Genomic DNA, 69,562 nt, shown 5'->3' on the forward strand with positions numbered 1-69,562 from the left:
CAATTGCGCCGAACCGGAGACCCAAGATCGCTGTGGACGACGCCATGGAGGCGCGGTTCGTTCTACTGCGGAAGGTTTGCTCCCGCCTTAGCTGCTGTGACTTGGTGGAGGAATTTTGCATGCTTCACATTTTTCCCCTCTCCCAGTCATGGCAAGTCACGGTTGAACAAGGCGAAGAAGTCGACGGTTTGCCGAACCTGATACTCCCTGAGGGGGCGAACAATAAGACTGTTCTTATGTTATATAATGTTGTGCTTTGTTATTTCGCCTTATTTGACTTTTGACGTAGCTTCACGCTCTACTTTTACAGTGTTGACCCTCGACCAGGCCGAAGCCGAAGCCCGCAGGATGATCGGCGATGTTTCGGTCGTCGAGTATAGTCAGCTGTTAACGCGTCAAGCGGCTGGGCGGGCGAACCGGGTTTACAATGGCGAACTGCCTCCCCGGGCGAATCCCCAAAAGGCCGACGACGAGGCAGGGCCTTCGCGAAAGCGGATGTGTGGACAAGTGAAGCTTGCCCCCAAGAAGCGAAGGGTTCCTGCTTCGTCTGACTCTGACGCCGACGACGAGGATGATGCCGAAGAACGTGACGGCGAGGAGGAAGGAGAGGAAGAGGAGGAGGTGGAGGCTGTGGCTGATAAGGCCATGGGTGAGGTGGTCGAAGACCGCGCCGACACCCCTGGGTACACTCCTACCCCAAGTCCTGGTCACAACGAAACCAGGGTGGAGTCGAACAGCTCCCCCCTTCGTCGGAAGGATTTGGAAGGGGCGAAGGCCTTAGTTGCGTTCTCTTCGGGAGTGGCGGCGAAGGGAGGCCCTGTCAAAAAGGTGGCTAAAAAGAAAGGGCTCGTTGATGTCGCTCGCGTTTTTAGCGACGACGAGTCCTCCGACGGGACTCCGACTTCGCCCGCTGGTCGCAGCCAGGATCTTTCGGCCGCCCCCATTCCTCCACTTGGCGCCGCTGGAGTGGACGGTAGTACCGCCGTTGGGGCTTCGGCTTCTGCGGAAAGAATTGCGATGGCCGCGGCGAAAGTATTCGGCAGTCCTCCGCATCAGCCGGTAGCCTCGCCGCTGATGGAGGCGAAGGGAAAGGGAGCGGTCGCTGAAACGTCCGCTTCGGAATATTCGCTCTCGGTACCCCGCTTCGCCCCTGGCGACTTCGCGACGCGAGCGGACCTCCTTCCTTTTGTGGAGGGGGTAAGCAATCTTGTACTGCCCGCCAGCGCCCCGAGCTTGTTCACCGAACTGAATGAGTTCGACGAGGGGTGCTCTGCTATAAAAAGCCTGGCTGTTCGGGTACGTTTTCCCCCTCTTTTTATCTTTACTCTTCCTCGATCTTGTTTCTACAATTGACACTTGTTCTCTTCGCCGCTCGTATTCTGCGCCCAGATCCTCGCGGCTCAGTGCTCAACAGAGCAAACCGTGCGAGCTCGACTTGATGGGTTCAAAAGCCGTCTTCGGGCCAAGGATGACGAACTAGGCCGCAAGAATTTGGAGATGGAGGCCCTTGCCAACACCCTTAAGGAGGCGAAGGCCGAAAACAAGCGGATTCAATCGGAACTAGAGAAAGGAAAGGAAGCTAGGGCCGAAGTCGATTGCTTAAAGGCCGAACTGGAGAAAGAGAAGGCCCACACCGCCGTGCTCATAGATGTGGCGAACCATTGTATATTCGGCAAACTGCCGCTAAACCTTTAAGAAGGCTTTTTTGCATACTTGGACTGTATGATAATTTTAACCACTTTTTAACGATCAAAGTCTTTGGCATATTATTATTTTGCTCATTTTGCATTATGCCATACCTTCCCCTTCTTTCGCCTATTCTTACCATGCAAGATGTGTTTTGCCTTTTCTGCACTGTCTACCAGGGGGTCTGCCGAAAATCATGCATTCGGCCCCCTTCTGGGAGCTGGCGAAGTCAAAACGAGAAATTTGTGGCATTGAAGGATTTGCCGAAGGTACGATGTCCATTTCGGCCTGTTTATCGCGAAATGGAAATAAACGGTCGCAGCTATAAAGTTTTCAAGGTTGCCAACTGGCTGCGGGCGCACCCCGGGCGAACCTTAGAAGATTACGATCTTGTTCATTCAAGACGTTTGGAGGATATGGCTCGCTTTTGGCGAAACCATCAGAAGACTAAACGCCAGGAATCGATCTTTCAGCATTGTTACAGTTTAGTCTGTGTTTCACCCCCTACTCCTCTTAAGGTTGTGTATGATATTAGTAGTGATGACGAACCTAGTTCGTCCGACCATTCCTTAGGGAGGGATAATGATTACTGGAGCGAAAATGTAACTTACTTGTAAAATGAATTGTATCAGGTTGTAAACCTTGTACTCTTCGATTATTTTTTCGAAGCTAATAAAGAACGTGTTTTATTTCCTTTTCGCTATTTTTCACATCATCACACTTTCTGCTTTTGTTAGGTCGGAACATGCCGGCCCCTTTGCATATAGTAGCGAAATAGGTGTAGTGACTTTTCAGCTTTTCGTCGTTCGTTTTCGATCTGTAGCGTTCTGTGTCGAGAGAAACGCTTTTGCGTTTATGCTGATCAGTCGTAACGTCGTTCGGCTATTTATTTTCCGAGACAAGCTGTTATGGTTTCAACGTTCGGCGAGCAATGCTTCGGCCGATTCGTTTCGCCCCCTAGCCTTTTTCGCTGATCAGGCGTTTGCCTTGGGGTTTTTCCACAAATTATCAATCACACGAAAAGAAATAAAAAGAAATAAAAAGAAGGCGGAGGAGACAGAGATTTTTATACTGGTTCGGGCCTCCATGGTGGATAATAGCCCTACATCCAGTTTTTTTTTCTCTTCTCTTTTTTCCTTTTTTTTTCTTGCCGAAAGGCTTACATAGTGCCGAAAGGCTTACATGACAATATGTACATTTTTACAAGTTGGCGATTTGGGTGCCACCCATTCTAGACATAGAAGCGCTTGAGGGAGGCGGCGTTCCAGGAATGGTCGAACTCCACGCCTTCGAGTGTCGCTAGGCGAAAAGATCCTGTCCTGGACTTGTGTTTGATGATGTATGGTCCTTCCCACTTTGATTCAAGCTTGCCAACCGCTACTAGGTTCGCCTTTTTCCTTAGGACGAGATGACCAGGCATCAACTCCGTGGGTCGGACTTTTTGTTGTAAGTTGCCGAAGTGCTTGTGGCGTACTTGTGCATGTGCTCGAGCGCTTCGACCCTTACACCTTCCAAGAGTTCGAGTGATACCTCGCGCCCCTCTTCGCCCCCGGAGAACATAACCCTTGGTGAGTTAGCCCCTAGCTCCGCTGGGGTCATTGCCTCTTCGCCATAAAGAAGCATAAATGGGCTAAACTTGGTTGGTCTTGTGGGGGTCGTCCGAAGGGCCCAAAGAACCGATAACAATTCTTCTAGCCATTTGCCTTTCGCCGCCCCCTCAAGTCTTTTCTTTAGTGCTTCTAGGATCTTGCCATTTGTACGTTCGGCCGCCCTATTTGACTGTGGGTGCGCGACCGACGCGAACCTGATTTCTAGGTTAAGCCCTTCGCACATTTCTCTGAACTTATCAGAGTCAAACTGCTTGCCGTTGTCAGTAATGAACTCTTTTGGCACCCCGAAACGACAAACAATGTTTTTCCATGCAAACTTTGGTACTGCTGCCGAAGTGATTGCCCCAAGGGGTTCAGCTTCGATCCATCGAGAGAAATATTCCACAGCTACAATTGCGAATTTATACTCGTTTCGCGCCACCGGGAATGGCCCAATAATGTCCAGTCCCCATCTGGCGAAGGGCCATATTGGTGCAATGGGCTGCAGATCATACTGGGGCGCGGCTTGGCTTCGGCCATGGCGCTGGCAACTTTCGCACTTCTTGATTTGCTCAACACAGACTTTCAACACAGTGGGCCAATAAACTCCTTGTCTAAATACTTTGGAGGCCACTGTTCTTGCAGCCTGGTGCGCGCCACATAGCCCCTGGTGTATTTCCTTTGCCATTTCTTCGCCTTCGGCAAAAGAGATGCAACGAAGTAAGGGTTGAAGTACCCCGGAGCGGTAAAGCTGACCCGAGACCATCTTATACTTCGTGGCTCTGAGTTGCAAACGCTTCGCTTCTGCTTCGTCTACCGGAAGCCAGCCAGTTTCAAGGTGTTTCACAAATGGGGTTCGCCAGTCATATGGGTCTTCACCCAGTTTCTCTTGGTCGATTGTCATGACTTCCGAGCTGTCCATGGGCACACTTGGAGCATGTAGGACTTCGAAAAAGATGCCAGGCGAATGCGGGCCACCACAAGCAGCGGATTTCGCCAAGGCGTCTGCTTCCTCGTTTTGGTCTCTAGGCAAGTGTTCGACCGTTATGCCGGTGAAGCATTTTTCCATGGACCGAACAGCCTCCAGATACCCCTTCATTCCCTCTTCTTTTGCCTCGAAGGATTTGTCAACATGGCCTGCTACCAACTTGGAGTCAGTTCGAATTAGCAGGCGCCGGACTCCCAGTGCTTTCGCCTTTCTTAGGCTCAGGAGAACGGCTTCGTATTCTGCTGCATTGTTGGTTGTGTCGAACTGCAATCTCGCTGCGTACCGAATCGGCACACCATTCGGTGAAAAGAGGACTGTCGCAACGCCTGCCCCATTGTGCGACCACGAACCGTCAGAGCACATCACCCAGAACTGGTCGTCGGGCTCGGGGTCGGGGGCAAGTACCGGTGTCCATTCAGCTACGAAGTCAGCTAGCACTTGAGACTTGATAGCAGAGCGTGCAACAAAATGCAAGTCGAACGGGGATAGCTCTGCCGCCCACTTGCTGAGCCGGCCAGTGACTTCCTTGCCTCAGAGTATTTCGCCCAAGGGGTACTGTGATGGGACTATGACTTTGTGGGCCTGGAAGTAGTGCTTGTGCTTGCGCGAAGCCATTACTAGAGCGTAAGCAAGCTTTTCCATTTCAATGTACCTTGTCTTCACTCCTTGCAGTGTTTCGGAGACGAAGTAGACCGGTTTCTGTCCGGACTCTTTCTTGAACGAGTGCAGCACTGACTGCCACTGGCGAAGCTGCCAAGTATAATAGCAGTTCGCTTCCTGGGGGTGGGCTTATCAGAGCTGGTGGGCTTTGCAAGTATTACTTTAGCTCGTCGAATGCTGCTTGGCACTCTGGTGTCCAATTAAACTTTCCCGCGCCCTAGAGGGTCTTGAAGAAGGGCAAACCTCTTTCGGCCGCCTTTGAGAGGAATCGACTGAGTGCCGCAATTCGGCCTGCAAGCTTTTGTACTTCATGTACGCTTGACGGAGGCTTCATTTGTTGGATGGCATCGATTTTCTCGGGATTCGCCTCGATGCCTCTTTCGGAAACAAGGAATCCCAACAACTTGCCTGCGCGGACGCCGAAAACACACTTCTCCGGATTCAGCTTTATGCCTGCCGCGCGCAAGCTGTCGAACTTCTCCTGCAGGTCGATCGCATGGTCGAAAGCCTTGCGGCTTTTTACGACGATGTCGTCGACGTAAGCTTCCACATTCTGCCCCAACTGCTTGCCAAGGACCTTGTACACCGGCCTGGCGAAAGTTGCTCCTGCATTCCTTAAGCCGAAAGGCATCCTGAGGTGACAAAATGTGCCGAATGGAGTGATGAAGGACGTTTTGGGGATGTCGAGCGGGTTCATGTGGATCTGGTGGTAACCGGAATATGCATCCAGGAAACTCATGAGCTCACATCTAGCTGTTGAATCCACGAGCTGGTCGATTCGCGGCAAGGGGAAATCGTCTTTTGGACACGCCTTGTTCAGATCTGTGAAATCGACACACATGCGCCATTTGCCATTTGACTTCCGCACCAGCACTGGATTCGCCAACCACTCCGGATGGTCGATCTCTTGGATAACCCCCGCCCGGAGTAATTTTTGTACTTCGGCCTTCGCCGCTTCTTGGCGATCGGCAGACATCTTGCTCAACTTTTGTTTTCTTGGCTTAATATTCAGCTTGACTGCTAGGTGATGCATGATAAGATCCGCCGGGACGCCCCCCACTTCATCAGGGCTCCAGGCGAAGATATCGATATTCTTTTTGAGCACCTCTAGTATGCTCTCAACTTCTTCTTCGCCCATGTCGCCCCCAGTGATACGAGCTTTGTGGGGTCGGCATCATCAATCTGCACTTTTGTTACCTTGCCGTGAGGGGTGGGCTTCGGCGTGTGCTTCGGCCGCTCATGCGGTTCGGTCTCAACATTGTGCACTGCTCTGTTGATTATGGCTAGATCGCGTTTTGAAGCGGACGAAGGCTGAAGCCCCTTGACTACTATCACCCCTCTTGGGCCAGGCATCTTGAGCTTGAGATAATTGTGGTAGGAAATGGCTTCGAACTTGTTCAGGGTTGCACGGCCGAAGATGGCGTTGTAGTTGTATGGGATGTTGACGACGTCGAACAGTATTTGCTCTTCGCGCCTGTTTTCTCCCGAGCCGAAAGCTATCAGCAAAAGTGCTTGGCCAAGAACTTGCACTGCCTCTCCGCCGAACCCCCGGAGCGACGTTGGTGCCGGTGTAAGAGCTTGGGTTGGCAAGCCCATCTTAGCATATGCTTCGGCGAAGATCACGTCGGCCGAACTCCCTCCATCGACCAGGATTCGTCGAACTTCAAAACCGGCTATCTCAGCTGAGATCACCAGTGGATCTTGATGCGGGAACAGGACTCCTTCGACGTCTTCTGGCCTGAAAGAGATCAGCTGGTTCATGTACTGTGGAGCCCCCTCACCCGCTGAAGTGATGCTGTGGACCATGCGGATCTGCATCTTTCTCTGCCGTTTCGACAACTGGCTTGGTGGGTCGGCTCTTGTAATCACTTGGATTACCCTTCGTTGTGTATCCTGGCGTTGTTCGGCTGGGGGTGTTTGCTCCTGAACTGCTTCACGGGGTGCTTCGAAAGTTGCCCCCTGCTGCGGCCTTGGGTCTTGCGCGTTGCCACGTTGCCTAATGTTTCGGCATTGCTCCGTGGTGTGCGAAGAGCGTCCGTGAAAGGCGCAGTAGAGGTCTTTTCGGACCTTCTTGCGGGCTGGCTGCTGATAGTTGCTTGCTTGCTGGGCATCGAACTCCTTGCGGAGGGCTTGCACTTCTTCGACAGCCATCACAGCCTTGCCCGCTCGATCTGTTCTGAACTTTCTCCAAGTCATGGGGGCTTGGCCTTGCCTTGGCGGCTATCCCTGGATCGCCGGCTGAGACTGGCGAACAGAGAGGGGAGGTGGTTCGGTAATTTGAGCTTGCACTTGAGCTTGAGCAGTGGCGACGGAGGCTTTATCGTACTCAGCTTGTATAGCTTGTCGTCGCCTAGAATCCTCCTCGCCCCTTGCGAACCCGTCAATAATGCGAAGTAGGTGCTCGAGCGTCTGCGGCTCCTTGTTAGTGATTTTTCTTGTTAGTTCGCCCTCAAGCAGACCAGCCGATGCGGCGTTTATGACCGACGCCTCGGTTATGTCTTGAACTTGGCACCGGGCTTGCGAGAAGCGACGCATGTACTCCCTTATCGACTCCCCCGGCCTTTGGCGAATGCCGAGTAGGTGTTGTTGCGTCTTCGGCTCCTCGTAGGTGCCTCGAAAGTTAAGGACAAAAACATCGCGCAAATGCTCCCATGAGTAAATGCTATTGGCTGGTAAATTGAAATACCAAGAACGGGCGATGCCGTCTAGAGCGAGATGTATTACCTTCGCCTTGGTATTTTCGTCACCATGAGCCGCTTCGATCGCTGACTCGTAGATGGAGAGGAACTCCTTCGGGTCAGTTTCGCCTGACTAGCGCGGGATGGGTGGGAACTTGAACTGGGGTGGAATTGGACGAGTCTTGATTCCCCCACTCAGCGGTAGCCCCTTTTCGCCTCCCGCCCTGTTTACCCACCTTGCTGCGGGTACGGTGTGGCGAAGGGCGAAATCGCAGCTTGTACGTGAGGTTGGGCCATGGCGTTCGGCTGCCCGGCTCCAACTGGAGGCACTTGCTGAGCCGCTATGGATGGGTCAAAAATTGGCTGCGACCACGTCATGGCAGCTTGGATTGGTACTTGGTTTGTTCCGAAGCCTGGGGTCGGAGCTTGCTGCCGAACGGTTGGCGCCTAAGCAACGTTGGCACAGTCGAACTGCGGTCCCTGATTCTACGGCGAAGCTCCCGAGCCTGACTGAATCGGTGGCAACCAAGTAGGCGCACCTTAACTTGTATTCCCCACCGGGTGAGCCGATGGGGTTGTACTTGAAATGTAGTAGGGTTGGTTGAGTTGCTGAAGGAAAGCTTGGTGTTGCGTCTGCAGAGCTGAAGCCCCTTCCGCCACTGTTTGTGGCACTTGGCCAGGTGATTGATGCTGCCCGGTGAAGTACACCGGCACCTGTGCGGCTTGTGGCGGAAAGGGCTGGGTCGTCACTTGCGGATGGACTTGAGGTTGGACATAGCCTGCCGAATACTGAAGGATTGGAGCCGACGTGGCCTTGACCCGCCTTGCCGCCTCGTATGCTTGTTGTTGTTCTTGCATTTGGCGAAGCATGTCTTGGAGCCGTGTCATGTTGTGCCGCATAGCCTCCATGTCGGCTTCGGCTTGTGCTTCGAGGTCAAGGCTGGTTTGGGCCTGTACAACGGCGAGCGCGGTTGTGGTCGCTGCCGGCTGTGATGGAGCAGCTTGGGGCACCACCGGTTGGCTTGTCGAAAGGATCTCCGCCATGGTCTGGAGTGCCCTTGCCGCCGCAGCCGCCTTCGCCACGTCGGCCTCGTTCGGCTCTTGCACCGAAGTTGCAGGGGCCGAAGGCGGTTGTGATGGCGCTTGTGCTCCTCCAGCTTCGGCTACGGGCGCCGAAGGCTCTGCTCCTTCCTCGGCGGCCATGTCTGGTCCGGCATCGCTCTCCGTTCGCCTGGCAACCTTCTCCTTCATGACCCTCTTCGGTGGCATTCGCTCTAAGTGGTTTTGCTCGGAGTCCCCACGGTCGGCTCCAACTGTTGTCGAAACGACAACCGCATATGTCGAAAGACGTGGTTACTCAACAGTGGTTGGAAAAATGAAGTGTATTAAATTTTGAATTTCACTTGGGGATCCCCCGCTTATATGGCCCTAGGGGACTATTTATAGCCCCATTACAGGTTCTTACTACCAGGGTTTAGGTTGTACAGGGGAATTTACATGATTACCCTTATGAAAGGGACATTTACAGGGGTACATAATGTCATAGGGGCTCATGGGCCCCCGATGGGCCGTCTGGCGATCGTCGGCCTGATGGGCCGGAGGGGCTTCCTCAGCCCTCGCGGGAGCGAACTTGTCAAGGCGAAGTCATCCTCCTTCGGCAGACAGTCTTCGCCTTGCACCCTTCGCCTGAGACGCCTCTGGCCTGGCGCTACTCTTCGCCTTACGCCGTTCTTGCTCCATAGCCTACGCCATGGGTTTCGGCAGGTTGGGTCGAAGGGCCTCATGCCATCCGCCAACAGAAATAATTCAACAATACAAGTCACACCATGATCTATTTTGAAACATGTATAGCTAAACTCACACTATATAAGCAAGAATAACTAGCTGAAATATAGATAATCTGAGCCACTGCATAAGCAATTGAGTGCCTTTAACTAAAGAAAATATTATGTTTTTTTCTAAATGTGCTCAAATAATCCAAACAATCTAAATGATCTTCTATAAGTTTTGATTAATATTCTGCCTTTATAAGTTTCTCAAACACAGTCTACGATTCATGCCCACGCGAACGCGTGGGCTACCTTTCTTGTTTAGTATAAATACTGCCTAATTGCAAGCGTTAATCATCACCTCTGCATACAGTCAGATAGCTAGCCAAGCTGAGCAGGACTAAGATCACTCGTGAATTCGGAGATACCATGGGAAGTGTACCGAAGAAAGGAGCTGCCTTTGCTCTGGCGGTGGCCATTGCGACCATCGTGGTGGCGACCACCACGACGATGGCCGCCGACACTACACCAGATCCTCACATTTTTTACGGCATATCTGTGATGGGCTTTAGCATTGGTCAGTGATGAGGGTCACCTTTGACGGGTTCTACGGGACGCCGTCATTGGTGAGGCATCCTTCTACAACCCGTCACAGGTAACTAGTCACCTGTGACGGTCCCATAGTAGAAACCGTCAAAGGTGAGGTAAATCTCACCTCTGACGGCTTCCACATCCGGCCCGTCTTACCTGTGACGGGTTGCATCCTTATAAATCGTCAAAGGTGAGGTTAACTCACCTCAAACGGACCCATCACTGGAGCCCGTCACAGGTGGGGAGGGGGGCTGACTAGACTAGTAGATGGAGATATGTACTCCCTTATCCACTCTCTCTCTTATCCACTGAAACAAAAGGACCTCTCTCTCTCTCCCTTATCCAAACTCACAGAAACAAGAGGGGAGGCTCTTGCGGCGGCGGCGGAGGACCCGACGGCCCCCGGGAGAGGCAGCGGCGTGGCGACGACGGCGGCGCGCGGCGGTGGTTCGGCGGCGTTGGGCGACGGCTCAGCGGCGCGTGGCAGCGGCGGTGGTGCGGAGGCGCAGCGTCGAGGTGGTGCGGCGGCGGCGCTGGGCGGCAGCGGTGGTGCGGAGGCAAAGCGGCGAGGTGGTGCGGCGGCGCTAGGCGGCGAGCGGCGTCGGCGGTACCCACATCCTCCTCCCCCTTCTTTCTCCCCTCCTCCTCCTTCTCTTATTTCCGATCTGGTGCGTGGCTCAGCGGTGCGTGGCGGCGGCGAGGAGGTGAGCGGCGGCGCCGCGGCCTCAATCCCCGACCGCCGACCTCCAGGAGCTCGGGGTCACTGGCGCCAAGCTCGAGCGACGACGACGATGACCACCGACGACAACCGCTGAGTCTGCCTCCAGGACGCGGATCTGGCCTCTAGGACACGGATCTGGCCGCCGACGCCTCCCCCACCTCCCGGCCGCCAGCGCCTCCACCCTTTCTTCCCCGCCGATGTGGTCGATATGGATGCGCACCTCCGGCCGACGAGTACCGCCTCCAACCGTCTGGCCTCGCCTGCCGCGAGCTTTGCTTCCCCTTCGCTCCGGCCGGATGCGCCTCCCACCAAAGGGTGTCGCCGCCTCCACCTCCCGACCGTCGATCGCCATGACTGCCATCCCTCGCTCGCCGATCGCCAGATCTGTCACCGGTGTGCCCCTCTCGCCCCCTATCCTTTTGCATTGATATGATATTGTTGTCTCTGCATTGAGAAATTCTTGCCATCCCCTTTGTGTGAATACTTCTATATGAGATCTATCGGTTTGAATTTTTTTGTGTGATAATGAATGTGAGCAAAGCAGCTGTGAGCCTGTGACAACGAGCACCACCACAGCAGCGTGCACCATTGTTTTTTGTTTGTTTTTCACACCAGTGACGGGTTGCACGCTATTTCTTTTTTTTTTGTTGGGTTAAAGACATCAGTGACGGGTCACAAAATAACAGGTCGTTTGAGATAATAGTACCTGTGACAGGTTTGATATGTGGTTCGTCGCAGGTAGCCTTCACCACTGACGGGCCTTCACCCGTCAAAGGTGATGAGAGTAATCAGTGACCACTAATCTCTGACCAGAGCTATATCCGTCAGAGGTGACAGTTTGGGCCCGTCACTAATAGCCTTACCCAGCGTAGTGCGACCTGTCGGACGCCGAGAAGGCACAGTTCGTCAAGCTCCACAACGACGCCCGGGCCGCGGTCGGCGTCAAGGCGCAGGTGTCGTGGAGCGAGGCGGTGGCGGCGAAGGCCCGGGAGCACGCCAGCACATGCCGCACGGACCACATACAGGGGCCATACGGTGAGAACCTGTGGTGGGGGTGGAGCAGCGCCGCCGGCTGGGTCGGGAAGCCAGCGGACGCGATGGGGAGCTGGGTGGGCGAGAAGCCGTACTACGATCGCAGCAGCAACAGCTGCGTCGGCGGGAAGGTGTGCGGCCACTACACGCAGGTGGTGTGGAGCCGCACCACCCAGATCGGCTGCGCGCGCGTCACCGGCTGCAACATCAACGGTCGCAGCAGCACGCTGATCGCCTGCAACTACAACCCGCGTGGCAACATTAACGGGAAGCGCCCCTACTAGCTACGTTAAGCCGATCGAGTCTCCTCTGATGAACTAGCTGCTCTCTCTAACGTGGGCTACTAATATATGGGTTCGGTATAGTTATGAACCTACATATTATTAGTTAGAGAGCGTAGTATGTTAGAGGATCCGTTTCCATACGTATGAATGCTCGTAAGATACATATATATTACGTACAAATATATATACATGCTGAATAAGAGAGTCCATAGTCATTATTGTATCTATCAATATGGTTTTTACCATAAATAAAAGGAAAAAGTACGAATTACGAGTCTGAACTATCGCGGTCGACCGAATTACCCCCCTAAACCCGAAAACCAGACATTTTACATCCTGAACTTTGAATACTGGACGAATTTCCCCCCTTGACCCAATCCAGAGCGGTTTTGTCCTACGTGGCGTACGCGTGGCAATCCAGTCAGTATTTTCTTTAAAAAAAATTAGTGGGACCCACCTGTCATATCTCCTCCCCACCTCTTCCCAATATCTACCGGGGACATGCACAAGAGCAGCAGCTGGGTCAACGGCTCCGGCACGGCGTCCGCCAGCGGCCGCCCTATCTGCGGTGGCCTCCTGTCGTATCTCTATCGCTAGAGTGTCAACGTCGATGCACTGGCCTGGGAGATCTGCTTAGCTCCAGTGCAGGTCTAAAGATTGATGAGATGCGGACGTGCCAGTTAGTTTAATCTTGCAACTGACAAAATATGTAAACAGTAGATAAAACAACCGATTGGCTGACAAGCCAATGGAGTAATTCTAGCCAATAGCTGATATTAGCCGATGCCGATAACAACCGATGTCGATAGGGTTTTTAGCAATCCGCTATATGTCCAATGTAGATAATAATATAAAGACAATCGGCTGATGATAATAAAATATAACAATAATATAGTCCAATAGAAACCAATCAGCTAAAAATAATATGATAGGATAAGTACTGATCCGATAGTTAAAGCATATATCGGCTAGAGATTCGATGTCATTAAAATCCTCAAGATTAGATAAACAGTAAAACCTTTGTTGCAATCGGCTAAATCCAACTTGTATGTAATGCTTGTAAGCCGATGCAACGTCCAGATAACTTATCGGCTAGCACCTCGATAAAACACTAGCATGAACCTATCGACTTAACAAGATTTATCAATAACAATCTAGTAGGTCGGACCTAACCGATGCAGCACGAGATTATATATGATAATCTAATACTCGATGAGCCGATAGATTTGTCTAATGTGATAGATATAACAAATCTATTTATAACAACATTGTGATTGTAGAGATATATCGGCTAAGACAGAAGATCGGACCTAACCAAGATAGTTCCTACTAAACCGATGTATCTCTAAACATAATGCAATTAGATATAGAATTGAGATATCAGGTAGGCAAATATATCAACCAAACCAGACCGTTCTAAGAGATCGAAAGCAATGCAGTCTTGAATAACACCAATGTAGCCGATAGATTCACCAGGGCCGAAAGAAGGTAGGACTTACCCATTTGCCGGAGATCGAACTGAACCAATGTAGCCCCGCGTCAGGTGCCAAATTCCGGCGGTTGATAAGTAAAAACCTCAGAAAAAAGGGTGGCGATGCGCCGAGAGTAGTTGTATTGATCGAAAGATAGTTTGTAATGACCCCGGGTGTACATATTTATACCCATGGGTAGATGCTTATCCTTGTAGGACAAGAAAGAAACTTTCCAAAAGATAAAACGAAAACATAAAGTCCTTATATGACACTAAACATACTTTTCTAAAGATAAAAGAAAACTAACAAAATATTCCTAATTAATAGATAACTTGCCATGCCGCATCCTCCTTGAACTCATGTACTTCTGGATAAGCTTCCTTTAATATATTGATTTCCTTAACCGATTATAGCAGGAATCCGACTATTGGCGATATGATAATTATGTTAGAGGCTTACCAAATTTCACTATTAACATCTAGCTAGATGACAAAGCCTATAACCTTTAAGGCGTTTAACTTATTTTATTAGTAGGTTAGGCAACTTGACTTGATATTGTTGATATTGTTGCTCAATGCTGGTATATAGGCAACAAATATCGAGCATATAGGCAAGGTTTTTAGAACATATTTGTGCCTTCTTAAATTAATGTTGATGAGTGGGAGGCCAAGGAATACGATGCTTATGTTTTCTTTGTTGGCTATATAGGACACTAATTTTGCCCTTGACGTTGGACCAAGGCTTTTGTTAGGAGTTGATGTTTGGTGATTTAACCCACCAGCAGGAACAGGAAGACGAGTCAACCATTTTTTTAAAACGAAAGGATGACGCTGGTGGATGTGAACGTAGCTAGTTAAGTAATATGTGTTAAAACGAGAGGATGACGCGAGTGAAGAGGAAGATGAACCGTTGTAGTTGAACAGGAAATAGTCGCGAGAAGCACATCCAAAAACCTTATTGCCACCTTCTACCGGTGCAGGATGTTGAAGGTGAAGGTTCTGGAGATCTGCTCTCCCGATCATCGGTGCACGCCAATAAGCGGGATGAAGTAGACCACGAGTGATGACGTAGTACCAAGGAAGAGGCAAACCCTAGATTAATCAGGACGCTTGCACGATCTCCACTCCGTGTAACCGAACTGGATAAGTCACGTGTAACTTATCCGGACTCCACGCCATTTCACGCACCTGATTATTCGGAGTGTTTCCAAAAAATAAATCTAAATTTCCCGCAGTAAAATAAAACTGCAAAAAGAGACTGCATCTGCGCAAGGGTGAGGAACCAATTTTGGCGGACCATTCGACGCGTACATCGTGCACGCGCGCGCCATGCCAGGCGAGGAGAGCATGTCTCAAGTTGCTAGGAGAGCATCCTCCCTTATAAGGAGGTTTCCCTCTGCTAGAATAGGCAAGGTGTACTAAACTCCCCATGCATGCTATCCCATAAGGTGAGCTTTCTTTATTTTTCTAAAGAATTAATCTTTGAATGGGCTAACACCCATCTATTAATTCCAACGTAATGTTGGTATATAGGCTGTGACGGACGCCGTACCCGATTGAGATGGGGTTGCCGCCCGATTGAGATGGTGGTTACCGTTCTAGTGAATGGTTTAAGAATATCTATACATAGATTTGGACATAAGACAGAGAATTATGTGTGAAGTGCTCATGATTATTTTATTGTATTACTGATGTGTTAGTCTCTTTTTATGGTATTAATACAATTCCATTTATGAAAAGGGACCCAACTTTCAAGACAATAATAATCTGTAGTGGTGATAGGTGAGTTTATATCTAAGCATGGACTAAGTGATTTTTTTTTTTGAAATTTGAGATACATTCTTATAATTTAGTATATCAAAGTCTATGATCTATTTCACGGCATAAGTATTTTTCTTCCATTTTAGTTACCATTATAAGATAATTTACCATCTCTTATGGTGAATTTCTAAGATGAATATGGTGAGATAATACTTCTTTTAGTGTTCTCTTTATCATTAAAAATAAAATGCCCGCGTATCAGTGCGGGCTTCCTTGTTACTTAAATTTTTAAATTTTTTGAATAAGACGAACGGTCAAACATATTTAAAAAAAGTCAACGGCGTCAAATATTTAGAAACGGATGGAGTACATAGGCAACAAATATCAAGCGTACGTATATGCAAGGCTTTTAGAACATATATATATATATATATATATATATACATACGTGTATATATATATATACATACGTATATATATATATATATATATATATACATACATACATACATATATATATACATACATATATATATACATACATATATATACATACATATATAGTAAATTTGTTTGGTGCTCCATGGTGCCCGGGCACCATTGTTGAAATTGAGTATATACCCAATTCAAATGAGTATGAAACTTTTTCAATTACTTAGGTATTAATATTAACTACTTTACTAACTAGTTCAAAACAAATTTGAACTGAATTTGAACTTGTTTTTGTTAGATTTTGATTCTTGGTATATAGCATCCATACATATAATTAGTTAGGTATGTAATCATGGATTGTGAAATAAAGTTAAATTTGAGTTGTTTTGTTGATAGGTATAAGTATGAATCAAATTATTATAACTAGGTATATACTCACAATTTGAAAATTTTAAAAATTTTGAGTGATTTTGTGCATTTGATACCATGGTGCCCGGGCCCCATGGTGCCCCATATGATATATATATATATATATATATATATACATATATATATATATATATATATATATATATATATACATATATATACATACATACATATATATATATATACATACATATATATATATATACATACATATATATACATACATACATATATATATACATATATATATATATATATACATACATATATATATATACATATATATACATATATATATATATATATGCGCATTCTGAAATTAATGTTTATGCAAGAAGTAGGATCGATTGGTTATGTTTTCTTTGTTTGCTATATAGGACACTAATTTTGCGCTTGATGGTGGTCTAACGCTTTTTTTAGGAGTTATGTTTGGTAATTAAACCCACCAGCAGGAACAGGAGAAGACGAGTCAACCATTATTTTAAAACGAGAGGATGACGCGGGTGGATGTGAACCTAGCTAGTTAAGTAATACTACCTCTATATTTAAAATATGTATGACGCCGTTGACTTTTGGTCCAACGTTTGACCATTCGTCTTATTAAAAAAAATTATGTAATTATTATTTATTTTATTATGACTTGATTCATCATCAAATGTTCTTTAAGCATGACATAAATTTTTTCATATTTGCACAAAAATTTTGATTAAAATGAATGGTCAAATGCTGGTCGAAAAGTCAACGGTGTCATACATTAAAATACGGAAGGAGTATGTGTTAAGTTAATAAAAAAGATTGTTAAGTTGAATGAACAGATTTGCTAAATCTCAACCATGATCGTACGTCGATCAAGAAAATAATGTATGTTTGATGGTTTCTCGTTGACAACATATAGGCATATAGCGTTGTTCCGAGTTGAACCAATGTGCCCTACATCCATACCGGCACGAGGTACTACTATATCTTTCCGTAAGAACCATAGAGCAAAAATGAATTATTATATTAGAGACATTGCATCCATGCATGCAAAGCAAAGCGTGCCCGGAACTAGAAGCCGGCAACCGACTGATGCATATTTGTCTGATTTTGTTTACGCTTCAGTTCACCTAAAAAAATCTTAACTAGTAAGTAACTAGTTGAATGGAGATTTCTCTCTTCCAATACAGTGTACTTGTTAATGGCAAAATTGCTCCAAGCAATATTGTTTGCCTTCCCATCAATATACAACTAGAAGCATTTTTAGCGATCTATTCCAATTCAAACATTTTGCTGCAAGTATCATATGATTCAGCACATATCCCTCACCTCTGCTACAAACACCCCCAGTAAATGAACAAAAACACACAGAAAAAAGGGAGAGTATTAGCTTACTTTGATTTTAATTTGGATGTGATACGACGAGCCCCATCCACAGGTTGGGGATTCAACGAACCCTAGAAAATACAAAAATGAAGAGATGTTAAAAACGAAATCAGAAAATCGATGAAAAAAGAGGATTGAGAGAAAGGGGTATCGTGCGCACCGACTCCGCCGCAGCAGCCGCCGCCGCAACCGCCACCACCATGCTCACGCCACTCTCCCTCACCGGCACAGCTGACCTCGTGCGCACCGGCGTCGCTAAAGTGGAGTCGTGAGCAGGCTCCACCGCCACCGGCTTCGTCACCGCCGCCGGCCCACCGCCGCAGCCATGACTCAAATGCTTGGGAGTCATTTGAGAGCTGTAGGTGTCTGTTTGGGAGCTGCTCAGATGCTTCTTCAGGGTGTGTATCTGATTCGTGAGGGTCTGTCTGATCCGTGAGAAATTGTCCTGTCCAGGACCGACCCCAAACGGTATACTGGTAAGTAGCATTTATTTATGATGTTTTAGTCATAAATAAGTTAAGTCTTCCTTTTTCATGGGGTTAAAACCTTTTCTCTTTCGTTTCATGTTTTTTTCTGTCCTTTGTACACGATATATGATCGGGAGTTCTCGAAACACCAAGCACAATAATATCCCATTCATGTTTTATTTTTGCATTCCATCAGTGTGGCGAGTTCTCACACCAAGCACATATATGTCCCGTTGATTCTCGATGGATATCAGGCGAGAATTATATTTATATTTTATTAAATTATACCGATGTTAAACAAAACTTGTGATTGTGGGATGGGAAGCAATATAGTACTCCCTCCATCCCAATCCCAATATAATCAGAAAAAAGAACTTCTGGACACAAAAGACCAAGAGAAATTTATCATCCGATATTCCGATCAGTAGCTGGCTCATGCATGAAGTTTAATCCAGCGTGATCCATTTAATCTCCATCTAAGAAAGCTACATCCATTTAATTTAATTTATATATTATTTGTTTTTCATAAAAAGAATTTTTTTAAAAAAAAATGAGCAAACTTTCAACTAAAAATTTGAAACTTTCAATTTAAAATTTTAAAAACTTTTACCACAAAATTTAAAAAATTAATTCAAATTTAATAACTTTTAACTCAAGTTTGAAACTTTCAACCCACATTTTAAAATTTTCAACTCGGATTTGAAATTTTCAAATTAAGTTTCAAAGCTTTTAACTCCAATATCATAACTTTTCAACTCGATTGTTTATATGTTGTTTTATTGTAAAAACACTAAATACGAATTAGAAACGATATTAATGCTAAGCTAGAGTTAGCGGCGGGAGTTAAGGGCGCACTGCGCTCAGAGAACATGGGCCGATTTGCTTTCAGGGATAACTGCGTGCAATAGAAAGGCCCATCCTAAAGTTTCTACTCCCTCCGTTTCACAATGCAATGCAAGTCATTCTAGTATTTCACATATTATATTGATGTTAATATAAATGTGTGAAATGCTAAAATGATTTACGTTGTAAAACGGAGGAAGTAAAATTTTACATAATATATTAAGACTTTCCTCCAATATGTATATATATTTATGAAACGAACAACTTTTCAAAACACGAGGGAGTAGTAATTTCTAATGGGACTATTAAAAAAAGTATTCGACATTGAAATTTCACAAGGCGACAGATGCAAGCTTATTTTGGTCAAACAACTAAATTCGGCTAGTTTTTAAAACCCGACAGATGCAACTTCTATTGCGACATTTGCCATGTGAACGAGGTATATTTTAGAAAAATATGACAACAAATATAATATAATATGGTAGAAGTAGCTATTAGAAAAATGCAAACTGCGACATATGCAAGGATATTTTGGTCAAAAACTAAATGCGGCTAGTTGTTTGAACCCGAAAGTGTCCACGCTGCTGACCCTTGCGCAGCCTTTCAATCTCCGACGTGAACCGCTCCATGGCCGCCGCCGGCAGCACGACCGGCACGGCCACACCATCTTCCCCGGCGCCGTTCTTGACGGCGATCAAGTAGCTCACTCCATACCAAGCGTGCGAGGGCCCGCCGTACACCGGCTCGCCCCACCCGAAGTCCACGCGGTGGAAGCCGGCGAGCCGGACGTCGGAGAGGAGGAGCAGGTTCGCCGTGTCGATGGCCGGCCGCCCACGCATCACCAGCGTGTCGGCCACGGACCGGACGTACTCGGCGTTCACCGTCTTCTTCGCCTCGCGCACCTGCTCGACCACGTCGGCGAGCGAGCCGCGCCGCCGCAGCGCCTCGGCGGGCATCGCCACCGTCACCGGCACGCACACGTTGCCGTAGTAGCCGCGGGGCAGGCGGAGCTCGCCGTTGTTCCTGAAGCTGACGATGATCGCCAGCCGCGCGTCCTCGCCGGCGGGGGTCTCGAGCGCCCTGGCGCGGGCGCGCCAGACGAACGACGCGAGCACGTCGAAGCTCGTCGCGCGGCCGCGGAGGTGCGGCGGGAGAGCACCCTTGAGCGCGGCGACGTCGCCGGGGCTGAAAGAGAAGGTGCGCATGACCATGTCGCCGAGGGCGCCCACGGACGGCGCCGCCGGGGGCGCGGCGGCGAAGTCGTTGTACTCGCGGAGATGGAACGCCAGCTTGGGAGGCTTGCGCGCGTCCAGAAGCTCGCGTGACCACGCCGGCGAGACGGCCGGTTCACGGGCACCGCGGGCGAGATCGGCGACGGCGTCCATGAACTGCACGATACCCGAGGCGTCGCACATGGCGTGGTTGAGGCGTATCCCGAGGACGAATCCTCCGCAGAGGAGACGGGTCACCTGTTCGTCCACGGATCAAGTCAACACGTGGACATGTGCCATGCATGCCACACCATTGCCGATGCGTGAATGAGCAAAGATGAAGCATTGAAGCTTACCTGGATCAGCAGTAATGGCGTGCCGAGCACCGCGGCGGAGCCGTCCACGTCGAAGAGCAGCTGATCCATGCACGGGAACGGCGCCCTGAGCCCGGCGGCCTCGAGCTCGACGACGCGGACGTCGGCGTCCGCCTCGACGAACATCACGCCCTCGCCGGTGCAGTCGACGACGAGCTTCCGGCCTTCAACCTCCCTGAGCCGCCCGGCGAACGGGTAGTACGGCACCAGCGCGGCGGCGAGCGCCCGGCGGATGGTGTCCACGGGATCAGCGGCCGCGGCTGATGGGCGGTAGACGAAGACGACGGGGACCTGCCACCGCAGCGACTCCGGATCGTCTACGTCGGAGAGGCGCTTCGTCTCGCGGGGCGTCGGCGCGGCGGGGGCGACGAGCTCCGTCGCGCGGCGGCGCACGGCGAAGGACAGCGCCATGGCTTTTGGTTGTTTGGCTTTGCACCTAGTTATATCAAAGCTATTGAACGTAAGTTCAAATGTTGGCCTTCAAGCTAGCCTAGACAATTAATGGGCGTTTTATATGATGAAACATGTACATGCTTATATTTTCTAGGCCCTGTTTAGTTCTAAAGTTTTTTTCTAAACTTCCAACTTTTTGTCACATCAAACCTTTCATACACACACAATTTTTCTATCACATCGTACCAATTTCAACCAAATTTCCAAACTAGCGTGAACTAAACACAGCCCTATTCTAATTCCAAATGACTTTTCAAAGTAATTCTCGACAACGCACTGCCGGAGGGGGTAGCTGAGGGGCAAGCACGTGGAAGGAATGGAGGAGCTGGTCTACACCGTGTGGATGGATGGTGGCGGTGCGCGACATGGAGGCCCGACAGTGGTGCAGATGACAGGGTGGTGAGAGAGGTTGTGGACGGCAGTGGCCTGACAGTCGCTTCTCTCTCGCCCCCTCCTCCTTCCCGCATTTGGCGTTGACGGCGACAACGGCGGCAGCGGGCGACGCCCTCCCCTCCACCAGATCCGGTGGGATGAGAGGCGGTGGGCGGCTGCATTATCCTCCCCTCCACCACATCCGGTGGGATGGGAGGCGGCGGCAACATGCAGCCTCCCAAGTGACTTCTTCCTCTCCCTCTCCATCGGCCATCCACTGGTGGCGCGCAGATCCGGTCGGGGTGGGTTGGTGGCGGTGGCCAAGGGAGGCAGCGGTGGGTGGCCAAGGATTTTTGGCGGCGACATCACTGATGAGTTCGTGCATGGATTGTTCTTGCTCGTGCAGTTCTTGCTTGTGTAGTTATTGATGGATTTGTTATTGTTGACATGTGATTGATCTGCGTTGATCTGTGATTGTTATTGACCGGGGAATGGGTTGGCTCGTAAGCATAAGCTCGGCTCGGCTTAGAGCCGGCTTCTCCTTTTTTTTTTTTGAATTTAGGAGAGCACAAAGATGCCGGTTCTACGACCGGCACCAATGACACTAGGTCATTGGTGTTGGCTGGAAAACTGACACCTATGGGCATTTTTGTAGTGGTGCTGTTTTTTCATGGGTATAGGTCTTAGGCAAATGATAAGGGGAAAATTTAATTATTTGCCTCAAAGAATGTGCTATTCTTTAAATGCCACTTCTATCATTGTTCATATTCTTTTACCACAATAGCCCTATGAAATGTCTATTGTGCCCCTCATCTCTCTCGGCCAAGTAAGAGTGAAGGCAATGGCGCAGTAGTGGAACTCTGGCCTAATGACAAACCGACGATATAGCTTGAGCTCCACCCTTGATCACCAAAGTGCCAGACGAGCAGGAGAACTTATGAATCGAGATGGGAGAGCGTGGGCGCATGGGGTGGAGATGGTGGAGGCAGGTACCTTTCGAGCACACAGAGGTTGTCAAAGTGATGCATAGTGGCCTTCTCCTAGGGGACGATGAGAGTGGTCTTTTGACTCTTTTCCATGTGCTGCTAGGCATTTAGTGGTGTTATTCTAGTTGTCGATGAAGAGTGCCTCGAACCGCCGGTGCGCGCGTGAGCCGGATGTTTGGGATGAGCTGGCTAGCCCACCCCAGTCACCCTTTGGTTGTGCTCCTCTTTCTCCTACTCTTCTGTCATTTTATGGGATCGATGGAGGAGTCCGGGAAATGCTTTCGCCTTGTTGTCAAGCTAAAGCTTCAACACTACTCAAGCCTTGTTGCCATGTTACTAGGCTCGAGCTCCATTGCTTGCACCATTGTATGGCTTGGCCAGCGAGAAGCAAGAGGCGAGAGTGGGGGAGATGAGGGGGTACAATGAACATTTTATAGTGCTATAGTGGCACATCTTTAGAATAGCTCCATTCGAAAATATAACAACCTAGTATTGAATTAGATACAATTTAGTACTATGAATCTAGATAGGGTTCCAAATTCATTATACTAGACTATGCTAATCTAATACGATGTTGCTATATTTTGAGCTGAAAGATGTACTCCCTCCATACTTATAAAGGAAGTCGTTTAGAACAATGTTTAAGTCAAACCTTAGGAATATAAATCATTAATAACCCTCAAGTTGTTGAGTTTGAAAATATAAAAATTATATGAATATATTTGTCTTGAAAAATACTTTCATAAAAGTATACATATATCACTTTTTAATAATAATATTTTTATAGAAAAAAGAAGTCAAAGTTGTGTTTTGGAGACTGCGTCTCTGTCCAAAACGACTTCCTTTACGAGTACGGAGGGAGTACTTTCTCTATATCTATAAAAATTCAATCCTAACTATGAATCTGAACACACATGTGTTCAGGTTCATAGCTAGAATTTGATTTTTTTTATAGGATGGAAGGAGTACTTTCTTCATCTCAAAATAAGCTAATTTATGTTATAATGAGACATTATCTAATACAACAAATTTAGAATGTTTTTTCTTATCTAGGTTGGCTAACTTAGTTTATTTTAGGGTGGACAAGTATCTGTTAAAATTATTTTAGGCTGATCTTTAGATGTTACTAAAACTTGTAAGTCTTTATCACATTAGATGTTTGAACACTAATTATAAATATTAAATGTAGACTATTAATAAAACCCATCCATAATCTTGGACTAATTCACGAGACAAATCTATTGAGCCTAATTAATCCATGATTAGTCTATGTGATGCTACAGTAAACATTCTCTAATTATGGATTAATTATGCTTAAAAAATTTGTCTCGCAAATTAGCTTTTATTTATGTAATTAGTTTTATAAGTAGTCTATATTTAATACTCTAAATTAATGTTTAAATATAGAAACTAAAATTAAGTTTCTGGATCCCAACACCACCGACTTGGTTCGATTTTCAGAGAGCTCTGGGCACAGTCAAAACTCAAATCCCCAATCGTACCATTCCACACGCTTCCATTTATTATTCACCCGAAACGACCCTCGCCCCCCACCCCCCCTCCCTACCCGCCGCGGGCCCCACCCCCTGCCATTTCCCAACGGAATCCACCCGGCCGACGCCGCGTCTCCCCCATCCCCCCCCCCCCCCCGCCCCCTCCTCGTCGGCGCCACCGCCGCCGCAGGCTCGCCGCCTAGGGTTCCTTCCACTCTCGGCGCAAGGGGCGTAGGGAGGTTGAGAGGGAGCGAGCGAGCGATGGAGGGGTGGGTGGCGACGGTCGCGTACACGGGCACGGCGCTGGCGTGCGCCGCGGCGGCGACGGTGGTGGCGCTGCGCCTCGTCTACCGCCACCTCCTCCACTACGCCGAGCCCACCCACCAGCGCTTCATCGTCCGCATCATCCTCATGGTCCCGGTAGGCACTCGCCTCCGCCCGATCCCCTCCTCCCCCTCTCGTTCCCCCATGCGTCGGCTACGTCCCCAGCTTCGCGTTCCTAGGCGGGTTTAGTTTGTGGTAGCTCCGATTTGAGAGAGGTGCGCGTGTCGATTCCTTGAGCAATTTTGGTATCGGCGGTGACGTGAGAGGCGCGGATACTGCTGCTGCGTTGTGAGTTGATTTTACTACAAGTCGATAGTTAATCTGGGTCGTTGGATACTGGGATGCGAGGCCCCAAGCCTCTACCTGTTTCTCACTTCTGAACGAACAGGTTTCTATTGGCGAATTGTTCAGGAAGTGATTGTGAATCTATAAGTTGGATGGGAGTGTATTTTTTTTTAGTAATGTTATTGCAGCTAGCTAAGTTATTCCATTTGGCATGCAAGCTGCCTGTATGGATTTCTGGGATTGCGGACTTGCGGTATTGTTTGTTCAGAGTCTATGTGCTGATTCCATAATTCAGTCAAGGCCACATGGTTCCAGCTGCGATTTGAGTGCAAGTGATACATCATATATGTTGGTCTGTTGGTCAATTTGATCTGTGTTGGTGTCTTCTTGATGGTTGTGGATTTGAAAGGAAAATACTATTTTGTGTTTATTGTTCATCTCAAAGTGAATTTAACCAACAATGTGTTGGCTATTCAATGGAATTATAACTTGTTAGGGAATATATTCTGCAGTTATAGGCTTATAGCATTGATTTAATCCTTAGTTCTTTATGAGAAATGCAAGTCTTTCTGTTTCATATATGCATTTTAATACTTGTAGTGAAGCTACAAAAGCTTCTTAGAATGCCCTGTAATATGCATTATTTTTTAATGGTGCTACTATTGTAATTCCAATCCTGAATGATTCTGATATTTGTCCCATAGAATCAAAGATGTATGCTTGTACTATAAACTTTGCTTGCCAATATTCACTTATGAATGTAAAGTTTGCTGGTTCAGTTTAGTTGTCATTTTATTTACTCATGTTCTCAACATTTTATTTCATTAACTATGGATAAATACATTATTGTGCAGGTATATGCTGTGATGTCATTTCTTTCCCTTGTACTACCTGGTAGCGCCATCTACTTCAACTCTATTCGCGAAATGTAAGTTTGACTGCTAACCAACCCTTATTTTATCCTGTACATTGCGCCAGTATACTTGATATAGGTATTGATACTTACTTGTTTATGCCTTGACACTTCATACACTATATTTAGTTTCACGAATCTCAATATCTTGGTATTAAGAAGATGGCAAAAATACCAATAGGTGTCAGCTTTGCTCCCTATTGCAAAAAGATTTCCCTGTTACAAGGTTGTAAAGGCACTATATGCTAGTTAGAGGTTCATTGATCATGACCTCGAAGTTTTTTCTGAAGTTTCAGGGCACATTATCGTTTTTCATACTGCAGTTTCTGCTAAGTAAATAGTTGCTTTTGATTAATGAAGTGCGGCCTGGCATTTTGCACCAACTAATTCTTTTTGTCCGTAATAGAAGTAGTCAGTATGTGATTCCAGTTTGTTGATCGATACTTCTTTGGGTGATTCAAGGTGTAGCATTGATTCGGACATTCAGTAACAACATTTTCTGGATTAGGATGCTTTGTTGCTTCAGATCCTTGATAGCCTCTGTGTTATGCATGAAATGTAATCAGCAACCACTTTTTTCACTATGTATATTGTTTTAGTTAGGGGTGGGCGTTCCGTTTCCTTGGTTTAATCGGATCGGTTTTTTCGGGTTGCCTGGAATTTGGTTTTCGTAAAATGTAAACTGAAGGAAGTTCCAGAAAAATATCAACCGAGCAAAATAAACCGAAGAAGATCGGTTTGGTTGTTTTGGGTTCAGTTTTTACTGAGAAAGATCTATGCCGCACACTGCGGTTGACTTTCCGCAAGTATGCACGGCCTGCCCAGCTCTGCCTGAGGGCCTGTGCTTGATTTGGAGAGAGGGAATAGGATTTGGTGGATCTGTTAGCTGTCATGTATTTTTTGGGCCACAGTGAAAGTTGGGCTTGATGCACACGTTAGTGGGCCTCGAGCATTTTGGATTGGCTGAACACTCATCTGTTTCTTCGGTCTCGTCGGTTCACGTGAGATAGAAACCGAAGCAAAAGCCGAACACCGAACTACAGGAAAATAAAAACAGGACAATCAACCGATGACCCAAAAAACGGCCTCTTCAGTTCGGTTCGGCTTGGTTTGGTGCGGTTTTCAGTCTTCGGGATTTTTTTTGCCCATGCCTAGTTTTAGTCAACTTTGTTCCTATGACTGATCAATCCTAAATACGTTTATCTGGTTATTGGTTTGCTTTGTTTTCATTGATGATTAGAGGACACGTTTTGTGTTTTGTGCATGCATGCGAACAGTATTTAATTTCATCGGTATCAAAATCACTAACCACTTTTTTCACTGTGTATTGTTAGTCAACTTTGTTCCTATGACTGATCAATCCTAAATACGTTTATCTGGTTATTGGTTTGCTTTATTTTCATTGATGATTAGAGGACACGTTTTGCGTTTTGTGCATGCATGCGAACAGTATTTAATTTCATGCGGATCAAAACCACAGATGCATTGTTAAAAAAAATACTAACAGAATGCTGTAACAAAGATTAAAGCACCTCAGCATATTTCACATGTTCTCTATATATCCAGGAGCATATTACGTTTGTCTTTTATGCTACGATTTCATACAGCTTGAACAATTACTTGAAGGTACATTATTTATTTTGTGCAGTACTTTTGCAGAATTCCATTGGTCATAATCCATAAGACCACAAAGGCTTTGCATATTGATTAGATGTGGTTTTTATTGAAAAATCATGGAAAAAAAGGCTGGATAAAGAATTTTTCGTAAGCTTCACTATAATTTCTTGAACTCTCATCAAATGTGTGTTGGTGTACTTACAGGCAAATCTATAAATGACAGAAACACGAATGCACTTACACTGTTTAGTCATGTTTACTTTCATATGAGGTGACTTATCTGGTATTGTGTTTATTGTGACAGTAAAATGGTATTAAAATGTTATTGAGCTTTTCTTCTTTTCTGAATTGTGTTTTAGCTATGACGCATGGGTCATCTACAATTTCTTTTCACTCTGCTTGGCATGGGTAGGAGGTCCTGGTGCCGTGGTAGTAAGTTTGACTGGCCGATCTCTGAAACCGTCATGGTTCATGATGACTTGCTGTTTTTCAGCTGTTCCTCTAGATGGGTGAGTTCTGCACTTCCATGTTTGAAATTGCCTATGGTAACTAGCATTATCTTATGAATTTTGATAGTGCAAGTGCTGATGATTGATTTTTCAATGTTCGCTACAGGCGTTTTATACGGAGATGCAAACAGGGTTGTCTGCAGTTTGTGATCCTCAAGCCAATATTGGTTGTTATAACCTTCATTCTTTATGCCAAAGGAAAATATGAAGATGGAAATTTTAGTGTCAATCAATCCTATCTATACATAACTATCATCTACACAATTTCGTATTCGATGGCACTGTTTGCTCTAGCACTGTTCTACGTAGCATGCAGAGATCTTCTTCAGCCATATAATCCTGTTCCAAAATTTATCATTATCAAATCAGTGGTGTTCCTCACCTACTGGCAGGTAAAGTGAAGTTATTAGGATTAGTTATTTCCTTTCTCTATATCTTATCTCGGAGCCTCTGGTCTGATCAAAGTGCTGTATAGAGTTGCATTTATTGAAACAAAGTGATTTCTATCACAGAAACCCTCTTTTTACTTGATGAGGAGAAGTTTAGTACTCCCTCTGTTTCATATTATAAGTCGTTTTGACTTCTTTTCTAGTCAAAATTCTTTAGCTTTGACCAAGTTTATAAAATAATATAGCAATATTTCAAATATGAAACAAACATATCATTAAAATACATTCAATGAAACTAATTTGGTTTTGTAGATGATGTTAAATTTTTCTATAAACTTAGTCAAAGTGATTAATAATATGAAACGGAGGGAGTAACAAGTTGAAGCTTTTCTCACAGGGCGTCCTGGTTTTCCTTGCTGCGAAATCTAGATTCATAAAAAATGCTGAAGAAGCTGCTTATCTCCAAAATTTTGTGCTTTGTGTTGAGATGCTCATAGCAGCTATTGGGCACCAATTTGCCTTCTCGTACAAGGAGTATGCTGGTTCCAATGCCCGTCCTTTCGGTGGATTCAGGGGAAGCCTTTTTCATGCTCTGAAATTCAATGACTTCTATCATGATACTGTGCACCAGGTAAACAAGATATCGCAATATGACATCCCCCACTCTGCCCTTCATCCTGATGAAGAGTCCTTCATGGCACAATGACTCCATTTGCATTATGGGCTTCATCTCTGTCTTAATCATGATTGTTCATGTTTCTTTGCAGTTTGCACCAACATATCATGAATATGTGCTCTACAGTAACGAGGAAGAGGATGAACCGACAAAATATAGCTCTGCCAGTGTTGTGTCAACAGTACAGGACATACAGCTGGTAGAAGTCTCTGTCGTGGACTCGAAAGCTCCGTTGGCATCAGTCATCCTAACACATGAGGCAGATAAAACAATGCCCTCCCATGGCATGGAAGAAACTGTTGCCCCTTCAGAGCCATACGACCTCTCAAACTTGGTTGATGTAGAACTGTCCAATTACTCTGCTGAGGTCCCTGCAATTCCTGATGTGGGGAAACAATGATATTGTGTGATATATATCCGTCAGATGTAAATGGGTAGCGCTCACGAGTTGTTCATAGATTACACTGTAAAGGTATCCTTGTAATCCTTTGTTTCTGCCAATTTTTCCCCGTTGCTAGGGACGTGCTGATATCTTTGGTTCAAATTGAGCTAAACTGACAGATTAGCTGATGGTGTCAAGTAAATTTGTAATGTAGGGAGAAGAGAATGTAACATGTTTCTCAGTTTTGTTGTTGCTGATAAAGCATGTCTGGTCAAATGCGTTATGTCCTTATGGGTATCGATGCACTCCTGTTACATAATCAGAGTGGGTGGTTTGACCTGGCAAGGAGCAGATCAAATTACATTTCATAATGTATTAATCCCTTTGTCATAAAATATATAGCAACCCAGGACTCAAATATCTCGACAGATGGTATCTAGTAATCCAATCTGGACATGTGGTCTCTTGTTCAGATTTGTAATACTAGGCGGTGTCTAATTAAGTACTAGGTTGGTATATTACTATATTTTACACAGAAATTTCTCGACAGGTGGTATCTAGTACTCCAATCTGGGCAGGAGTCTCTTATCTAGATTTGTAATACTAGGTGTTGTCTACTTGAGTACTAGGTTGGTATATTTAACGACGAAGGGAGTAAGTAGTTTCTTTTTTTTTCAAGTTCATATGCGGATATGCCCCACGGCAGGATTAACACAGTAGAACGCTATGATTAAACAGGCAGCATGCGAGTAAGCAACTCCTGCTTATCTGGAATGCAAATGTTACTGTCGTCTGTCGCAAGGCCAAACGGAGGTCTATATGCACATGCACTCATACAGTGACAATCATGGATTCAGGATCAAAATGGTTACCAAGCGGCACTCAGGGACCTGCGGTTGTGGATTCTTCAGGGGACATGAGGCTGCTTCATGACAGCTTCCAGGTTCATCAGTTCATCACTGCAGAAGAAATTGTCTCAAACAGGCAGATAATTCATTTTTGGAGACGGACCATTTCATCTTTGGAGATGATCCTTACTTTTTCCTAAACAAGTTTGGAAGCGCTATATTGTAGCTATCCAGCACAATCTATAAAAGAGTACATATTTGGAGACATTGTTAGGCGAAAAAGAACACCTCCAGATGCTACATTATATTCTCACACTAACACTCCAAGCTGACTAAGTGAAGTAGAAGGGCACTTCTGGATACCATTACTGGCTGTTAACATCTTCTAAAAAGATCTGGGCACAACTCTAAGTCTCTAAATTACTTCCTTTCTACACAGATCATACAGTACAAAAACAAGGAAATCATTCTTCAGTATCTCATCTGAAGCAGGCCAGCTTAACCTCATTCATCGTCAGTTTCGAAGGATTCATTCCAGCAGCTTTCATCTGATACACCACCCTGGTGGCCTCTCTGTACATTCCACCGCGAGCATATGCCATGGCCATGGCGTTCCAGCACACTGCGTCGGGTTTGCCATCAATAGCCTCAAATGCCCTGGCTGCATCTGCAAGCTGCCCTTCCTTCGCGTACATATGAAGCAACCCTGACCCGACGAACTGGTTCATGTCCAGGCCACGCTTGATGGCATCAGCATGCACCTGCTGGCCATAGCATCCTTTGTTCTTCGCCTCTGCACAGACCGCAAGGATGCTTGACAGAGAGAAGCTGCTCCTGGCAATGCCCGAGGAAGCCATGCCCCTGAAGACATCAATGGCATCGTCAAGAATGCCGTCACGATGGTATGCGGTGATCAAGCTGGTCCAGGCCGCCTCAGGAACTGGTTCTTGGCATGAGAACCTCATCATCTCAAGCACATGCCGTGCGCTGCTGAGCTGCCCACTGTCGCAGTACAGCTGTAATAGCGAGCTACCAACATCGCCACAGACTCCATTTTTCTTGACAACAAAAGCATGTACCTGCTCACCGAACTGAAGCTCGTTCACCCGAGCACACGAACGCAGCACCGCCACAATGGCATGGGTGTAGTGATCACCGGTGATCCCCCGCACTTGGTGACACATCTGCACGAATAGCTGTAACGCGTCATGATGGAAGCAACCATCGGAGTAGGCCGAGACCATGGTCGCCCAGGTGATGCCATTCTTGACTGGCATTTCATCGAACACCTGGCGCGCAGCCCCGATGTCCCCGCACGCCGCGTATGCAAGCACCAGCCGGTTGGCGAGGGGCAAAGGGAGGCCAGAGACGGCGAATTTTCCGGCGATGTGCGCGTGGACGGAGGCGACCTCGGCGGCGTCGGCGCAGTCTCTGAGGAGGGAGACGTAGACGTCCTCGTCGGGCGGGAGGCGGAGCGCGTCCAGCAGGCGGAGCACGTCGCCGGCGCCGGACGAGCACAGAGAAGCCGTCGCGCCCGTCGCCGGCTTCCTCCTTATGTCCCCATCGTCGTCGCTGGAGGTGGTGGGTACGGGGAGACTGGGACGCGGGTGCAGGGGCGGCGGCGGTGGTGGTTTGGTGGGTTTCCGCAGGGCCGGCAGCGGCAGCGCTCCCCTGGCGGTGGTGGCGTTAGCGGCGAGAAGACGGCGGCGGCGGCGGCGGGGAGAGAGGCGCGGAGCAGCCGCGGTGGCGGTGGCGGCGAACGGCTTGGCGACGGAGAAACGCGCCATGGATGGTGTCGCGAACGGGGGCAGGAATGGTGATGGGCGCACGCCCGCTGCAAAACAAACGGGCTGTTTTTCTCACAGCGCCAGTGGCTGTTTTTGCTTATCCCCTGCGCGTGCGCTGCCAGCGCCTGCTGTAGTGCTGTCTGTTGAGCTGTACGAGTGGATGAGATTAAGATTTTCGTGTTAAGCTTTTTAAACTACTGAACGGTATGTTTCGTGCGAAAACTTTCTATACGAAAGTTGTTCTAAAATATCATATTAATTTATTTTTTAAGTTTGTAATAATTAAACTCAATCAATCATATGTTAATATCACCTCGTTTTGCGTAAAAAACTTAATTTTCATCTCCATCTTTATTTTTAGGAGAAAAGAACACCACCTATGATAGAGAGTATATTATTATCTCGGTTCCAGAATGTTCCAGAATGCAAGAATATTTAGGGTTGGACACGGTTATTAAAAATGTTGGTAGAATTAAATGGAAGAATGTTGTGATTGGATAATAAGTGAAAGTAGGTGGGAAAATTGAATGGTGGAGGGTTGTGATTTGTTGGGAAGAGAATGTTGATGAAGAAGTTGATATATTTTGGGACAAATCCCTAGAGGCTAAATATTGTTATATTTTGGGACGGAAAGACTAGATAAGCTATTGATAAACCATGAGGTCCACTTGATACGCTCACAACTTTGGTCGGCACGATCTTTCGGTGAGTTGATCATAGCTACAATTTGGCGACCTCCTCCCCCACCCGCCGGCCGGCTTGTCCAATGAGGAGAAAAGTGAGAGAGAGAGAGAGAGAGAGAGAGGTGGAAGGGAGAGGAGGGGAAAGAGATCAGATGATGACATGGCATCCTGACAGGTGGGGCCCACGTGGGTCCCACGCTGATTCAGCCGTCACGTCGGATAAAACCGAGGTTAAAACCGCCGAAGGACCTAAAGTGAACGGTTTTGTAAGTTGAGGGATGTCATATCTGGTTTTGCGGTTGGGGGACGATTTTATAACTCGATGACAAGTTGACGGACCTTCGATGTACTTTTTCCTATAGGTAACATAACACCTTGTTTCTGTGACTGTGGCCAACATGGATGGAATTTGGGGATGAGGATGGATCCATTGGAAAGAGGATCCCAAGAGTTTCCATCAAATACTTACGAGTCAAAAACGGAGCTCGTATGCTTGGCAGCCGTTTGAAGTCAATGTTGTTGCAGGTGGCCGAATTAGATTCAGAACTTCTACAACTTGATCTTTGATATCTTCTAGTTGCCTATGATGTGAAAAATGGTTGAATCTATCGTAGCCATGATTACATCAGCTATAAGGTTATCTCTGTTTTTCTTCTCATCTCTCTATCTCTTACCTATACATTTAATTTATTCATCTAGGAATATGTAAATAGCTAGCTTTTGTATGAGAGACAATCCTCTTCAATTTTCAAATCCTCTCTCCTCCACATAAGTCAGTTGACTTATAGCCTACTATTAAACTTTCTCTAATAACGGCCTATAAACCAATTACTATAAATTTATGTGCAGGAGAGAAAAAAAATAAAAGGTGTTGGTTCTTATATAAGAGCTAGTTCTACATATGTTTTAAGGTAAATACATTAAATGCATAAGTAAGAGGAAGAGAGGGGAGAAAAAAAAAGTAAAGCTTACCTTATAAGGGCAATCTCAATCCAAACACTGCAAAACAGTTTCCATACTTGCCATGTCATAAATACACTAGGTATAGTTACTGTATGCCGAATGGGTGGTGTCATCAAACTAAATTCTCATCCAATCACCTCTCTTCTCTAATTTAATCCACCTATTCTTTATTTTCGTTCTTGATTCTTGTGTAGAGCTGGATTCTTGTATGAGAAATTGTTTCTTCATCTTTTTCCCTCTTCTCATTAACTCTCTTGCTATTTCAACTTTTTGCTTATGTGATAGTATATTTAATGCTTCGACACCAGCTGAGGTGGAGGGTTGTGACTGCTCTAAGAGCATCACCAACAGTCTACCTATATGATTCCAAAAATTGATTTTGAGGGATTTTAGTAAAAGAACAGCTCCAACAGATGCCCTACTCTCCTACCCGAGTTTTGCAGTTCCCTTCTCCCGATTCCTCGCTGCATTTATATACGGGCGCGAAACTCGCTCCCAATCTTGCACTCCCCGCCTTTCTCCTCCCGTTCCCGCGCGTGGGAGATAGCGATCTTTCTGCGTATGAAAGAAACAAAAACGGAATTTTCTGTTAGTAGTTTAACATAAGGGCACACTTTTAATTTTCGAGGATTGAATTTAGGCTATCTGTTGGAGGGAGGAGTTTTTTCACTTTCTATTTTCAGTTTAGGAAAACCAAAAAAATAATTTTGGGGAAAGATTATAGGTAATTTGTTGGTGATGTTCTAACTAATCTATATATATTGGCTCTAACATAGGTTAATAGTTAGGAGTTAGCTCGATCTGCTATTAAGCTTGCTCTAATACATTTATTCCTCCACTTTATCAAATCTCAATGCTAATTGTTTCCCACTTTATCTACTCCCAATACATTTATTCTCTACTTTTATAAATTGCAATGCAATGATTACGGGATAGAGGGAGTACTCCCTCCGTACTCGTAAAGGAAGTCGTTTTGGACAGCGACACAGTCTTCAAAACACAACTTTGACTTCTTTTTTCTATAAAAATATTTATTGGAAAGTGATATATGTATACCTTTATGAAAGTACTTTTTAAGACAAATCTATTCATATAATTTTTACATTTTCAAACTCAATAACTTGAGAGTTATTCATGATTTATATTCCCAAGGTTTAACTTAAATATTGTCCTAAACGACTTCCTTTATAAGTATAGAGGGAGTACATATTAAGTAACCGTCTGTTGAGTGATACGAGATATTTTTAGAGAGGTACAATAGCAGGCTATAAATTAGCTGTAAACATATTTTAAGGAGATAAATAAGGAGAGAGAATGGCATCGGGCTACAGATTTGTAGCCAGCTGCAGCACGGACTCCAAGACGCAGGGTGTGTATGACAGGTGAGACCAGGTATTAATAGTGTACTATGTAACTATTGTATGAATGAGCTATTAGATTGGCTATAGATAAATTAGAGCTAGTAGTTGGCTATACTATTAAACTTGCTCTTAGGTATTTACATGTTAAGTGATTTAGAATATATTTGAAATTTTTACTATTGTAAAAATGTTATTGGCTGGTAACCTGGTCGGTGTATGCAATACATTGAGGGTAGGCACATTAAAAGGGAATCGTTAAAAAACCGACGCAACCTTTTTAAAAAACTTCTAGATATAACTATATTATATGGTAGTGTAAATTTATTGTAATTTTTATATAAGAGTGAAATACATGGCCGGTCCTTAAACTTGTGGTGTGGTGTCACTTAGGTCCGTGAACTTAAAAATTGCACGTTTTGGTCTATGAACTTGGTTTAATGTACCACCCCCGGTCCAATCGTCCTTTGACTATGTTTGACCGCCAACGTGATATGCCACGTAGGCAACACTTTTGTGCTCAGCCCCCTCCATATATATGTTCGCACATAACTTGCCCTGACCAGTGCATTCAACCCAAATCCCCCAAAATATCCCTAAATCGGCTAGGGTTTCGATGGTGAGGTTAGCGGAAGAAGGCCGAGAGGTAGCGGTTGTGGCGGCCTCGACGGTGAGATTAGCGGCAAAAGGCAGCACGGTGCAACGGGGTTAGCAGTGACACAGTGCAGCCGGATTAGCGGCGGGAAGCAGCGCAGTGCGTCTTGCACGCTAGGCATCTACATGGATTCTCCAAGCTCGTCCCTGTCTTGAAGTCACCGAAAGAAGGTGTTGTTGATCAAGTGTCCGTTGTGCAAGGATAAAGTCATTTTGGAGCGCAGAGCAATGTCAATTGCTAATCGGGACATCATTTTCTATACATGTAAGGAGAAGAATGAGAGGGAAGAACAATTTGAGGATTTTTTTGGGATTCTGGTGTCACTATATAACCACGAGGAGATATATGTGACGTGTTGTAATATGGAGGGGGCTAAGAGCAAAAGTGTTGCCTACGTGGCATGTCACGTTGGCGGTCAAACACAGTCGAAGGACGTTTGGACCGGGGTGGTACATTAAACCAAGTTCATGGACCTAAACGTGCAATTTTCAAGTTCACGGACCTAAGTGACACCACCACATAAGTTTAGGGACCGGCCATGTATTTTACTCTTTATATAATTTATGTGCAAGTTATATGCAATGTTTTTAATACTCATATACATATTATATAAAAAGTTCCATTATAACTCATTATATTGCCGTATAATTACATATTTAAATGTTTTCAACCAAAGATTTTTTAGACAGTCCTGCGTGAAAGATGGCATGCAGAAAGTCTTTTTTAAGTGGCGGTCGCCTTGGGCCATATCCTCTGGAAATGCACACATTTCTATATTTCTATAGAAGCGGTCGCCTTTGGACCACCGCCTCTAAAAATACACACATTTTCATCTGCTTACGATGACCACATGTGGAAATGATGATATTTATACAGGCGGGTGGTTTTTGGAAAATTGTTTCCTCTTGGACCTCGAAAGTAAAGAACATATGATGCTCCCTCCATCCAAAAAACTCTAGAACAAAAATTGTTAAAGTTTAGATGGGAATAGTATTTTCTTGAGTACCTATATATTTATGATGTTACATTTCTCATCAAATCAATATTTTTATTTTAAAGTACATATATTTTGCACTATAAATTTTAAAACTTACTACTTACGCTATAATTTTACTACTGCTATATATGAGAATTTAGACAAAAAATGGAATGCCTCTTTTAAAAAGAACAACATCCATCCCAGTCATGAAATGCATCATAGGCAAGATGGTGAGGAGACTACACGCTGAGTGAATGTGAGAGTTCCAGGCATGGTTTACATAGTTATCGCGGTTATCACCTGCGATAACCTTATCAGTTTTTAAAATCATGGTATGTCTCACGGTAACCGCACGGTTTTCGTGATAACCGTGCGGTAACCACCAAACCGTGGGATGGCAGTAACCACCCAAAAAACGGTTTGGGGAACCCTGGTTCCAAGTTCAACTCCTATATACTAGACGCGCATATATTCATGCGTAAAAAAAAATCAGAAGCTGGAAATTCATTTTCACAAGCGGCTATTAAGAACCGCACATGAAATTGTTTCTTCATGGGCGAATGACTTTGTACCATGTAAATATGCGATTTTCACAAGCCTTTGTAGATGACTTATGGGGACAACTTGTTTTTTTAAGTAGTGATAGATTATCAGTGTTATACATAAGGCATACCCAATAGTTTTTGGTTGGGCTTGGCAGGGTCCACCATATTACAAGTCTTATACATAATCATGACACATATACAAAAGGTGTTCCAGAGATAAGGAAAGAGAGACAAAATTCGGTCGGACCCGGAGTTCGGCCAAACTTCTGGGCCACCTCCCGGGCCTCCCCTTTGGTGGGGAGACTTCTTAATGGGCCCTCAACATCATATACTATGGTTGGGCTCAATCCTAAATGGTTTTTACTGACTTATGGGACCTCCAATCCGTATAAACGCATCTTGATTGTTCGGAGGTGTATTTTATCACATGACGGGTGTGTTTTCTTCATAAAATACCTACATACACATATTTACGAACACTAGTGGAAATGATTAGTAATAGTCCCTACCACTAAGTTGGATACCATATTTTATATCATTATATGCAGGCATTGACGGTCGGATATTATAATTTAAGGACCGTCAACAGAGATCGAAGTTGATTATCATGGAAAAGTTTTCCAAGTGTATAGTACATTTAATTTTCTTGTGTCGCCAATCATGGTGATGCAACCAGTATTAACCTGAAAATGGATACAATAAAATGCAACTCTCAATCGGAGCATTTAGCTGAAATCCCATTTTCGTCATTTCTCCCAACTCAAAATGTGTTTGCCACTTTTTAGAGGCATCATGACCAAAGTGCCCCATATTGGGATTGATTCAGTCCAAACGGGAATTTTTTTTTGGCAGAAACGATCGATTCAGCACACATTAGGATCAATTCAAAATTGTCTAAACAAGATATCAAAGTCATCAAATTGGATGCTTTGTGAGCAACAATTCTGGATGCAATTCAGTGATGCAATTGATTGTGTGAGAGGCACACACTGAGCTCCCCCCAGCGTAGTGTTGGGCCTTGGTAGCCAAGAAAGCAACCACAATTCATGGATGCTGAACCAGCCCAATAGGATCTGAAGGTAGCAGCCACAATCCAACACAATGCTTTGTTTCCGCACTTCAAATCTTCAGATGCAACTTTCCTTGAACATTCTTTCACCAACTGATGAAAACTAAGGGCAACGGAGATTCGATGGTTGGAGCAACTGAGGAGGAAGGAGCCCATGAGGTATAGCACAGTGAGCCCATGCCTCCTGGTGCCTGACCACATCCCTTTCCCTCTTGGCGTGGCCTGGTTCCGGTAAAAACTGAAGAAGAGAAAGAGAGAGACACTGATGGAATATGATGCAGCATGCTCGACCTGACCTGACTGAAGCAGTACAATCAGGGACATTTTAGATGGCAAATATTGGAAAAAAAATGGGAAAGCCATTTTAATTTTGGAAAATGGCAGAAATGGAGTTTCAGCATACACTCGATGATGAGAGTGGCTTTTTATCGAAACCCATTAGCGGGATGTCATTCCAGTGATACCCACTTTTGATGACATCGTATATCCAAAATTCTCTGACTGAGGAGGTGTAGGGGATGAGTATCTAATAGGTTCCTGATCAATGTGCACAAAACTTATAGGACTCATTTATATGCAATCTCTAGGTGTGCCTCCCAGACTAGTTGGAGAAAGCCATAAAAAACCATCAAAATGTGACCAAGCGGAACCTAAACTAAAATTGCTAGAAGATGATGATGGAAAACAAGAGCAGATGATGCCAGACAACTCTACATGTTCAAAGGGTACATCCACGTATAACACTCGCTGGTCATCGAGATTTGGCCACCACCACCACTACATTGTTTGTGCAACGTCATTGAGTACAACACTGGACTATTAAGTTTAAGTCCAACAAACGTCGTACAAGGCCTGAGCTGCTCAAACCCACTAGGAATTAGGATGTACCTCAAAATTGTTGTACCGCTCTGTAGCTAGGGACGATGAACCTGAACTTGCCACCAGTTCTGGATACTAGGTGTGGACACATGGGAAAGCTATGTAACAACATGGACACTTTAGTACGTGCTTTCATTAATATTACAAATAATCTTTATCATGTGCCAAGATTAAAATGCCTAATCTCTGACTGATAAACTATGACACCCCGGAGTAACTGAAGAAAAAAAAGAAAGAGATAAAGAGAAGTGCTAGTGGGCTGCTTTGGTGGTTTTTGGGCCAAGCTAGCTAGAGTGCAGTGTGTGCAGAAGTTGAAATGCGCAGTACCACATGTAGTGTTGGACTTTAGTCCCACATCGCTACTTAGTTGAGATGGACATGTTTATAAGTTGGATAGCACCCAATGACAAGTAACACATGTTTGAACCTTTTTGCGTGAAGTGAGGACTGAGGACGAAAGCACAGAGTGTAGGTATGGTCCAAAAGTGAGTTAGGCTTAATCATTTTTTGGAGTTAGGTTTGAATCATTTTTGGGCCTGGGCAATACATAAATATGTTAATTTAGTTCATACGTTATATTATCTTGTAGGTTAGTTAATGTTCACCATTTTTGTACTACTTTTTCCTTGATTCTTCTAAAGATAAAGAATTCCATATATATAAGCCATGGCAATGACATTAACCCTCTTCTTCTTAATGATAAGAATGAACTCTTGAATCCAGTTGATGCGATGACAACACTATTTATGATTTCTATCGTGATCAACAACTAATGATGAATAGTAACAGCTTGTTCAGGATCGATTGAACTACCACTGATAAGCCGTTGAAAAATAAATGAAGCAACCAAAAATAATTTATGTGTACAACTTTTATATATGTATTGTTCGCGGCTTAGAAGCCAAGGTTGGAAAATAGACATAACTGAAAAAAAAACAAAAAACCAACTCAAAATTGTTCTAGCTAATAAGCCAACAAGCAGACAATGAGATGCACACACTGAGCTACACGCAACATTCTAAATCATAGCTGGTATGGGATGAACACATGTAAGTGTTTTGCACGGTTGTAGATACAAACATATACCCACGACAAATTGAGCATTTTAGGCTTGCATTTCTAGCCATTATAGCATAACCTTATCACTTTGATCAATGTTTATCCTATTGGCAGCTCATAACTACTAGACCATTTAGTGTGATAGCTAACCTTTTTGAGATGTTGATGCACTCGGCATACATGGAACGCCATACTCTAGCTTTCTTTGTGGCCGTTGGATTGACCTAGATATGAACGGCCGATGTATCCCTGCGTCCCCTATATTATGAGGGAAGTCAAGTCCCCATCTTCGCACTGACCAATCCCCTTGTTGATTTGCTCCATATTGAGGTTGATTTGCCTTCCCTAATATCCTCCCCCATCGACAATTCTGGCCCTTGCTTCCTTCCTTGGGAGGTGAATTATAGTGGCTACGATTGACTCCTTCCTCAACCAGGAGTTGGTGATGGCAACCGACAGGATGCCGGATAGTCACTTTATGGCCTCTAGCAATGGTGGGGCCTGCTACCAAAACACTCATGGTACTCCAATCACTATGGGGGTCCCCAACTTAGGTTGTCTTGTTGCTAGCATAGGCATTGCTCCGTCAAGCTCTCTTATGCCGGAGAGGGGTCTGGCAACCGCTAATTACAACTTGGTTGCTAACTTTCCAGAAGATGCTGCCGTGGTGCCTCAACAACAGCAGTTGCAAGCTGCATCTAGTAACAGCAACTCAGGGTTGATCAAAGGAGGGTGGACAAGAGAAGAGGATGAGTAAGTGACGGATCATCCGGCTTCGACTCAGATTTTTACTCTTGTTTCTCGGCATCTCTTCCTTCTCATGAAGAGATCGTGTACTATCATTGTGTTTTCTTGATTGTAGAGTTCTTAGACAGATGGTGCGACACCATGGAGATCGCAAGTGGGCAGAGATTGCAAAGAGCCTCCCCGGTCGGATAGGGAAGCAGTGCCGCGAGAGATGGACCAACCATCTGCACCCGGACATTAAGGTATGGATCTTGTGACATTCCTTTGGTTACATGTGTAGATCTAAGGGATCTAGTTTTTTTTCTCAATGCAATTTTTGAGGTGGAATTCCTTTTCGGATTTACGTAAAAATCCTAGAAATTTCATCCCTCCATTCCAAGGTGACCGGTTATTAACTGCTGAGTACGGTAGTCATATTGCATAACTTTTGTTCTAGATAATAAATATGGGAATTTCTTCATTATGGCCATTAATGTGTCCCATACTTAGTCCTAGGGAACTCGTCTGGACAGTACTCCACCAAGTTTATTTATGTTCTTAGTCGTTGTTGTCTATGCTAATTAAGCATAATGTTTTGGACACTTATAGTTAAAAATGTCTTAGACACTTATTAGTCCAATGCCTATGTTTTTATATGCTGCTTTATCACTATAAGCAAGCAATATGACATTCTACTAGGTTTAATATATTCTTTATTTGTCGCCAGAGTAATCAATAACATTATTTGGCAGTACCCTGCATTATCATGTATATGTATATATGCTTTTTATCTCTCAATAAATGTGCTCAAATTAAGAAAATCATTAAATAAGAATCCGTAAAGTTCCGGATACATTAACCTTTAATTGCCTTATGCTGTTAATCATATAGATGCATCCAATATTAATAAGTAGCAAATATAAATTACACTGCAGAAAGGCATCTGGACAGAGGAAGAGGACAGGAAGCTGATCAAAGCTCATCAAACTTATGGGAACCGTTGGTCAGCGATTGCCAGGTCGCTCCCCGGCCGGTCGGAGAACACCGTCAAGAACCGCTGGAACGCGACCAAGCGAAGCCTAAACTCAAAGCGCCGACTGAGGAAGAAAAACAATGAGCAAGCAGTGCCAAGGCAGCCTTCCCTCCTCGAAGAGTACATCCGTAGCTGCCAGCACCCACTGCCCAATGAGACAGCACCACCCGCATCATTCGATATCGGTGGGTACGGTACCGGTGGGACGATCGGTGCAAGTCCAACCCCACCCACAGTGCATGCGTTGGGTGGATCTACTCCACTAGGGTTGGTGATGTTCCTTGACCTACTTAACCAGGCTACACCGCACCCACCACAGCCAGACTTGAACTTGTTGAACATAACACCGGTGGTGCCACATCTCAACACTAGTGAATACTGCCTACAGCTCGATGCGAGGGGCAACTGTAGTATGGCCAGCTGCCGGTGCAACCCCACGGGATCAGCGCCCAGGTAGGCCCAAGCAACGTCGGCACCAGTGGCAGAACCGGCGGCATGGACAACAATGGCGTCATCCAGATGGCGTCTAACCAGTTCGTGATGCCATCTGAGGGTGGTGGCATTCCTGACATGGCCAGGTGGATCAACTGAGGCTTGCTTGCAGTATTGCCGGATCATCACTCGTTTAATAATTATTATTATTATTATTATCATCTCTGAGTTTTTTTTCTTTTTGGAATTTCTCCAATTAAGTTGAACTCTCACCTACAATTGCAGTTTGTATGGCTATATGCCTATACTTTGATTTGTTTGGAACATCTGAGTCTTGAGTCGTCCCTGTGGTGTGGGAGCCTTTATTAATTTCTTGTTCTTTTTAAGATATTGTTTAATGTATGAACCTTTATTGTGTTGTGCTTATTATATTTAAGGTGTCAATCAATGTATGAGTTACATTGTTCTAGAATTTTTACTTTTCTTTCTCAAGAAAAGTAGCATATTTAAGTTTTATATTGTTGAGTGGGAGAGTGGTAGTATCTGGTACCCGTCCCATAATACAAATGATTTTATGGGAACACGCGTGGGGAGGGGGATGTTTTTTTAATGTTAGAAAAGCTCAAATATGTAAACTAGACATTAGAGATAACTAGATAATACGAGAGTCCTCCATTTGGCTGTAGGGTTAAATAATAAGGTAGCTCTGCTCGTTAACTTAAATGAGTTAAAAGTGTAGCTTGGCAAGCTGAGTATAAACTGCTATTTTAAGCTCGCTGACACTGTCTAATTTATTTATTGCACCTAAAAAATTTTAGCATTTGAATTTAATATATATTAACAAGATAATATAACTAAATGGTGAAGTAGTGATTAAGTAGTGATGTACTAATCTTGGAAGTAACTTAAATCATTAAGTACTAAATAAGAATCACTAAGTATAAAATGATAAAGTTTACTTTTTGCCTACTATGCTCAAAGTCCCCTTTTTTACCCTGAAGTCCAAAACTGGTTGTGTTTTTAACCCTACTTCAACGGGAAACTGTCTTAACCTATCAATCCCACATTGGTCAAAAACCATTCAAATAGTTATGAATCTTTTTTTTTTAAATTACAAATTCATATGACACACACACACGCCCACACACACACACACACACACACGCACGCACACATATATATATACACTACTTTACAAAAAAAAATTTAGTTCCTAACTCAACTCACAAATTGAGATATAAAAAAAGATAAATTTAGCAGCATATGAATAATAGTGGTACTATTTATACATGAATTTATCTTATTTTCAATGTGTAGGTCATATTTGAACTTGATTTTTACTGGAGTGTTTAGGTATCACTATACTCTACATTATCATTCTTTTCTTAAAAAAATTTTATAACTCTTTACATTGAATTTGGAAGAAAAGTCTACCTTGGCCAGCTAAGTGTAAACTGGCTTGTCAAGCTCGCTCACATGGTCTAACTTATTTATTTCACCTTAAAAATGAGCATTTTAATTTAGTATATATTAACAAGACAACATAACTAAATACTAAAGCAGTGATTAAGTAGTAATATACTAATATTGGAAGTAATTTAAAGCATTAAGCACTTAATAAGAAGCACAAAGTACAAAATGACAAAATTAATTATTTTTAGCCAGCTCTCATGTGGTGTAGTATTTTTTTTGTCACTATTGGTATTTCTTAACGACATTGTTGACGGTCGTTATAGACCAATTTCAACCGTCAATATAACTAAAATAAAGGAGAACTAACTATGCTTGCAATGGATATTTATTTTAGAATAACATAGTTACACCTGTACTTGGAGTATTATTTGTTTGCAGAGATTAATACATAAATGGAGAAGAAATGAGAAAACTTCACTTCTAAGCAAGCTTAAGGATAAGATGGGCTCACTTGTCAGGTGCAACCGTCCCGGAAACCGCCATAATTGCCACAACCGTCATAGGGACCCACCTGTCAGTGACCCTGGGAAGTGTGGAGGCCTGCTGGGCCGGCCCAGGTTCGACCGAACCCTGGTGACGCCAGCTCCAGTTGGCCTTACATGTGGACGTCCAGGATTGCTTGCTGATGGTGGTTGTGGGGCATTTCATACAATTCGCATCAATTACAACCGTCATACTTGCCTATTTCAGGAGGAGCTCATTTTACTTTCAACACGCACTCAAGCAAGACTTGATCTCGATCTCTCTCTCTAAAGTTTAGTTTAGTGCTCTAGTGCTAAGTGTAGTAGTGTTCCATCTGATGCCCAAATGTTCCCAGCAACTTTTACTGTAAGGGCAAGAGAAAAAGAGATGAATCAATGTTTCCCTGGGGCCTCCACAGATACCACAATTTAAAACAACATCATCCGGTGCACAATGTCTCTTATCAAGCATGTCCCTTGTGTTTAATCTATCCCACAACAGATCAAGCCACATGAAAATCTTGATCATTTTCACACATTTGGTTTTCCAGATCCACTAGAAAGGTCTTGGAACAGAGATTCTCATGAAATTAGGCCTATAGAACTTATGAGCGTAAAAGGTTAGGGAATTCCAAAAAAAAAAAAAAACCAAGAGTCACCTCTCTATGTGCTAGGTCCTAAACCATCTAACTCTGATTCTAGCTACAAATATTGTATATAAACATGTGGTTCAAGTGGAAGGTTGAAACAATCTTCAAGATGCACATTATTATAAAAACACACCAACTCCCATCTGACAGTTGTATGATAGAAAAGACCTGGAAACTTATACTTTCTGATTTTTCCCATTCCAAAGATCATCCCAGAACAAAACAGTAGTCCTAGACTAGATTGTGCATTGTGATATGGCTCTGTATATGTCAGATAGGTGGAAAATTAAATAGGGAACTTTTGTCATGTAATATGAATCCCAAATAAGTCTTACCCAGCGCAAATCAACAGTAGTGTACAATTTGTGAAGATGTTTTAGGAGCAGAGCCACATTCTGAATGTATAGATTTATAACACCTAAACCTCTTTTGTCTTTCGGTCTATAAACTTTGTCCCAGGCATATTTTTCAATCAAATGGGCTTGCTTGTCATTGACTTAATTTTGTAGCTAAGCTTGCCTCAAGTGTGATCAACGTTTTACTAACCATAGTACGTACTTGTGGCAAGCCATCCTATCTTATTATAAAAATCTACGCTTAAAACTAAGCATTGTGCTTAACGCTAAGTCATTTCAGCTTAACGCTAAGTTGGGATGGGGGCACGCGACCTTGCGCGGTTGCGCCCCGGAGCACTCCTGCAGTATTAGGGTTTCCATGCATTTGTACACTGGAAGTGTGCCTTTATATTGCCCCTCCATTTCTACGTTTGCTCCTTCAAGAGACAGGAGCTATACTCGATCGAGTAGCCGGTATAGCTCCTAGCTTGAAATCGACTGCCATGGCGCCAGAGGCGGCTGCTCCTCCCGCCGGCGAGAAGATGGCCATCCGCGTCGTGAGCCGCCGCCTCGTCAAGGCCTCCGACGCCTCCATCCAGCCACACGTAGCCGCCGTCTCCAACCTCGACCTGTACCCTAACTGCTAGTCTGCTATCAAGCCTCCATCGTCTGCCTCTACCCAACCAAGCTTCCCAACGCCGGTGATGGCGACTTTGACGCCGTCGTCGCCACCTTCGAGGCCGTTCTCCCGTCATTGCTCAACCACTTCTACCCTCTCGCCGGCCGGATCGTCGTGGACCCTGCCACCGGCCTCCCCGAGCTGCACTGCCACAACCAGGGCGCGGAGCTCGTCGTCGGTGAGGTCGACGTCGCGCTGGGCAGCCTGAACTATGCCGTGACCAACTAGTCGGTGAAGAGGGTAATGGTTCCGTACCCCAAGGACGTGCCGCGCGCTGTCGGTGCAGCTGCTGCGGTTCGCCTGCGGCAGCTTCTCCGTCGTGTGGGGGAACTACAACCTCCTCCACGACGGTCAGGTCAGCACCATGATCGTCAGGATGTGGTCGGAGCTGGCGCGGACGGGGAGGATCTCCGACGGCTTGCCGATTAACCACGACCGGTCGGTGTTCCGGCCGCGGAGCCCGCCGTCGTACGGCGCCGCGATCGACGCCATGTTCACGGCGTACGACGACGGGGGCCGGCTCGTCAACGCCCTGACCGCGCACGACAGCTTCGTCGAGCGGCTGTACTACATCGAGGCCGGGGACATCGCCCGGCTGCGCGACGCGGCGAGCGCCGGCGCCGAGCAGCAGCGCGCGTCGCGGGTGCAGGCGGTGTCGGCGTACCTGTGGAAGGCGCTCGCCGGCGTGGTGGCCGCGTCGTGCGTGCCCGAGGAGCGGTGCTGCATGGGGTGGTGGGTGGACGCGCGGCGGCGGGTGGCGTCGCCGGCGCTGGTCCCGGCGATGTGCGGCTACTGCGGCAACGTGACGTCGTACGCTCTCGGCGACGCGGCCGTGGGGGAGGTCCTGGAGAGGCCGCTGGCGGAGGTGGCGGCCATGGTGCGGGAGAGCATCGCGTCGATCGACTACGACGAGTACCTGCAGGAGCTGGTGGACTGGGTGGTGGGGCACAAGACGGAGAAGGTGATGGAGAAGGGTGGGCTCGGGCTGGGCTCGCCGACGGTCACCGTCGGACGGTGAACCAGACGGTGTTCGCGTCGTTCCCGCTCGACACCGACTTCGGGTTCGGCCAGGCGGCGCTCGCCATGCCCATCTGGGACCACGGCAAGATGGGCTGCGGGACGCTGGCCGTCGGAGTGCGCCCGGGAGGCGACGGGTCGTGGCTCGTGAGCGCCTACATATGGCCGCGGATGGCGGCGGCGCTCGAGTCCGACGGCGTCTTCAAGCCTCTCACGGCGGCGTATCTTGGACTCGTCTAGCTTTGCTATATATGCGCGCGCGGGGCTTTTTTTTGCCTTAATTATTATATCGTGCCTAAGATAACGGCCGGCCTTGTGCGCTTGCATTTGGGACTTCTGTGTATTTCACTTCAATTTACCCTTTTTAAATAAAGGGGCTGTCTATACGACAGCCGGTTAAATTCAATTTGGTTTGATCATTAGAATTTCTGCCTAATTAAACGTACGATGTTATCGGCCATCCCGTATGCCGAGAATTAGTTATTTTTAGAGTAACTAGTTATTCAATTTGTTTGAAGAGTAACTAGTACTCTATTTTTAAAGTTATTTTTAACTAATACTTAATTAGTTATACATTAATAAACCACCACGTTTTCGTGCGGGGAGGTGGAGTTCCAAACTTTACCTAATATAACATATAGGAAAAAGTACGAATTACCCCCCAAACTATCGCGGCGACCGAATTACTGCCCCCCCCCCACCTAAAAACTAAACATTCCTCACCCCTGAACTATCAATACTGGACTAATTACCCCCTCAACCCAATCCAGAGCGGTTTTATCCTATGTGGCGTACGCGTGGCAGTCCAGTCAACATTTTCTTGTAAAAAAAATAGTGGGACCCACACATCATTCCTCCACTTCATCTCTTCATAATCTCTCTCTCTCTCTCGAGCGGGCACAAGTGTGCACAGCGATGCAGAGGGGCAGGCGGCGGAAAGTGGCGCGCGGGGGTGGCAGACGACGGTGGCGCGCGGTGGGCGGCGGCGCGTGGGCCGGCACTCAAGCGGACGTAGGCGTAACAGCAGCAGCAGGAGTGAGGGCGGCGCGAGGATCCACCACGCCTGATCCTCGGGAGCGACGCCGGCGCGTGGATGTGGAGGCCTTCATCCTCTAGAGCGGCCAGCGGGAGTGGACGTGGGAGGCGTCCTTCTCCTCTACCCCCTCGCCGTCCCCCTTCGCCATCGCCGCCGCGGCCTCCGCCCCCTCGCCTCACGGCCGCCACCCATCCCTCCACGTGCACAGTGGCACGCACGGTGCAGCGTGTGGACGGGAGGTGGGCGCCGGCGCGCGGGAATGCACGGTGGGCAACGAGCAGCAACTCGACGGTGGCTTGGCTGTGCCCGAGCAGGCGGCGGCATGAGACGGTTAGCGCCATCGCTTGCCTGAGAGCGTCGTCGTCTTTGAGCTTCTACCGTGCGGCGCCGTCACCGCATGGTCCGAGGGCCCCGTGCCACCGCGTGCAGAGGCCATCGCCTCCTGCTCCTCCTCAAGCCACCGCGCTGCCGTGTGCCATCCCCTTGTTGTGCTCGAGCCCCTGCATAGCCACGGGCCACTACACCGCCACCATGGCCTCCTCCTCCTCGTCGTACCCGCCGCAATTGACACCGCCTCCACCCGTTCGCTCCCGCCCATCCCGGCACGCCGCCGCCCACCTCCCATTCCCGCGCCGCTGTGCCTGCTTTGCGCCCGAGAGAGAGATAGAGGAAGAGGGAAAGAGGGGGTATGACATGTGGGTCCCACTATTTTTAAAAAATAAAATGTTGACTGGATTTCCACGCGTACACCACGTAGGACAAAACTGCTCTGGATTGGGTAAGGGGGTAATTCGTTCGGTATTAAAAGTTCAGGGTGAGGAATGTCTGGTTTTCGGGTTTAGGGGTAATTCGGTCAACTGCAATAGTTTAGAGGGGTAATTTGTACTTTTTCATAACATGTATACAACTATAAAATATATGCAACTTTGTAACTTATATAGGTTACAGTGTAGTTACGCTATTGTTGTAGTGTAATTACATTGGTATACTACGACTATACTATATAATACTATACATAGTTACAACTTACAACAGTTTTAGCAAATCATAAGCAAGCTTATAACAAATTGCAAGCATATGAACCAACTAAAGCGAGGACTCGGTGCTACCAATAAAGTTTCACGATGTTTCTTAAAAAAATAGTCAAAGAACATTCAATTGAAAAATGAGAACATCTTGCTTTTAATCTAAACTTTGTTCCACCTGTTTTCTATACAAAGTAATACGCATGTCCGCGTGAATGTACTAACTACAGCTACCTTATCTTAAAGAATAAATTTCAAAAAACTGCAACTTTAGTGACAAAACTATCAGTTTGCTGCAACATTAGCGACATGTTTCAGATTGCTGCAACAATAGCGTGGGAAATTATCACAAAGCTGCAACTTTTACGTTATATGCTGCTACAGTACATATAGGTGACAACTGTAACAACATATAACGTAAAAGTTGCAGTTTTGTAATAATTTCCCACACTATTGTTGCAGCAAACTGAAACATGTCGCTAATGTTGCAGCAAACTGATAGTTTTCTGAAATTTACTCTATCTTAAATGATAAATATTTATGACTAGAGTGATTATCAATAATATCTTGCCCTTTTTTAAACAAATACTCCCTCTATCTCATAATATAAGACGTGCACATATTACAGGATTCAACTTTAAAAACATTTGACGAATAATTATTATAATATAAATTAAATTTTATTTATTAAAATTAATATTATTGGATTGACATTTAAATTTACTTTAAGATGATTATAATTTTGTTGCAATAAACCTTATAATATATGAGAAATTTTAAGTTAAATATTAGTTTTGAAGACTGTGTCAAGTTTGACAATGCTTTATCTTATAGGATGCGGGGAGTACAATTTATTAAAGATGAATTTCAAATATGTATATATGGAATAGAATCCTGGTACTATCGCCTAAAGCAAACATCGTGCATAGGATATAGATATAGGCTTTCTTGATTTCGACAGGAAAGGCCGAAAGGGAGACTGAACTACAGAAAATAACTTTGATGAGCTTGACAGGGGGCAGCGGTGTTGTCGTAAGCCGTAGCGACCGTCCATAAGTCTCTACTACAAGCGTGTGCAGTGTGCACACCGCTTAACAACCGGCATCTCTTGGGCTGCCTCCATGGAAACCGCACATTTCGAGGTTTTTTGCTTGCTAGCTAGCTCATCATGATGTGTACTAACGTACTCCCTCCATCTACTTTTGATAGTTATATTTCCAAATCTGAAAATTTTATTTTTGATAGGCATATTTCAATCCAACAACTTATCATCTTAATGACTTTCTTAGATTTAATGCATGACTCTTCATTCTTCTACACATGATTGGCTACATGGGCATTTAGAAATGTAAATATTAATGAATCACTTGTTTACGAGGAATGACTAGTAGCATATTTAAATGGATGATAAGTAAAATTACTTATCCTTGGTCTATGTGCCAAGATTAAATATGACTATCAAAAGTAGATGGAGGGAGTAGTAGCAAATGAAACATTAACGCTTGTGGTTATTAATCATACGTTGCACCGACGTTCCAATCGAATTAATTGCCTCCTAACTAACGGGTTTTTACCATCAATGCAAAATCCGCATCTCTTATAATCGGTTGATCAAATGAGAACTTGTGAATTGTCTGTCATGGCCGATCACCAAACTCTCTCCGCTGTCTTCTTCCTCCTGCTCGTCCCGCACGCCGCGTGCATGGCCATGGCCAAGCCGTCCTCCTCCACGCTGCTGCAGGACAAGTGCGAGCTCTACGCCGCCGGCGACCGGCCCAGCTACGACTACTGCATCAGGACGCTGCGGGCGGACAGGGCGAGCGCCACCGATGACGAGCGCGGGCTCGCCGCCATCGCGGCCAGGATCGCCCGCGCGACCGCCGTGGCCACGGGCGCCAAGATCGCCAGGCTGCAGCGCGGCGAGACGGCGCCCGCGCGGCGGGACGGCCTGGCCGCCTGCGCCGCGGAGTACGCCGCCGCCGTGCGCCGGCTCGGGCGCGCCGCGAGGGACGTCGTGTCGCGCTCGCGCGGCGGGGCCGGGGCGAGGGAGATGCGCGAGGCGCAGACGCTGCTGGCGGAGGTGACTGGCGCGCCGGAGCGCTGCGACGTCGCGTTCGAGGCCGCCGGCGGACAGGGGTCGCCGCTGGACGCCGTGGACCGAGATCGAGCTCGACGTCGTGGTCGGGTTGGCCTCCGACATCCTGCCGCCGACGAGGCCGACGTGATGTGATCTGGCACGCTTAGCTCGCGAGTGATTAACCACACTATATATATGGATTTCGTGAGATTATTGAAGGTAAAATTTCACGTTGAAGAGTTCGAATCTCAGCTTAAAAGTTTCAATGTAAAAAATTTGTAGTTTTAAAAATTTCTGGTTGTGTTTCTTACAAGAAATAAAGTTCGTCGCAGTATGAGGCGCACACTAGATGATCCTAAATCTAATAACTCGTGACGTCTGCCCAAGATATGAATGAAGTACGAAAGGTCATGTAGCCTGGCGGGTACAGTGAAGTCTTAACTTCGCTAAGAGATCAGAGATGTGTCGCTAGCCTTCATCTACAGAGCGTATGTTAAGGACTCACTAGGGGTGCATGTACGTAGTGTTGTATGTGCGTGTGCTTCTGCTTTGCAATATAAGAAAACAAGTTGTACATTAATTAGTGTTTCCATAGCGAACACTCAATGTAGTTAACCTCGCAATGCTACAAACAAACATAACTTATCTTCCACAAAAGAATTTCTAGGGGTGCATGTACGTAGTGTTATGTGTGCGTGTGCTTCTGCTATGCAATATAAGAAAACAAGTTGTATATTAATTAGTGTTTCCATAGCGAACACTCAATGTAGTTAACCTCGCAATGCTACAAACAAACATAGCTTATCTTCCACAAAAGAATTTCAGAATTGTAAACTAGTTAAAAAATATAACAAGCAGATAAGCCTTTCCTGTCAATAAACCTTGGAGATCAGCATCTATATGACTATAAATCCTAGAGATCAGCATCGAACAGACGGAGTGCAACCTAAATCCGTAGCATGGCGATGGCGACCGCCCCAAGTGCAAATAACAGCGCGGTGTTCGACGTGCCCTCCAGCCGCGTCGCTCCTGCACGCACGAATACCATTCGGATTAATTAAATTAAGTTCAAAACGTAAATTAAATCACCGTTATTTTCTCCAAACCTTTTTTAAATTTCATCACAAACCAATCTACTCCAACAAAAATAACATGAAAATCCAGTTCAATCTACATTTTAACGATCAAAAGCTCGCAAGAAATTAAATTGCTCACCGGATGTCTGCGGAGGCGCCGGCGGCACTCCGGTGGTAAACGGATATTCCGGCGTAAGTGGCGGCAGCGGCTTGCCTGAAAAAAAAAATAAATATATTAATTAATCAATGGAGATCTTCATAAACGTCCAGGGATCTTCCGGCTAACTTTATAAGGTAGTGAGCTAGATGATCCGAGTTTGAAGCCTCACCCTTTCTAATTATTTAATATTAGTTTCTTCCTTCCAAATAGGTTCTTTCCTAATATTCGCGCTTTTTTATCAGTGGAGATTAAGCACGATAAATCTTCTAATTATTTAATATTAGGTTTTCCTAATATTCGCGCCTTTTAATCAGATCAGTGGAGATCAAGACAGGATTAAGCACGATTAATTGATTATTAGTTAATTACCGGCGCAAGAGCGGGCGATGGACATGAGGACGGAGGCGTCGCCGAGGCAGGCGGCGGTGACGTTGACCATGGCGCGCGCGGTGTCGAACCCCGGGCCGACGAGCCGCGCCACGTCGCCGTGCAGGACGTGCATCAGGCAGCACGGCTGCTTGGCGACGGTGGCGTTCAGCTGCGCGCAGCACGGCCGCGGCACCGCGTCGGTGCGGTGCTCGATGAAGTCCAGGCACGACAGCATCCGCTGCATCGTCCGCACGCACGTCTCCGGCGCCGCCGCCGCCGACGCCGACGCCGCGGCGGGCGACATGACGGCGAGGAGGGCGAGGAGGAAGAAGACGGCTAGCCTTGGCACCGCCATGGCGTACGTGTGTGTGTTGGCACGCGCAGACGAGATTGACGATCAATGGAAATTCTAGTGCTATTTGTAAGGGAGAAGAAACCCCATCGTCTTACGAGCGATACAAGTATACAGGTGTCCATGCAAACATGGATGTACTCAATTTTTGCTACCAGTACGTCTACTGGTCTCTTGACAAGCGAATTGAATTAAATTAAAATGGGACAGGAAGCCATGTTGTTCTTGGCAAATCAAATTGTTCTTGACAAGCGAATTGAATTAAATTGAATTGATGTAGTTTTGACCCAATGGGCCTTCTATCTTAGGCCCTGCATCATCTATCCAACCCCTATATAATAGCAAGGAAAAGGTCCACTTTGACTCCCTTAATTGTACGCCGAATCTAATTCGTACCCCTCAACCAGAAAACCGGATAGAACGACTCCCCGAACTATTGAAACCGGTGCAATTTGACTCCCTCAGCGGTATTGGAGGGCGGTTTTGCTGACGTGGCGCTGACGTGGCGGTGTTGACCCGGTCTTCGTCCCACGTGGCGCTTAAGTGGCATTAGAATTAAAAAAAATGTGGGACCCATATGTCATTCACACACACAATATATTGTGGGATCCATTGACATGTGGGGGGCCACATGTCATCCTTTCTCTCCAACCCTTCTTCCTCCTCCCTCTCTCTCTCCCTTCTTTATCTTTTCTCTCCCTTTTTCTCTTCCCCATCGGACGGTAGTACCGGTGAAGGGTGGGGGTGGTGGTGCCGGCGTCGAGGACGTGGGGGCGCGGTGGGGCGAGGAGGCCGCAGCGGCGAGGAAGGCACGAGGGAGCGGCTGGGGGCAGGCGGCGGCGGCCGGCGTGGGCGGGGATGTCGCGTGCCGGAGGAGGGGAGGGGGGCGCGGCCGTAGCTGCCAGCCGCATCGGCGATGGGGACGACATGTCTGGGATGCGGGGGCGCGGTGGGGTGAGGAGGCCGTGGCGGCGAGGAAGGCACGAGGGAGCGGCTGGGGGGAGGCGGCGGTGGCCGGCGCAGGCGGGGATGTCGCGCGCCGGGGGAGGGGGGGCGCAGCCGTAGCTGCCGGCCGCTGCGGCGGTGGGGACGACATGTCGGGGAAGCGGATACGGCGGCGAGCGGCGCGGGCAACACCTCCCCCTCCACCGTCACCGCCACCCCTCCTCCTCCTCCAGGCCCATCTCCATCTCCGCCGCCCCGTCCGACCTCCTCGCCAGCGTCCAGTCTGTCGCCTCCGCCCTCACCACCATCGTCCTCGTCACGAGTCAGGCCACTTCCTTGCCGCCACCTCCCCGATGACGACCCGGACTCCGACTTCGCGCCCGACAACCCGGACCTCCTCCGCAACAGCCCCGTCCCCGACCGCCTCCTCGTCGTCTCCGCGGGTGTCGCCGCCAACCTCCTCTTCACCTTCCTCATCGTCTACGCCCTCGCCCGCCCGCCGCCGCCCCTCTCGTCTCCGGCCTCCTCGGCCGTAGATGGGGAAGGGGGAGAGAAAGGGGAGAGAGAGGGGGGAAGGGAAGAGGAAGAAGGGTTGGAGAGAGAGGATGACATGTGGGCCCCACATGTCAGTGGGTCCCATAATATATATATTTTTTTGTGAATGACAGATGGGTCCCATAATTTTTTTTTAAAATTCTAATGCCACTTAAGGCCACGTGGGACGAAGACTGGGTCAACACTGCCACGTCAGCGCCACGTCAGTAAAACCGCCCTCCAATACCGCTGAGGGAGTCAAATCGCACCGGTTTCAATAGTTCGGGGAGTCGTTCTATCCGGTTTTCTGGTTGTGCGATACGAATTAGATTCGGCGTACAATTAAGAGAGTCAAAGTGGACTTTTTCCTAATAGCAATAAGCCAATTTTTCAACCCTAGGCTGAGTTAATAGCCACCCATCTTGGTAACAAATTAGGCCCAAGCTCAGATCAAGTCGCATTGTCCTAGGTTGCCCATAAATAATACTTAGGATATGTTTAGATTGTAGCCAAAATAAATCTTACTAAATTTGACATTTACAATTTGGCAATATTGGAAAATCTTTGAGATGACTCTGGCAAAATTCCATAATGCAACCATAGACAATCAACCATCCATTAAATCTGCTTGATTATTGGCTATAAATTAAGCGTTTAATGGGCTAGACAAAAGGCCCAAACAGGAATTGGGTGTTTGTTGGGCCTGATCAAATATATATTCCTTCCTAGAAATTAAATACTCCCTCCGTTTCGAAATGTTTGATACCGTTGACTTTTTAGCACATGTTTGACCGTTCGTCTTATTCAAAAACTTTTGTGAAATATGTAAAATTATATGCCTACATGAAAATATATTTAACAATGAATCAAATGATAGGAAAAGAATTAATAATTACTTAAATTTTTTGAATAAGACGAACAATCAAACATATGCTAAAAAGTCAGCGGCGTCAAACATTTCGAACAGAGGGAGTATTTATTATTGGGTCTGCAAAGGCTGAGTGCTACTGTGGTAGTTCAAATATTCAACTCTTCAACTTCAAGGCCTCGTCAAATCCAACAATATTGGCACTCGAGTGGTTTTTTTTTAACTGAAGCACTCGAGTGGTTAGATGTGGTTAGACTAGTTCATTGAAGATATGGAGAGAAGGGCCGGAGAGGAAGACAGAGCAAGAAGAATTACAAGCCCAAAAGGAAAGATTTTAGAGGAAATACATGCTCCGAAGCAAAACATTTTAGAACATACCTGGTTCAAAGTGAAACCATTTTGTGAGAAATACATATAAGAGTGGTATAAAAAAAGATAGTCCAAAATATAATTCACTCAACCTTAAATGTAGCTAGATCGACCGATTAGTCCCATCCCGATGGAATGATTATATTATTCTCTGCCAGCATGAAATTAAGCTTTGAATTCAAACCCAGACTTCAAATCTAGAATTTTATCCACCTCTCGGTATTGTACCGATCGATTTCAAACCTCCCCATTTACTTAATCGTATATTTTGTCCGACATATAATCCCGATAAGTCCTGTGACTCGATCCCTATCCCTTGGTGCATGTACACGTCCACATGCATGCACGATCGATCTACCCACCACGTCTCAGGCCACCGGCGATAATGGGTCGGTCGTACGTACGTTTGACCTTAATTGTGTGAGTCGATCAGTTAGAATTGAAGCTTAGCTAAGCTCGCTGCCTAGCTTATTGGACAAGTAAATTAGCACGCCACTCACATGATCTAAATATCTGATCCCAAACATTTGGAGTATATAGATCAGGATGGGACGCCCAAACCACGCATCAGTGATGTGGCAACGCGCCATATGCATAACACGTGGTCCCCACCCTATCCACAGGATAAGAAGTGAAGTAGTACATGCCAACGTTTCAATGCAAAGGGCACAGGAAGATATACGTTTAACTATTTACCTTATTTAAATAATTTACATAACTATAATTTAGTTTATTGTGAGTTGTTTTACCATAAAAGTTTTTAAACATGATTTATATCTTATACATTTGAACATAAATTTTAAATAAAATAAATAGTTATAAATGTGTGTCTAAAAGTTAACGGTATTACATATGTTAAAAATTAAATGAAAGAAGTAGTAAGTAGATTAAAAGAAAGGAGTAGTAAGTAGGTAGCATATCGTGTACGCAATCATTCAATCGCTCGAGAGGATAGATATTTATGATTTCTATATAAAGGCAAAGTAAAAAAGACATCAAGTCTAAAATTATAGTTGAAAATTTAAAATTGCTTTGAATTATAATCCAAAGAACAACCAAGAGCATATACTTGCAGCACATTCATAATCCACACAGGACCACACAGTCTGGTTGGCAGGTGAGCGTGTAGCCGTGTACCCATGACGATATGTTTATTTCAGTTTGTACTGATCAATATGTACATTGCACGTGGCAGTAGGTGCCATGAGCCATGCATGTGCCCAAGAAAAAGGCCAGGTGCGCGTGCGTAGTGCGTACGTCGTCAGTACGTCGGAGTAACTTCTAGTTATTCTACCTGTCAAAAAGAGAAAAGAGAGAGAAACTTCTAGTTAACCGGCGGCCACCCTCCCCTTATCATACGTACCTTACCATCGATTCGTGTGCTCGTCGTGTTCATTTTTTTAAGCAGGTACAATAGCATACTATTAACCAGTAAGTATATTTTAATAAGATAAAAGATGAGATAGAAGAGCAGTGGCCTACAGATCTATAGCCAGCTGCAGCACGGACTTCAAGACGTAATGTGTGTATGATAGGTGTGACCATATATTAATAGTACAGTAATTAACTATTTTATAAATTAGCTATTAGATCAGCTATAGATGAATTAGAGCTAATACTCTTAGTAGTGGGCTATACTATTAAACTTGCTCTTACGGCAACGATGTCCTACAAGGCTACAACGTTATCTGAGAGTAAATAGAAGGTACGTTGTGGATGTACAGCTTTATCACACCTCATACTGGATTACATTAGCTGGGTTGTTAGCGTACTTTAGCACCTACTTTAGCTGGGTTATCACACCTCCAACTTTAGCACCTAAGATGAAAAAATAGGAAAACGCAAACAGCTTTAAGAAGACCCGGTTTGCCATATGAGGTCGGTCTAACCGCTACCACAGGGCCGGTCAGACTGACGGTGTGGGCCCAATCTAGCCGTCAGCATGAGGCCAGTCAGACCGGCAGAGTCCAACTTCGAGTCTGATTTATCGGTTCTTGGGTTTTCTTGTTTGGGCCTGAGGTTATCTTCAAATCGATCTAAACTGGCCTCAAGGCTGATTTGATCTCTAAATCGGCTCTGGTAGCCAGTTTAATCTTCAACACCTATCTTGATTTAGAGTTATCTAGATCATGATAGTAGGCGACTCCATTAACACCGCAAATCTTTACGTGAGTCTCATGTTGGGACTGAAAAAGGTGGCAATAGAATGCTTACCCACCACATCCACAAATTCACCCTCCCCACCGCTCATTGTCCTATTAGCACAGTGTATTCTACTAGCACTAATTGTACTAAGTAGGCCAGTAAAACATAAATCTAGCTGTCAATGCAATAGACAATTTAGACCTACTCCCTCTTTTGTTACTTTCGGCTATAAATTTGATGTAATCTATGCCTAGTTCTTAGCTATTTTTTTTCTAGAGCGAAGGGCGTGTTTTTCAAAGAAAAAACTAGACCTATTCACTATGTTCAAAACCATTGCACAAGTTGGAGGGTAGCACTCTTGCCCCTCACTAGGCCGTCATCATCCATGACTCTACGCCACCGCTTGTCATACCTATATGAGACATCCTATACTAAAATTAAGTGGCTCCCCTATTTTAGTCCTCTTATTATGCAAGTTTTCCCTACTATTCAGTTAGGGAAGTCCAATAGCTTGGAGACCTAAAGTACTCTTTTAATCACATTTTTTCTATGTATACAACTTACTACTATTTCTTCTATTTTGGAAACTTTTTTTTTTACCTTAGCGAAGCAAATAGTTCTAGCTAGTAGAAAAGGATGGGTTTGACTAAATAAAGGACAAACTTTAGAAATGCCTTTAGTAGGACACTGGACACACACTTTAGAAATGCTTTTTTTTTATGGGATCGTTTCATCTATGATGGATGGAATGATCCCATTTTTGTAGGAATGATAGGGTATGGCCCGCAAGTCAATGAGATAAAGGAAGCGGATTGGAATGGTCCTTACTGGATTCGGTTAAGAAAAGAAGTTGATCAACCGATGGAAGCATATCCAGAAGAGACCGAGTTCAAGAAGGAATCGTGAAGACCATGGCATGGCAATTTAATTAGGTAGGATCTAGTAACTTTCCTTTATCTTTAGGAAGTTTTGTCTAGTGTCCGATCGGACCTTTTATCTTTTCTTTTAGGCAAAATTTGCTATAGGGCATCGAAAAAATGTGTAATTAGCTTGTGGACACCGCAAGAACGAGAATTTGCTGTCGGGCATAAAAAAATGTGTAATTAGCTGATGGATACTCACGGCCTTATTTTATTATTTCCGATGGATTTGGAGAGAGAAACACTGGTGAGAGTACGATTTTGCCCCTGCCATCGTTTCACTTACAGTAGACTGTGTCTGGTTCGAACCAAGACCCAGTCCAGTCTCACTCCCCTGTAGCCATCGCGCACGGCGAGGTGATGTTGATCTGCCTAGACTTGTACCTTGTTCAAGAGGTGACGAGCACGGAGGAAAGCAGAGTCTTCGTGAGCGGTCGCCGAAGCCACCGAATCCGACCCCAACTTGATGTCCGCGCTCGCACCGGCGGGCTGATCTACCAAGGAGCGGGCTTTGCAGATATCCCGATTCCGACCATGCATCGCCACAAGAGGCAGTGGTGGTAGGTGACACCAGGTTCGTGCCGCCGACGCTGCAGCTGGAGAGCGCCTAGAGAATGGACGGCAACAGGATGGTGGTGGCCTGGCTTGCACTGTGCGCGCCGGCGAGCATGACGAGGTCGCGGGGGTGAGGTGGGCACGCCGCCTTGCGACCGGTGAGGGAGAGTGCCCGGAGTAGAAACGACGGAAACATGCTTGTACGGTACGGTGACCGGCGGCGATCGAGTCGGGGATGAATTGGGGGGATCAGCGTCTAAGGTTTGCAGGGATGAATCGAATCCAATCCACCACGCGGTGCTCGCCTTCTCACTCCCTCGTTGTAAGTGGAACAATGGTAGGGGCAAAATCGTACTCTCACCAGTGTTTCTCTCTCCAAATCCACCGGAAATAATAAAATAAGCCCGCGAGTGTCCACCAGCTAATTACACGTTTTTTTGATGCCCGACAGCAAATTCTCATTCTTGCGATGTCCACCAGCTAATTACACGTTTTTTCGATGCCCTGTAGCAAATTTTGCCTTCCTTTTATCTTTAGGAAACTTGTATCGTGTCCGATCAGGACTAGTATCAATCCGAGGGTATAAATATGTACACCCGGGTTCTTTGTAATCTATCTCCACAGGACAATTACATAATTACTTTTGGACTATCGCAACCCTTATTCCACCGAGTTCTTAATTAGTTTCGAGTTGGGTTGCACGGTTTCGATCTCCAGCGAGGAACTAAGTTTCGTCAACTTCGCTAGTATCGGCGTGGCTAGAACTATCTCGGTTAAGTCCGATATTCTATCTAGGTTGATGCAACGTTGCCTATCTGATATATTGATTCGATATTTAACTGCATTGTTGTTTAGAGTCGTATCAACTTAGTTAAGACTTTCTCGGTTAGGTTTGATATTTTGACTAAGTTGATATTTCTCTAATCATACTGCTGTTCTAGATAGATTTGTTATATCCATCATGTTTGTGTAAATCTATATACTAATTAGATTTTTCTTATTATCTTCAATCTTATATTGTCTTTGTTAGGTCTGATCTATTAGATTGCTGCTAGTAAGGTTAATTCTAGTAACCCGATAGGTTTTTACGCAACGTTCATCGGAGTGCTAGCCAATGAGTTATCATTATTGTGGGTTTCAGCTATCAGATATATCAATTAGTTAGCCGATGTACATTTTAATTTACTTACATCGGATCTCCAACCAAGGTATGCTTTAACCATCAGATTTACATTTATCACATTATATCAGTATCGGTTGATTGGTTCATATTATATTAACTCGTTGCATCTTCTGAGTTACATCAATTCATACTCAAACGTGTATAATCTTTAATTAAATCTATCTTTATCAACTTCAATATTGTACTGTCTCGGTTTGATCCGATCTATCAATATTGTTTTTTATAAAGAACGGTTTATTGATGATTATGCATACTTTGATTCCAGCCGATGACAACATAAATCTCATTGTTTATCTGGTATATTTGAATCTACATTGAGTCTATAGTTGATTGATCAAAACCTTATCGACATCAGCTGACATCGCTACATCACATCGGCCTACTGGCTGGCAACTCCTTGATCATCAATCTATTTCCATCTTGTTAGTTGCAGGATCAAACTAACTGGCACGCCCTGAAACCGATTGATTAAACCTGCACTGGAGCTAAGCAAATCTCCCAATCCTTCGTGTGAATGATGAATTTCGCGTCAACAACACCCTGAAAATGGGTTCACCCTAACCCATCCCATCGCCTTGCTCCGATCAAACACATGCTTAGGGATAGGGATGACAATGTAGGGCCCAATCACCAATCCGTATGGTGAATTCATCAATTAGGCCTAGATATGACGAAATCTTTTCACCACGAGTCAATTAGTAGGCCCAACTCTCATGTCGGATCTATTTAGGCCATGGCTGATGAAGCATTCACTTTCCCCGCTAACCATCAGGAGACCTAATAAAACTGCTCACACGTGGGATTACAATATACCATGTATAAAACCTGCTTCAAACCTTAGATCTCACCATGTTTTGTGAATTTTGTCTTCTCCACCCCACATCACCCTCTTTATTTCCATTTCCTCCTCTTTTTGCTCCTTTCACCTTTCGCTCCTCTGACGCTAGCGCCTCCACTACCATATGCTAGATCAGTGTTACCCAACATTCTTCCAGCAATCCCGCGTGCACCAGATTATCGCTGCTACCGCTACACATGACCTCTAGGCGTGACAACCTCATTGCCTCTCACTCTCAGTAATTGTGATGGCATGTCTCGGTGAGTTTCTCCCTTGCAATTCTCGGCAGTTGTTTTGGGTCCCTTTGATAAGTGCATGGTTTGTTGGGAAAGATTTAGATTTCTAATTGTTTTGACCATATTTTTACTTGATTGGTAGTGTTAGCGTTCATTTGTTGTTTAATTGTAAATTTTGACACCTAAAAATTCCTACACCCCCGCTTGCGGGGTATTTGTCAGGAGAATTTACTATTTGCCATCCTACCAAAAATATATGCCCAAATGCCACTCTTATAAATTTTCATTCCCATTTGCTATCCGAGTCTACATGTCAGCCTTCTTTCCGGGTCCACACATGTTCACAAGCTTAATAAATAGAAATGAAGGCTGACATGTGAGCCCAGGTAATAATTGAAAATAAAAATTTAGGAAAGTGGTATTTAGCCATGTGTATTTGGGTAGGATGACAAATAATAAGTAAATCCTCCTGGTTTTTGCCTGTTCCTAGCCGGGGACGGCTGCCTGTGATTCCAGTAGTAATCCACGGACCAGTTTTGCATCCTTTACCAATTACCAGTGAACCGCGTTCACATAAACCCGCCGCGCCGTTTGCGTCCATTCCGTGAGAAGCGAACACGACCCACGGGACTCGACGCCCACCACACGGCCCAGCATGACCATGGGCCCACTTGATCCACAGAACCTCTCCCCACGTGACGCCGGCCAAGTGGGGCCGGGGCCCCCTTAGTCTAAGGGCCCCACCTGTCAGTCAGAGCTTTGCCGTGTCACAGTCGAGGTCGGGCTCTCTCCCCTCCCTTTATTTAGGCCGCGCGCGGGCCGAACGAACGCAACACCCGCCACAAGCTAAGCTAGAGCACGAGGGTCAGGCAACGCGTTTCTCTCTCGCTGAAAAGTTTGCTGGATTTGCTCCTCTCCCTCTCTCCGCCATGGAGGAGGCCCAGTGTACGTCTCTGTCTCCCTTCTCTTCTCTTCATCTGTTCATGGTGAGTTTGATTGGTGGTGTGGTGTGGTGTGGGACTCTGAGGCTGTGATTGATTCGATTCTGGGCGCTCTCTCTCTCTCTCTCTCGCTGCTTTGGGAGTATCGAAACCGAGAATCGGGATCGGTTCTTGATCCTGTTCTGTTCTGTTATGTTCTGGGTGTCATGGGGCAGAGCCCCATTGGGATGTGTGATCTGGTGTTTGAGGGGGAGAGGTTGTTACAAGCTGTTTGTTGTTTCTTGCTGCCTGAATTCTCGGATGAATTTGGCACTGTTCTTCGTTAGAATGCACGATGCTCGTTTGAGATCTCGTGGATAGCCAATAATCATGCCGACCAAATCAGGATTAGTATAAACTCTGAGAATTCCGGTGACCACCGGGTTCGATTCTCCATATTTTGTGGAGCTTTTTCTGTTGCAATCGTTGTTCTTGGGGTCCCAAATCTGAAACCTTTTTGCGCTCGCTTAATACTTTTTTTTAATGTCCATTTTCACCGGAATCTGCCAAAATAAACGCACGTTGGCGACTTTATTAGAGGGTTGGTGGATGTAGATGCTCTTTTTTTTTTCTTTCTCTTTGACAGGAAGATGCGTGTGAGCTGTGGCAATGTCATTAGAAAAGTACGCCTTTTTCTTGCGTGTAGGTTGTTCTGTTGAGAGAAAGAAAAAACTGATGAGAAGACTATCTCGGGCTGGGCATCGCATCTTTAGAATTGATTGAGTGATCAACCGGATCAAGTAGGATATCCTTGTGAGTTGGCATCCCTATCACGCCATATAAGGCAAATGCAGAACTCGTGTTCGGCTGGAAACAACTGAAAGTAGATGAGAGCGATGTCATGCTGTCTACCGGTTGTCACAGTAACTCTGTTCTATTGATATGCGTGTACCAACTGGCCGTTGATGCCTTTGGATGGAAAGAAGAATCTGCTTTTATGTTTCTCTGCCTTCTTGGCATTTGTAGTATGTCTTTGACAAGTAACAACTAATCTGCCTTTCTGGACTTCTTGCCTGATTTAGTTTGGGGTAAATTGCAATACTCCGGATGTTCAGAGACAATAAGAGAATTTACTCGAATTGTCAATCAGATAACGTTTGGTAGCGATCACTATACTTTTAGTACTTGTTGTTAAACTTCGTTGAAGGTTCTACTCTTTTAGGTCTCTCTGCTTATGAAGTTGCCAATGATCATGTCCTCAATATGTAAAATAAGCTAAAATAAGTTACTTTTCCTGTAGTTGTGGAGTCAAAGGATGGAACCATCTCAGTTGCTTCTGCATTTGCTGGTCACCATGAAGGTAAGAGTAAAATAATGCTTCTGCATTAGTCTTCTCAGTTTGATCTGCAGCCCAGCTTTCACTGTTTGGGTGATTTGGGGCGCTTTTAAGGTCTTCCAGAAGAACTGCTTAGTGTTAACTTGAGTTTTGGAAAAATTTACAGCTGTGCAAGATAGAGACCACAAATTCTTGACAAAAGCAGTTGAAGAAGCGTACCGGGGAGTTGACTGCGGTGATGGAGGCCCCTTTGGAGCAGTCGTTGTCCGTAATGATGAAGTAGTAGTCAGCTGCCATAACATGGTTCTGAAGCATACTGATCCAACTGCACATGCTGAAGTGACTGCAATAAGAGAGGTGAAATGCTTTATTTATCTGTCACTGCTCGTAAATCATTTGTTCATGAGAATATGTGTATCCGTTTGGGCCTTTTGCGTGTTAAACTTCGAATTGTTTACCACACCATTTTCGGATAGCTACTCACATTGTCGTTCTGTTAAATTTTCAGGCTTGCAAAAAGCTCGGAAAAATCGAGCTCTCAGATTGTGAAATTTACGCGTCTTGTGAGCCATGCCCAATGTGCTTTGGTGCAGTTCATCTCTCCCGGATCAAGGTCTGCACCCGTCAATTTTCCTACGCATAACCTCATCACAAATATCTGACGATTTTATTTAACACAACTGCTAATTCTTCACTACAGAGGCTGGTGTATGGAGCCAAGGCAGAAGCTGCCATTGCCATTGGATTTGATGACTTCATTGCAGATGCTCTGAGAGGCACTGGGTTTTACCAGAAGGCCAACATGGAGATCAAGAAGGCTGATGGCAATGGAGCCCTGATTGCAGAGCAAGTCTTTGAGAAGACCAAGGAGAAGTTTCAGATGTACTAATGTGCAGGATAGAGTCTCAGATACGCCAAAGTCCCCCTGATGATCTAGGGAGGAATAAAACTACAATGTTCAGCTTTTCCATTATTTCTCAAACTGCCAATTCAAATGTATTTTCATCCTGATAACATTTCAATTGTCTGCATGTTAATATCATTCAATGAATGGGTACCTACAGAAACAATTGCAAAACAGAGTTTGCATGTCTATTTACTCTTAAACCATGAAAACGACAGATGATGGATGCTAATTAAACATGTTGATTGAAAGCAACGGGTTACTCTACATTATAGCTAAAATAATATGGAAATGACTCAAGACTTGGGTGGTGGCATCAGATTTGTAAAATCCTTCTTCTGGTACTGAAAGAACAGAATACTCAACTATAAATTGTTTCTGAAACTATCAACTCAAAGGTGTATTTACATTCTGATGACACTCAATATCTGCGAATTCTGTTATGTGCTCTTGCATGAATGTTCAGTTTATACAATAAACTTTCTAATTAATTTTCCATAGATCAACTTGCTAAAGGTTAGAAGTCCTTGTTTTCAGGTTGTCAGTAATGGTTCCATTGCACTGGTGCCTAAATAATTCTCAATTAATCAATTTACATCAATGATGTACACTAGGAATATAAACACTCTCAGAAAATGTCCATACTATTTTGAGTTTTATTTGTGTAACTCCAATCTTTGTTGAATTTCTGAATTGATATGTAGCAGACTATCAGTGTACCACCTTCTCCAGTACTCATTCCATCCCAAAATAAGTTTTAAACTTTGTCTCAAAATAAACCAATTTCTACCTTCTTATCTAACTTCAGTTTGCAAGTTTAGAAATTGTATCCCTTCAATACCCCTCACCTACCAACCAACCAACATTAATTCTATATTAATAAGGGATATTTTTGTCTTTTGACTTTCTCCACATTGGACAAGGGTAGAAGTTACTGTGCATCAACAGAAATTGTCACATTGTTACTCTAATAGAAAGTGGTAACTGTATCTTTTACACTCCTTTGAAGTTATAAACATGGGTTGCTTTTATTTAGAGTAAGAATCCAAACAATACAGGACATTGAAATAATAACATCACACCAACAGTTATCTCCACAAAGCTCTATACACACGACTACACAAGGCAAGCCTTAAGGCAAAATTGGAAGTCTTCAACAATCACTTGCACCAAAAATAAAAATCTACAAGGACATAGTTGATGATTGGGGCGTCTAACTGTATAGAGAAATGAACTTGAGGAAAGGATTTTGTAACCGGGTAGCGCCCGACTTATATGGCTGCTGTGCTGCTGGCACTGGGTAGCTATTACCATCATAGCATACTTGGCCTGGCCCAGGGCTGGGCCTAAGTTGCTCACATATCTCAGGAGCTACAGAATTTGAGAACCCTTCGATGAGCGAACAATTCCAAGGATCAGCAGATTTGCTACTGAGGGACACATTTGATAAGCAAATGTTGCTAAAGATATCCCCCTGGATGCCCAGCAACATTCCTGCAGTACCAATGTTTACCCCCACCACATTTTTTATCGTTATGTTGCTAATGACTGGAAGCGCATTCTTGTCATAGTTGTCGTCAGGATGTTCCCCATAGTTTCCAGTGATCCTGATGGCTATTGAGACATTGTCCATGCTCACATCAGCTATGTATATGTTTTTCACATACCCACCGCGCCCTGGGGCAGTCTTGATTCTGATTCCATGCACCGAGTTGATGAAACGAAGGCCCTCAGCTCGAACGTCTGATATACCACCTGACATCTCGCTTCCAAAGGCTATTCCTGCGCTGTTCCTTGTCTGTCCAGTGATGTTGCGGATGCTAATGTTGGAGCTAGGATGGGCAAAAGAGATACCATACTCGTCCCAACCGCTCTTGATGACGACAATGTCATCGCCGTTTCTGATGTAGCAATCTTCGATGCACACATTTGAGGATGAGTCTGGATGGCATTGAAGTTGCATTAGCATCAGCTATTGAAATCTGCTAAATGAATGCAAACATACAAAACAAGGGGAAAAAAAAGGGGAAACCAGGTATCAGAGCAAGGACTACTCTAAAAATTATGCATTAAAGTGGTCGCTTTATCTAGGGGTGCATGGTACATTCGAAAAAACTGAATCGAAGCTACATTTGAGGCAAATATCTCAGGAAGATGAACTGGTATGCTCCATGCTTTGAACTGTTATTCCATCGTATATCTGTCCACAGTTAGTTTGTGTTTACTAAGGTAATGAGAAGTTCTGTACATTGTATCGGACAGTAACTATATTGAATCATGGTTAACTGCAAGTTAATTGAAATTACATGAAAAATATTATAGAAACATTCAGAATTTTGGTCATATTAACTCAAATAAAGCAAGCACACCTGGATCAATGCCATCAGTGTTTGGTGAACTGATAGGTGCTAGGATCGTCAGATGCTGGACAAGAACTTGGCTGATTATTTTGAAAAAAAATAATCAAGATAAGAAATAGGTGCAACCACAACAGCTGGCACTGTTAATAATGAAGCAGAGATGTAGACAAACCAACCTGCAGTATACAGGATGAATATTCCAAAATGGTGCATTCATGAAGGTTAAATTGGAAATAACAACCCTGTCAGAGTACATCAGTTCAAGAAGAGGGGGCCTGGTATAATTTAGTGTGTGATTGTGAAACCAGTTCCACCAAAGTTCACCTTGGCCATCAATGGTGCCATTAGCACCTGCAAGAGCACAGCAATATGAAATGCATCATTACAATTTACAAGTAGGCTAATAAATACAAGAGCACACATGATATAAATATGATACTTACTAACCAGTTATTATTACATCAGTAAGATTGGATCCAAAAATAAGACTCTGGTGTCTTTTACCAGGGAGTTCTCTGCCACGCCCATAAGATGGCAGAGGATCAATAACTGGCCAGTCAGATGAATCCTGCAAAAGAATTCTTATGACGATCGCGATTGTAATACTTCTTGCACTGTTTGTTCTAGTGTAAAGTATTTTCATGTTGGAACATGAGAAACAGTTACTGTAAGTTCCAATAATTTGTTTTCAGGAAAGAATGTTATGAAATATAAAACATTTCACGTTATTCTGCAATTTTGTTAGAATGCGATTTATGTAAAGCAGTATAAAGTTGAATGCACTAGTTTTGTTAAATTTCATAAGACAATAATAAATAAATCACTTCTGTGAAATGAATCAAATAATGCATAAAGTTATCTTACTTGAGATCCGATTATTACTGCATCGGCGTCAAGTGACACAGTGAGATGACTGATAAGATTAAAACTCCCAGTCAACCACCTTCCAGCAGGCACAAAGAGCTCTGCCCCACCCTTATCTGCAAATGAGCTGAGGTAAAAGATTGCATTCTTAAACGCTTTCGTGTTAAGAGTAACACCATCATTAACAGCACCAAACTCAGTAATTGACACACTGTGTGGCCGATGCACGCTTGCTGTCAAGTCGTTGCAGTACATGGCAGATGAAGTGGCCCATTGAGTCGCAGCAAAAACAGTTGCAAAAACCAAAAGGACTTGAAGTGCCTACAACAAATTCCAGAAGATGAACGTCAAAAAATGTTGTTCATGAGCTGAATCTGAATAGTGCATTTTTAAGGAAATACAAAGCAAATGAAACATAGTTCAAACACAGAGTAAACACTATTTGGGGGGGGGGGGGTGAACTTGTTTAGTTTGCCACAAAGATTAATTCAAGTTATCCATCAGTCTTTGTCCTTACAATGGGTTGGATAAAATGTCAGCATCAACTGACTTTGATTTCCGTAGTGTTGCCAATGCTGACTTCTAAGTTCTAACAAGGCCACGCCGCCTTCTGCAATGTCGGAATCCATGGTATAGGGGAAGGAATCACAGGTAAAAGCAAAGCATGGAGCTCCTCCACTAGGAGCAAAGGTCTCACACATCATCCTCGGAGAATTTTCCCAAAAGAAAAGTGGCCAAATGGGAATTATAAAAGTCCCACTTGAATCCCCATGCAAGAAGACAGATGTCTCCATCAAAAAAAGACAAAGACAGCAGCAGTGCACTTATCCCGTGATGCACCCATTAGGCTGTCCATCACAGTGCCCGATCTTAAAAGAACTGAATTCTAAGCGAACTGCCAAATTCTACCCAAATAATTCTTGGATCAGTTGATTCCTATCCAAATCTATAGCTCAATTCTACCACCACATTAGAGTTCTTGGCCAAGGCAGGACATGCTACTACAAGGTAATCAATCAGAGCAACCGAAACGGGACCCAAAACAAGAAATCGTCCACTTACAGATGCGGATCGGCTCATCATTTTCTCTAGCAGCGAGTGAAGAAACTGTCAAGTCAGTTCTTCCTCCCTCAAATCGACTCACCAGCAGGCACCACACCAGAACAACAGCCAAGATCGACGACCTGCAACCAGCCGCCACCACCACTAACCAGGGTCACCATGGACGGAAATCAAGAACGAGGAGCGACCAACCAACAAGAACACAGCACACAAAACAAAACAAAAAAAAAAAACGCAAACAAGAAGCCATACTCTCTACTTCTCCGGGCTCGCCTTCTCGGGCCGCGAACGCAGCGGCGTCGACGGCGACGGCTATGCCGATGGCTTCACTCAACACACTCACTCCCCATCACCTTCTCCGGCTCCAAGCGGCAGCAAAGAGAAGAGTAGGACTGGACCAAGCTACAGTCACGAGGTTTATTCACTTTATTGGGAGGTGTGCAGAGGCTGCTGGCTCATCGATTGTTCTGGTCGGAGGTCGGATAGGGGGAACCTGGTGCTGCTGCTGCCCGATGGAATGGAATATTGGACGGACGGAACACCGGTTCTTGACTTGGAATATTGGGTCCGTCAAAGTCTCATTGGTTGCCAAAACGTTTTACCAGGGAATAAAATTAATTTTTAGGTAATTTTTTTTATATTCTTCATAGTGACTTAAAAGCCAACACTAAAAAGAAATTGCATTAAAAATATCTTAAATACAACTTCAAGTCCGTAAATTTAAATTTTAGTATTTTACTTTGGCTTATTAGATCAACCGATGAGACTTTTAAGCGTGTGTTTGATTTAAGGGATATGATAGAATAGGTTTAATTTAAAAGAGAATGACTAACATAAGTTACCATCTTTCTTAAAAATTGTTGGGTCAATCTAACCGATCTTTTTTTTTTCATTTTTTTCAGTGACTAGCGAAATGTCCGTGCTTCGCTACGGATAAATTATTTCTTAGACTAAGTATTGATTAGAAATTTTAATGATAATTAGGATGGATAAAACCACCATTACATATTGATATACTCATGTTCTCATAATACTCAAGATGGGCATGGA

General features: G+C 45.1%; 8 protein-coding genes and 1 pseudogene across 13 annotated transcripts; 5 read left to right on the forward strand and 4 right to left on the reverse strand.

Annotated features, from left to right (window-relative positions):
* Positions 1 to 18,992: 18,992 nt before the first annotated feature.
* On the reverse strand, positions 18,993 to 20,823 carry LOC4342820 (benzyl alcohol O-benzoyltransferase). Its single transcript, XM_015790739.3, has 2 exons — positions 20,331 to 20,823; positions 18,993 to 20,232 (listed from the first exon to the last, which is right to left on the reverse strand). The coding sequence occupies exons 1-2, from the start codon at positions 20,757 to 20,759 to the stop codon at positions 19,306 to 19,308; spliced, it is 1,356 nt and encodes a 451-aa protein (XP_015646225.1). The 5' UTR covers positions 20,760 to 20,823; the 3' UTR covers positions 18,993 to 19,305.
* Positions 20,824 to 23,820: 2,997 nt separating this feature from the next.
* On the forward strand, positions 23,821 to 29,008 carry LOC4342821 (uncharacterized). Its single transcript, XM_015789408.3, has 6 exons — positions 23,821 to 24,072; positions 25,116 to 25,189; positions 27,151 to 27,300; positions 27,407 to 27,692; positions 28,087 to 28,320; positions 28,457 to 29,008. The coding sequence occupies exons 1-6, from the start codon at positions 23,914 to 23,916 to the stop codon at positions 28,763 to 28,765; spliced, it is 1,212 nt and encodes a 403-aa protein (XP_015644894.1). The 5' UTR covers positions 23,821 to 23,913; the 3' UTR covers positions 28,766 to 29,008.
* A 735-nt stretch (positions 29,009 to 29,743) lies between these two features.
* LOC4342822 (pentatricopeptide repeat-containing protein At1g31790) lies at positions 29,744 to 31,447 on the reverse strand. Its single transcript, XM_015790147.3, has one exon. It carries the CDS (start codon positions 31,380 to 31,382, stop codon positions 30,075 to 30,077), a length of 1,308 nt encoding a protein of 435 aa, XP_015645633.1. The 5' UTR covers positions 31,383 to 31,447; the 3' UTR covers positions 29,744 to 30,074.
* An 8,570-nt stretch (positions 31,448 to 40,017) lies between these two features.
* Positions 40,018 to 41,922, forward strand: LOC107277112 (transcription factor MYB118). The gene is made up of 4 exons (XM_015790436.1): positions 40,018 to 40,325; positions 40,435 to 40,561; positions 41,234 to 41,491; positions 41,743 to 41,922. The coding sequence occupies exons 1-4, from the start codon at positions 40,018 to 40,020 to the stop codon at positions 41,920 to 41,922; spliced, it is 873 nt and encodes a 290-aa protein (XP_015645922.1).
* Positions 41,923 to 45,224: 3,302 nt separating this feature from the next.
* LOC4342823 (coniferyl alcohol acyltransferase-like) lies at positions 45,225 to 46,618 on the forward strand (annotated as a pseudogene).
* Positions 46,619 to 50,072: 3,454 nt separating this feature from the next.
* LOC107275639 (putative invertase inhibitor) lies at positions 50,073 to 50,839 on the forward strand. The gene has a single exon (XM_015790437.3). The coding sequence runs from the start codon at positions 50,079 to 50,081 to the stop codon at positions 50,667 to 50,669; it is 591 nt and encodes a 196-aa protein (XP_015645923.3). The 5' UTR covers positions 50,073 to 50,078; the 3' UTR covers positions 50,670 to 50,839.
* A 394-nt stretch (positions 50,840 to 51,233) lies between these two features.
* LOC9271978 (uncharacterized) lies at positions 51,234 to 52,554 on the reverse strand. The gene is made up of 3 exons (XM_066312142.1): positions 52,122 to 52,554; positions 51,732 to 51,806; positions 51,234 to 51,545 (listed from the first exon to the last, which is right to left on the reverse strand). Exons 1-3 carry the CDS (start codon positions 52,474 to 52,476, stop codon positions 51,463 to 51,465), a joined length of 513 nt encoding a protein of 170 aa, XP_066168239.1. The 5' UTR covers positions 52,477 to 52,554; the 3' UTR covers positions 51,234 to 51,462.
* Positions 52,555 to 61,895: 9,341 nt separating this feature from the next.
* Positions 61,896 to 64,400, forward strand: LOC4342824 (guanosine deaminase). The gene is made up of 5 exons (XM_015789234.3): positions 61,896 to 62,011; positions 63,287 to 63,346; positions 63,489 to 63,679; positions 63,831 to 63,935; positions 64,023 to 64,400. Exons 1-5 carry the CDS (start codon positions 61,996 to 61,998, stop codon positions 64,209 to 64,211), a joined length of 561 nt encoding a protein of 186 aa, XP_015644720.1. The 5' UTR covers positions 61,896 to 61,995; the 3' UTR covers positions 64,212 to 64,400.
* An 828-nt stretch (positions 64,401 to 65,228) lies between these two features.
* Positions 65,229 to 68,911, reverse strand: LOC4342825 (probable polygalacturonase). 6 transcript variants are annotated; one of them, XM_015789280.3, is made up of 8 exons: positions 68,765 to 68,911; positions 68,513 to 68,634; positions 67,663 to 67,771; positions 67,451 to 67,566; positions 67,034 to 67,154; positions 66,763 to 66,937; positions 66,596 to 66,666; positions 65,229 to 66,167 (listed from the first exon to the last, which is right to left on the reverse strand). In XM_015789280.3, the coding sequence occupies exons 2-8, from the start codon at positions 68,531 to 68,533 to the stop codon at positions 65,440 to 65,442; spliced, it is 1,341 nt and encodes a 446-aa protein (XP_015644766.1). In that variant the 5' UTR covers positions 68,534 to 68,634; positions 68,765 to 68,911; the 3' UTR covers positions 65,229 to 65,439. The 6 variants fall into 6 exon arrangements, with proteins under 6 accessions (XP_015644766.1, XP_015644767.1, XP_066168285.1 ...); XM_015789281.3 differs by having other exon boundaries at positions 67,451 to 67,577; XM_066312188.1 differs by lacking the exon at positions 68,513 to 68,634.
* Between the last annotated feature and the right edge of the window lie 651 nt (positions 68,912 to 69,562).

The sequence above is a fragment of the Oryza sativa genome, chromosome 7 (genome assembly GCF_034140825.1).
Source record: "Oryza sativa Japonica Group chromosome 7, ASM3414082v1".
NCBI lineage: Eukaryota > Viridiplantae > Streptophyta > Magnoliopsida > Poales > Poaceae > Oryza > Oryza sativa.

Coding starts and splice junctions, on each gene's coding strand:
- LOC4342820 (XM_015790739.3), bottom strand. CDS start 20,759: ATGGCGCTGTCCTTCGCCGTGCGCCGCCGCGCGACGGAGCTCGTCGCC. Junction 20,233..20,330: donor CGCCATTACTGCTGATCCAG/GTAAGCTTCAAT, acceptor GTGGACGAACAG/GTGACCCGTCTCCTCTGCGG.
- LOC4342821 (XM_015789408.3), top strand. CDS start 23,914: ATGGAGGGGTGGGTGGCGACGGTCGCGTACACGGGCACGGCGCTGGCG. Junction 24,073..25,115: donor GCATCATCCTCATGGTCCCG/GTAGGCACTCGC, acceptor ATTATTGTGCAG/GTATATGCTGTGATGTCATT. Junction 27,301..27,406: donor TCAGCTGTTCCTCTAGATGG/GTGAGTTCTGCA, acceptor TGTTCGCTACAG/GCGTTTTATACGGAGATGCA.
- LOC4342822 (XM_015790147.3), bottom strand. CDS start 31,382: ATGGCGCGTTTCTCCGTCGCCAAGCCGTTCGCCGCCACCGCCACCGCG.
- LOC107277112 (XM_015790436.1), top strand. CDS start 40,018: ATGGCAACCGACAGGATGCCGGATAGTCACTTTATGGCCTCTAGCAAT. Junction 40,326..40,434: donor TGGACAAGAGAAGAGGATGA/GTAAGTGACGGA, acceptor TCTTGATTGTAG/AGTTCTTAGACAGATGGTGC. Junction 40,562..41,233: donor ATCTGCACCCGGACATTAAG/GTATGGATCTTG, acceptor ATTACACTGCAG/AAAGGCATCTGGACAGAGGA.
- LOC107275639 (XM_015790437.3), top strand. CDS start 50,079: ATGGCCGATCACCAAACTCTCTCCGCTGTCTTCTTCCTCCTGCTCGTC.
- LOC9271978 (XM_066312142.1), bottom strand. CDS start 52,476: ATGGCGGTGCCAAGGCTAGCCGTCTTCTTCCTCCTCGCCCTCCTCGCC. Junction 51,807..52,121: donor CATCGCCCGCTCTTGCGCCG/GTAATTAACTAA, acceptor TTTTTTTTTCAG/GCAAGCCGCTGCCGCCACTT. Junction 51,546..51,731: donor GGCGCCTCCGCAGACATCCG/GTGAGCAATTTA, acceptor TCGTGCGTGCAG/GAGCGACGCGGCTGGAGGGC.
- LOC4342824 (XM_015789234.3), top strand. Junction 63,347..63,488: donor ATTTGCTGGTCACCATGAAG/GTAAGAGTAAAA, acceptor AAAAATTTACAG/CTGTGCAAGATAGAGACCAC. Junction 63,936..64,022: donor TTCATCTCTCCCGGATCAAG/GTCTGCACCCGT, acceptor TCTTCACTACAG/AGGCTGGTGTATGGAGCCAA.
- LOC4342825 (XM_015789278.3), bottom strand. CDS start 68,533: ATGATGAGCCGATCCGCATCT. Junction 67,772..68,512: donor TGATGAGCCGATCCGCATCT/GTAAGTGGACGA, acceptor AATTTGTTGTAG/GCACTTCAAGTCCTTTTGGT. Junction 66,168..66,595: donor CACTGATGGCATTGATCCAG/GTGTGCTTGCTT, acceptor AATGCCATCCAG/ACTCATCCTCAAATGTGTGC.